Consider the following 63,862-nt stretch of genomic DNA (forward strand, 5'->3'; position numbering starts at 1 on the left):
TCTCCAAGGACTGGTCCCTCCTGATAACATGTCCAAATTAAGTGAGACAAAGTCTCACCATCCTCGCTTCTAAGAAGCATTTTGGCTGTACTTCTTCCAAGACAGATTTGTTTGTTCTTCTGGTAGTCCACGGTATATTCAATATTATTGAGAGTACTTATTTCAGACTCAGTCCAAAATTATGAGAATCCTCACAGAGGGACAAGCAGGGAAAATAACACAATGTTGTAATGTACTCTTGAAATCTAGGCCAGTTTTTTCCAAAGTTTTGTAGTCTAAATCATACCTGTGAGATCACTGAGATATATGTGGGTGTCATGGTTTGAATTATGTTCCTCAAAAAATGTGTATATCAATCTGGCTGGGCCATGATTCCCAGAATTGTGTGGCTGGGCTCCATTTTGTGATTGTAATTTTATGTTAAAGAGGATTAGGGTGGGATTGTAACACCACCCTTACCCAGGTCACATTCCTGATCCAATGTAAAGGGAGTTTCCCTGGGGTGTGGCCTGCAGCACCTTTTATCTCTCAAGAGGTAAAAGGAAAGGGAAGCAAGCAGAGAGCTGGGGACCTCATACCATCAAGAAAGCAGTGCTGGGAGCAGAGCGTGCCCTTTGGACTGGGGTCCCTGCGCAGAGAAGCTCCTAGTCCGGGGGAATACTGAAGAGAAGAAGGCCGACAGAGAGAAAAAGCCTTCCCCTGGAGGTGATGCCCTGAATTTGGACTTTTAGCCTACTTCAACTGTGAGGAAGTAAACTTCTCTTCATTAAAACCATCCACTTGTGGTGTTTCTGTTACAGCAGCACTACATGACTAAGATAGTGGGAATGTGCCATTTTCCTTTTACTCACCTGCCCAGTCATTTATCATTCACAGTCCCCAAGTCAAAGCATATACCAATCATATTTAGAGATCTATGTGTTAGAATCAACTTGATGGCACCCAACAACATGTGCTCATGTATAAACACGTGCAGATCAACATATCCTTCCTACAATTTTCTCTCCTTTAACTTCACCATGGTTATCACACATATATACAACCACCCACACATACTAGTAGCTAAAAGTAAATTAATGGAAGAGGTATAGGTGGTATACTCTGAATAATAAATAGTAAGCTTAAGGACCTGATCATTCTAAGCAATAGCATAAAAAGGTTTAACTAATACGGTTTAAAATCCTTAAGCTGTTATTAAGGGGAAGCAGCATGTTTGGGGTATAATCTTAAACCCTTGAAATTGATGTCACTGAGAACAAACATAGTTTTTCAAAACACATACTGTTAGGGACCAAATACTAAGCTGGCCTCAGCAATCTTATAAGCCAGTTCTTATGTCTCTCAAATCCTTAGAGATTTTCAAGCTATACTGGATAAAGTACATCTGTTTCCTTTGAAAAAGAACTTCAGGTTGTTTTAGGGTAGTCTAATTTGTCCTCATTCATTCACTTATTCCTACTTTCAACAAGCATTTTCAGACTGTCTACTATTGTCAGGTACTGTACTTACAGGGACGACACTAAGCATCTAAGTAAGAAAACAGGACCAGAATATGTGAAATATCTACCAGTGCCAGGCACTTAAATCTCTATCCTTATTGACTACATATCATCCTATCAGTATCCAAACCACAATACTTCTAATGCTATCTTGCTACTAAACCTGAAACTTTTTGCAGGCAGGGACTGCGCATTAGTTGCAGTTATATTCACCTAGCCCACCACAGTGCCTGACATGTACCCATTGCTGTTGATTTTGATTCATAGCAACCCTATAGGACAGAGAAGAACTGCTCCGTAGGGTTTCCAAGGAGCAGCTGGTGGATTCAAACCGCTGACCTTGGTTAGCGGCCATATCCCTTAGCCAGTGTGCCACCAGGGCTCTGCCTGACATATACCAGGTGCTTCTTAAAATTTACTAAATTTATTTGGTCACAGACAGACAGACCATGAGATGTGTCCTTAGTGCTAAATTCTGTGCCACCACCCGTTTTTCTCTTCTTCTTGGCACACTGTGTAAAACAAAAACAGTGTCTAGGGCAGGAATATCCAAGTCTGATCACAATTAACTCGAGCAAGGACCCCAAGCCTGTGGACAATTCTAGAATCAGAGGGCAAACAGCTAAAAGCTGTCCCCGTGGCACTTCTTGTTTATTCTCTCTGAGCCAGAGAGGCTGTTTATAGTCATATTCTCTCCCCGTGAGGAAACAGCCCCTCCCATGAATGCTTATCTCATTATCACTGACAAAATCGACTGGTAATCTCAAGGCTACAGGAAATATGAACTCCTCCTCCCTACTAAAATATCTAGAGCCCCTGTTCCTGAAAATAGGAATTTAAAAGGAGCCCTGGTGGTGCAGTGGTTAAGCAGTCAGCTGTTAACCAAAAGGTCAGCAGTTGAAATCCACCAGCTGCTCCTTGGAAACCATATGGGGCAGTTCTACTCTGTCCTATAGGGTCACTATGAATCAGAATCGACTTGATGGCAACAGGTTTTTAAACATCACTGAGCTCAAAATAAATTCATAGTGCTGAAAAATTAGCAGATGATTGTTTGCAATATAAAAGATTTTTTTTAATTCCCTTATTTTTCCAGCTCCCTTCCCAGAATAGAAACTTTAATTACCTTTCATTTATTTTAAATTATTTTAATTATCTTTAATTTCATCCTCCAATATCCAATCTGACACAGAATCCATTGGTTCTTGATGTGCCCTAGGATTCACCCTTTCATTTTATTCCCACTTCCATCACCAGGTTCTTATTACCTCATACCTGGATATAGGTTTTTACTCGGTCTCCTTGCTGATAATCTCATTTTATCCCAATCTGTCTTGTAGGATGCTGTTTTAGTGGGGCATGCACCTTTCAGAGCATATCAGAATCAACAGTGAGTTTCCATTCAAAGTACACATCTGCCTCCCCACCATCTCGCCATGCCCCTACCTCCCCTCCACCCCCAATCACTGCTACACTGAACTTGTTAGTGAGATCTGGGTTGGGGAAAAGGTCAAAGGGCACACCACTAAACTAACCCTCCTTAGTCCCTTTCAACCAACCTCCTGTTTTCCTCCACTCCCCAATACAACCTCTGCTACCATCGGGTAGACATCCTCACTGCCTCTGACACAGCTACACTCAAGCAACCACAAAATCAAGTATTCTCTTTTTGATTTTATAGGAAAATTTTTTCATTTGATTCTTATTTGACAAAATAATAATAATTACCAAGTCCCACATCTTAGTGCAAATGCGCGTCTCAGAAAAATCTGAAACTAAGTCAAAAAGTGTTGCTACAAAATGATAGAAACCTTTATTAAACAAAAATATCAAAATGTGAAGCTATTATTTCTTGACACACCCTCCATTTAGATCTATACACTTCTGAAGGCAGTGTTTCCATCTCACTAACCTTTCCCCAAGGAATTCTGTGCTCTTCGATTTACACCATGTCAAAACGGCAGTTTTAGCATCATCGAGGGATTCAAATCGTGTTCCTTTTAAATGTTCTTTGAGTTTTGAGAACAAAAAAGTCTAAAGGGCCAAGATCAGGCTGCAGGGTGGATGAGGTAAGGTTTCTTAACACCATTCTCATGTGACAGCCCTTGCTGCCCTCAAACAATGAGCAGGTGCACTGTCCTGATGGAAAAAAATTCCTTGGTACAACTTTCCTGGCCTTTCTCTCACCAATGCAATTTTCAATTTTCTGAAACCTTCTTCATAATAAGCCTTGTGATTGTTCTGTGTCCTTCAAGAAAATCTATCAAGATTAACCCTTACGAATCCCAAAAAATTGTTGCCATAACCTTCTGAGCAGTCTTCCCTCACTTGGCTCATCTCTGAGATCTTCCTCACCTTCCTTAAAATGCTTGATCCATCTAAACACTTGTTTTACATGAGGTAGCATTTCCATAAACTTGTTGCAAAGCTTCAGTGATTTCGGATATGTCTACTTAGGTTTTATTAAAAATCTGATATTAGCCCTGATCTCAAAATCATTTTTTTCCATGGCATAAAAAGTATCCCTTTTTTTGAAGGCACCCTAAGACAAGCCTATTACTGAGAGAACTTGTCTGCAGCCATCCACTGATGGCAGAGACATGTTTAAACACATTTTCTTCAGAATAAACTGTGCATGTATGAACTGGAACCCTAGTAGCAATGTTTTTTGACTTAACCTCATACATATACAGTGATAAAAAGCCTCTAAGTTTTTCTTTGTACCAACCTTATGTCTTCCACGAAAGACATTTGCAGTAGCTCCTTGGCCTAAGATATCAGATAAAAGCCACAGATGATTAGAAGTGCTCTGCATCTCTGCTTGGTTAGGTGATCCTCTTGTTACACTGAAAGAAAAGATTTGCACGTATGTCTTAAGGGAATAATACTTTCAAGAAACAAACGTTAGCTATTTTTAATCACAAGTAAGATTATATATTATTTATTGTTCAACTAAAGTGTACAAACAGTCCAATGTAAAAGTCTAAGTTACTAGAAACGCCGAAGGCTAAAATGCTGTGTGGGCTCTGAAAAAAACATTAACTGATGACATTGTTTATATTCAATTTAATTCATTTATCACAAGACTGAAAGAAATATCCATTTTTCTTCCAGTTTTGTCTTTGTCAATGAGAGTGACATTGGCTACTTATTTCCTTCAAACGTTTTGAAAGATTAATCAATGATAAGTTCTATTTTAAAGTGCTTTAAAATAAACAAAAGTAATAATGTAAAATATAACAGAAATATTAAAAACTTACTGTTTCTTTCTAGGGCAGGGCAACACTACTGAAATCAATTGTTGCCACTACACAACATTCCCATAACCTAAAATTTCTTTTGCACAGAGTCTGATAATCATGATGGAAAGGTGCAAAACATATTATTCCTGAAAGGTTACTAACTCTTTAGAAAATAATTTATGGATTATTTTTCCAACCTCCAAGTATATAAATAAGGAGCCCTGGTGGCATAATGGTTAAACTGATCGACTGCTAACCGAAAGGTCGGTGGTTTGAAACCACCAGCAGCTCTGAGGGAGAAAGATGTGGCAGTCTGCTTCTGCAGAGATTTACAGCCTTGGAAATCCTATAGGGTGGCTATGAGTCAGAATCGACTCAATGGCAGTGGGTTTTTTTAAGTATGTAAATATACGCTTATCAAGTGTGTATCACCAAGTCTTAAAAAATAAGCATCAGTCTTAACTTTGCCCTTTAATATTGAAAAGCTTGTATCTGAGCTCCATGTTGGAATAGAAGGTATGAGGTATACCAACATAACATAAACACTAGTCCTGTTACTGTTAGGTGCTGTTGGGTCAGTTCTGACTCATAGCGACCCTATGCACCACAGAACGAAACACTGCCGCGTCCTGCACCATGCTCACAATTGTTGTTATGTGTGAGCCCACTGTTGCAGCCACTGTGTCAATCCATCTCCTTGAGGGTCTTCCTCTTTTTCGCTGACCCTCTACTTTACCAAGAATGATGTCCTTCTCCAGGGACTGATTCCTTCTGACAACATGTCCAAAGCATGTAAAATGTCTTGCTCTCGCCATCCTTACTTCTAAGGAGCATTCTGGTTGTACTTCTTCCAAGACAGATGTGTTTGTTCTTTTGGCAGTCCATAGTATATTCAATATTCTCTGCCAACACCACAATTCAAAGGCATCAATTCTTCTTCAGTCTTCCTTAGTCATTGTCCAGCTTTCACATGTGCATGATGCGACTGAAAACACTATGGCCTGGGTCAGGCATACCTTAGTCCTCAAGGTGACATCTTTGCTTTTCAACACTTTAAAGGGTCTTTTGCAGCAGACTTTCCCAATGCAATGTGTCTTTTGATTTCCTGACTGCTGCTTCCATGGGTGTTGATTATGGATCCAAGTAAAATGAAATCCTTGACAACTTCAATCTTTTCTCTGTTTATCATGATGTTGCTTATGGGTCCAATTGTGAGGATTTTTGTTTTCTTTATCTTGAGGTGTAATCTGTACTGAAGGCTATGGTCTTTGATCTTCATCAGTAAGTGCTTTGAGTCCTCTTCACTTTCAGCAAGCACAGGTTTGTTAATGAGGCTTCCTCCAATCCTGATGTCCCGTTCTTCTTCATACAGTTCAACTTCTCAGATTATCTGCTCAGCACACAGACTAAGTATGGTGAAATGATACAATCCTAAAGTACACCTTTCCTGACCTTAAACCATGCAGTATCCCCTTGTTCTGTTCAAAGGACTGCCTCTTGATCTGTGTACAGGTTCCTCATGAGCACAATTAAGTGTTCTGGAATTCCCATTCTTTGCAATGTTATCCATAATTTGTTACGATCCACACAGTCGAATGCCTTCACATAGTCAATAAAACACAGGTAAACATATTTCTGGTATTCTCTGCTTTCAGCCAGGATTCTGACATCAGTAATGATATCTCTTGTTCCACGTCCTCTTCTGAATCCAGCCTGAATTTCTGGCAGTCCCGTCGACACACTGCTGCAGTTGCTTTTGAATGATCTTCAGCAAAATTTTACTTGCATATGATATTAGCGATATTGTTTGATAATTTCCACAGTCAGCTGGATCACCTTTCTGGGAAGAGGCATAAATATGGATCTCGTCCAGCTGGCTGGCCAGCTAGCTGTCTTCCAAATTTCTTGGCATAGATGAGTGAGCACTTCCAGTTCTGCATCCGTTTGCTGAAACATGTCAATTGATGCTTGTCAATTCCTGGAGACTTGTTTTTCGCCAATGCCTTCAGTGCAGCTTCGACTTCTTCCTTTAGTACCATCAGTTCTTGATCATATGCTACTTCTTGACATGGCTGAGCATCGACCAATTCTTTCTGGTATGATGACTCTGGGTATTCCTTCCAACTTCTTTTGATGCTTCCTGTGTCGTTTAATATTCTCCCCATAGAATCCTTCACTATTGCAACTCAAGGCTTGAATTTTTTCTTCAGTTCTTTCAGCTTGAGAAATGCTGAGCGTGGTCTTCCCTTTTGGTTTTCTATATCCAGCTCTTTGTATATGTCATTACAATACTTTACTTTGTCTTCTAGAGCTGCCCTTTGAAATCTTCTGTTCAGTTCTTTTACTTCATCATTTCTTCCTTTCCCTTTACCTACTCGACGTTCAAGAGCAACTTCCAGAGTATCTGCTGACATCCATTTTGGTCTTTTCTTTCTTTCCTGTCTTTTTAATGACCTCTTGCTTTCGTCATGTATGATGTCCTTGATGTCATTCCACAACTCGTCTGGTCTTTGGTCATTAGTGTTCAACGCGTCAAACCTATTCTTGAGATAGTCTCTAAATTCAGGTGAGATATACTCAAGGTCGTACTTTGGCTCTTGTGGACTTGGTCTAATTTTCTTCAGTTTCAACTTGAACTTGCATATGAGTGATTGTCTGTTCTGCAGTCAGCCCCTGGCCTTGTTCTGACTGATGATATGGAGCTTTTCCATCGTCTCTTTCCACAAATGTAGTCGATTTGATTCCTGTGTGTTCCACCTGGCGAGGTCCATGTCTATAGCCGCCATTTATGTTGGTGAAAAAAGGTATTTGTAATGAAGAAGTCATTGGTCTTGCAAAATTCTAAACACTAGTCCTAGCACCACCTTAAATCTGCTGTAATGTCAGACTGAAACAGATGTTACTATTCCTTTATAGTAAACTAGGACCAAGACAGTATGCAGGACTAGGTATCCAGTAATAAATTGATTAATGACTCCTAATATTCCCAGTAGCATTATGAACATATAGAATAGCCAGGAGTCTAAGTTTCATCAGTCTTTGTTGCAGGGTGGCGGGGGAAACCTCACTGCCATGGAGTACATTCCGACTCATCTTTCTCCCACTGAACGGCTGGCGGGTTCCAACCACCCACCTTTCAGCTAGCAGCCAAACACTTTCGACTAACAGCCAAGCATTTAATCACTGCGCCACCAATCAAATTAAATCCACTGCTGTGGCGTCGATTCCAACTCATACAGACCCTATGGGACAGAACTGCCCCATAGGGTTTCCAAGGCTGTAAATCGTTAGGAAAACCAACTGGCCACATCTTTCTACTGAGGAGGGGCTGGTGGGTTCGAATGGGTTTAATCGCCAATCTTTCAGTTAGCAGCCCAGTCCTTTAACCACTGTGCCACCAGGGTACTACTGCAACACCAAAAAAAAAAAACAAAAAACAAAACTCACTGCTGTCCAGTTGATACCGACTCACAGCACCCCACAGGACAGAGAACTGCCCTGTAAGGTCTTCAAGGAGCAGCTGGTGGATTCAAACTGCCGACCTTTTGGTTAGCTAGCCAGCTCTTAACTACTGTGCCACCAGAGATCCACCTAGGCTCCTTAAATCGTTGGTATACTAAGATATGTTTTTACAATTTTATTAGCTATCTAATTCGGATAAGGAATTTTATATATAGCAATTTATTGGACCCCCCCCCCAAAAAAAAAAAAAACCACTGCCGTCAAGTTGATTCTGACTCATAGTAACCCTATAGGACAGAGTAGAACTGTCCCATAGGGTTTCCAAGGAGCACCTTTTGGTTAGCAGTTAAGCTCTTAACCACTGTGCTACCAGGGCTCCCAAAATTTACTGAAAGTAACTAATAAAAATAAAATTTGCTTTTCACAATAAGGAATATACATTTGTCAGCTACTGCATTCCATTCCAGAAGTATAATGATAAATCTCTCAAATATCTGATGAAATATCTTCCCTAATTAATGGAACTTTGCTCTTTTAAGATAACTGTAAACGGCAAATAGTATTGCTAGGCACCTACGCGCATTTAGTGGGTAATATAAAACAAACGTATCAGCTATCCGCTCTCTCTATGCTGATATTAAACTATGCCTTCACAAGGATCGGGGAAATGTCTTTTGAAATTATCTTCTAATAGCTCCACAATAACAACATGCTGAAACATGACTCAGCACATCCACAAAGTGTTTGCTATATAAATCTTCCCAAATTTTGACAGAGTATAGGCAGGTACTCAACAAGTAAGTTACTGGTTGCGCTATCTTAAATCTACTTCCTCATATAATCCAAACCGAAAGTTACCATGTGTCCAGAAAGAGAAACAGGTTCGGTGACATAGCATATGGACAAAGGTCCAGGATTTCCAAACTCCACCATTATACGACTCATTTGTTAAACGGTTATATATTCGGGGTTCCAGAGTGGAAAAAAGTCAGTCTTTGGTTATGCATCTGACAACTACTTACTGGACAGAACTTGTTTTGAGGTCACCTACTGAAAATACTTAGAAAATGGATTAGAAAAATAAACCCACAAGCCAGGTCGACCGGGGCAAGGAAACACTTGGGAATTTGCATTTTGTCTGTGTACATTAAAAACGTCTTCAGCTTCTAGCTTCCGGTGACTCAAACTCTGCTGTTAACATCACTAAAACCCGAATGAAACGTCTTTCAGTAAATTGCCCGAAAGAGCTACCCATTAAAAAAAAAAAAAAAAAAAAAAGCCAATCGCGTCAATACTCAGAATGAGGTGTAGAAAAGGTCGAGTTTAACTCCAAATGAAACGGGCATCCCATCTCCCGGAGGCAGCCAAGACCCAGACCGGATAACAAACATGTCCTCTCAGTGCCCAGCACCACGGGACCCGGAAAGCCCGAAGCTGCAGGTCAGAGGGCCGGCCATGGGGCTAGGGGTCGAGACGGAGGTGTCAGGGCCTGCGCGACCACTCCATCCCGGCTTCAGGCGCCCCAGACATCCGAAGGCGGTGTCCACCCGGTCCCAGCTCTGACTCAGCATCCCAGTCTCTCACAGCGGGCGGGAGCGCTCCGCACTGGGCCAGGCCAGGTCCCGGCCGCCCCGGCCCCGCGCGGCCCCGGCCCCTCCGCCCGCGCTCGCCCCACTTACCAAGCCCGGTCTTCGCCGCGCCACCGCCAGCGGGCTCCCGCGGCCTCCTCGCGCCCGGGAACACTTCCGGTTTCGCGAGCACTGGCCGAAGGCCACGTGACCGACGGCCGGCGCGCGCGGGTGCGCTTGCGCGTCACCGCCTGGCCACGGCGTCGCCGGGTTGCTGCCGGGAAGGGCAAGGATGTGATGTCTGGAGACCCCATCCGCAGCCTCCGCGCCCCCCCGCCCCCCACCTTATTCTAAGAGTGAAGCCGGGACCCTACACAGTGAACAATGAGTCTCATCCCCACAACTGTAAATGTCTCCCTGTCCGAGCGCCAGAAGACGAGTGTGGGAATACTGGGGAAAATATTGAACATTCTAATAGTCACAGGCAGGCAGTGTTGGACATGTGAGGGCCTGTGTATCACAGGGGACTATCATAGTATAGAGCAACAGATCTGTATTTAAAGACCACTTTGGTTGCAGGGGAGCTAGATAACCGTCTCAAAAATTCAGACGTGAAATTCTTAAATATGTTCACTTAATTCCCTCTTTGTATCTTGGAAAATGGCAATATTAGGGAACTGAAGTACTAAGACTAGATCCTGCAGTATTCTTGCGGCCAAGATCTTAAGTATTTATTCCCTGGAGGGCTCTTTGTTGCCCACTGTCAGCACCCCAGCCTTTCTCAACATGAGAAAGCAGTGACTCCTGCTGAACTAGGGCTAAATTTCTGAGGGCTGGGAAGAAAAAGGGGGCTTCTTCCCAGGTGGGAACTACAGCAACCAATGAAATGGGAGACCATGTCAGAGTGGTTAAGAACAGAGGCTTTTTAATCTAAGGAATCTAGGTTGGAGTCCCAGCTCTCAAGTTCTTAGCGTTCTAAACCTTAGTTTTATCTTATGCAGAATGGAAGTAACAAAAGCCAACTCTAGTGAGTTGTTACCAAGTTACTTTATTACAATTTAAAACAATGTTTAGGTGATGGAATCAAACAACAGATCAACATTCATTGCTTACACGTTGCTGTGTTGTCACCTGCCTTAGTCAGTGAAGACTCATAACGACCCTACGTACAGCACAACACACTGCCTGGTCTTGCACCATCCTCACAATCATTGCTACGCTGAAGCTCATGCAACCACTGTGTGAATCCATCTCCTTGAGGGCCTTCCTCTTTTTTGCTGACCCTCTACTTTTCCAGGGACGGTCCCTCCTGGTAACATGTCCAAAGTAAGTGAGACAAAATCTCGTCATCCTCACTTCTAAGAAGCATTCTGGTTGTACTTCTTCCAAGATAGATTTGCTCATTCTTCTGGCAGTCCATGGTATATTCAATATTCTTTGCCAACACCGTAATTCGAAGGCCATCAATTCTTCTTTGGTTTTCCTTATTCATTGTCCAGCTTTTGCACGCATATGAGGCGACTGAAAATACCATGGCTTGGGTCAGGCGCACCTTAGTCCTCAAAGTGACATCTTTGCTTTTTAATACTTTAAAGGGGTCTTTTGCAGCAGATTTGCCCAATGCAATAAGTTGTTTGCATTTCAGTTTTCCCATAGCTGGTACAAAGAGAGACAACCTGTGAAAGCTCCTCCCTACAGTAAAACTCACAGCTCAAAGTTGTATGGAAGAAAATGTGATTAACTGAGCCAAAGGCCTTGATTTACATGTTTACTACATAATTGGTGATGCACATTAAAATACCACGCAGTATTTTCTTAAAGGTCAAGCCACTTATAAACCAATTTATGTCAGCATTTAAGATTTAAATAAACTGCTTAGGCATGGAATTAAACCGGGCATCATAAAACCTTCGTCAAGTCACACAAATCCTTAAGTCTTTTAGCTTCAATTATCTCACTTTTAACAGGTAAGAATCAACTCTTGAGACAATTACTTGGGTACCTGCTTTGGAAACTAAGTACTATTCAAATAAGGTTATTCATGATAAACAAGGTTTCCTAATTGCTGTGGTACTCCCTAAGTGCTCTAGGTAGCTTAAAAGAATAAATTTGGGAATCATGCATGATTACTACAATATGAAGGGTTTAATTTCTACTACAGAATTTTAGTTTCCATGTCTTGATTTCGCTTAGCTCTGAACACGTGAATCTTCAGAAGGGCTTTAAACAGCCAGGGGAAAAGGAGGTCTAACTTTACATATGCGCAATTAGACAGTAATAATAGCTATTACCAAGCCATCAGGTGCAGGTTTAACTCATCAGATTCTCATAACAACCCTATGAGGTAGCTACCATTACTTCTCCCATCTTACAAATGGGGATACTAAGGCAGAAAGAGGTTATTTAACTTGCCCAAAGCTCTAAATCCACTTACTGGCAGTACTGGTATTTGAACCTACTTAATCTGGCTCCAGAGACTGTGCTATCTCAACTCTTAACCACTATGCTATGCTACTTATTAGTATGTTTTGAACAATTACTACTATTGCAATAGATGTAATGATTTCTCCCATAGGACGGGGGACCTACCAAAGAAATACCTAGCTTTCACTTATCTATTTTTTTAAACTTTTATATTAAAGTATAATATACATTCTGCTTATTTTTACAATTAACTGTCAATTTAGTCTTGGTTTAGTACCTTTCCATGATGTAAGGAAAAATGTTTAAAATCTCTTCTGGAATGAACCCCAGAAAAAGATTCATGTGCACAACTTAGAATACAATTGTAGCGAGTTTACAGACCACTGAAGCCCATGCATGAAACTGCTAAGGGGTACACGGGCCAAAAGTTAAAAAACAAATCCTCTTCCTAAAATATTACGCTTTTAGAATTTTAACCTAAAGTCACTATATTCTGCTGGTCAGTTTTGTCCCTCCTTTCTCCTTAATTTTTCACTATTATTACTGATATTATTGTTTTCCTCTTGCTTTCTTGAACAGCCACAAATAAAAATGGAAGAAAGCAGAGGAAAGTGCTTCCAGTAATTAAATGGGTAGCTACTAATTACAAGCATCATAAACATACAGGTATATTTTGCTCTAAATAAATCCAATAAAAGGTTTACAAAAAAGAAGTTTGAAACTTTTATTCCTATGAGAAGATTCACATAGGGTTTTCTAGTGCATTTTTAAAGGACTGTATTTAACAGAGCTAAGTTATAATAACTGTTTAGCAGCATAACTAAATAAAATAAAGCATCTATACACTTATATTTGCAAACCTTTAAATGGAAAATCAAGGAGAGATTAAAATTAAAAAACAAGGCTAAAGTATTTATAATAATTCCAAAAAAGACTTGGTAGATTTCACTACACAAAATTTATTTTTTTATAAAAAATGTGTAACACCGGCCTACTTTTAAATCCATTAATTTACGAAACCGTTCTCTTTTGTGGAATACACATTGGCATTGAAACAATTTAAAGAAATGTAGTAATGGCTATCTACAAAAAATTAAGTTTTGATTGTTCTACTCCCCCCATACTTTGTGACTGCACACGTAAAAGAAAATTAACCTTCTAAAACATTTTATATTCAGCAATTTTTTATAAAGTACTTTGTTTTCCACTGGTATGGTCTTTATAAAGGACTTGACTTAAAGTTTCAAATAAAAAAAAATTAAGGTACTAGGATAACTCTGCTGTATCTTTTAGCAGCATCTTTATATAAAACAATTTGAGTCAGCATACAAGCAACTTCTTGTCACATGCCTGCACTGAGGAAATTTATACCCATTTTACAGAAAAATCCCAATACATGTATTGTAGTAAGCTTAAAGCAATGTTAAAAAGACCAGTGTGAATGGCACACAGAAACCACATCTTTATAAATTATTAACTGGAATTCCTGATCATGAAGTAGCCACAGGGAGAGCCAATCCTCAGGGCTTCGCTCTCTGGAAGAACACCTGTAAATAAAGTATTAGTACAATTAGTACTAATGTGAGAAGATACCACCTTTTACCTGAAGACTGGCTCCAAGTAACTGAATGCTAGCCACTCTTTTTCAAAATATAATAGGTATTTAAAATATTTCACATACTTCATAAATCCACACATAATCCAAGATGAGAACCTTCAGTTCTTAAGAATTTGATAAACTTTTGGTATAACTTATGTTAACATCATCAAAATGGGAAACAAGTGGAATACGGCATTACTTTCAACGCTATGAAGTTTAAGTGGTCACAGGAAAACAGGCCCTTGACACCCTTTCACTGACTGCCACCACTGCCAAAATTAACACTGGGAAAGTAAATTCTGAGGAGGAAACAAACAAGTCAAAGCTAAAAAGATACCAGTTTTTCTCCCTTAAGGAATTTTTATCTGATGATTAAAAAAAAAAAAATTATTTCCAATTCAACAGTTGAGACTATGAATGAGTAGGCTAGAGGCTGCATTGGGCACTGGCCTAATACTACATACCACCTTCCCCAGTTAGGTATGTGCCAAGTGAGCATTAGATACTGTAAACAGTAAGTAGAGACTTCACTAAGGAGGATGTATCATTATATCCCTAGCTCCTAGTGGAATTGATATTCATTTCACAAATAAGCTATTGACTAGGTGCAGAGAAAAAATGATCACTATATAAGCAAAAGAAAGCTTTACAAGGAGGCTATGCTTGAGGTAAGCATAGAAGAATGGGTAGAATTCATAAAGGATGGTTGCTAATGAGGCAGGATTTTTGAAAAACAGCAACAGCAAGAATAGCAAAGACTGTTCCTGCAAGAGAAGCCAGAAAGGTAGACTGAGATCAGAACTTAAAAAAAAAAAAGAAAGAAACATGAACTTCTTTTCAGTAAACAATAGGGAGCCAGTGAAGGTTATAAGGAAGGGGAATGACTCTGAAGACTGTTCAATGTTTTCCAACAGATCTGATCAAACAGATCAAGGAAGGGGAGATCAGAAGATCAAGGAAGGGGAGATCAGAGACAGTTAACTCAAGCTTATGTCACAGAGAGAGACCACCAAGATCCGAGCACCAACTGGATATGTGAGAGTAGGCACAAAAGAAGGAACTTCGTTTTTTCCAACTAGAAAAATAACGCTGTCACTGAAAGAAGGCAGTAGGAAGAAAGAGACGTTGGGCTTGCAAGGAAGACATTTTATAAATGTTGTATAGATGAATAAATACATTTGGAGAAAAAGCCTGCGGCAAAGTACCTAGATCTACTGTTACAGATACTTCTAATTGAGAGGTAAACATTTTTGAATCCTTTAATCCAGTTTGATTAATGAGTTATTTAACAGGTATTAACTCTGGAGCCCTGGTGGTGCAGTGGTTAAGCACTCAGATGCTAACCGAAAGGTTGGTGGTTCAAACCCATCAGTTGTTCTGCAGGAGAAATATGCGGCAGTCTGCTTCCATAAAGATTATAGCCTTGGAAACCGGACGGGGCAGTTCTACTCTGTCCTATAGGGTCACTATGAGTCGGAATTGACCCAATGACAACATTTTGTTTTACCTCCACAGACATCTTCTCTTTTGGGGAAGTGAGTGTAGGGTGAGGTGGAGGTGAGAGGAAAGAGCAGAGAACAAGTATATTTGTTCTCACGGGTAAACAGTAACTATCAAAACTATCAATATTCTTCTCACAAACTGTTTGAGACATTTAAGTTGACAAACTACTACTAGGGAAAAAAAAAAAACTGACAAGGAAAGATCCAGAGCCCCAGTCAAAGGACAGTACACTATTTACTCGCAAAGTCACCTGACTTAATGAATTCTACTGATTGGCTAGGGAGAAAGAACCAGGTAGCCATTCATTAAGTTACCAGCTACCAAGAAATTTGGCATAGTGCTTTGGACTCAAAATTTGTCAAACAAAAAAATAAAATAAAGAATAGTTCATCATCCTACCACATGTATCTTTATTTCTAGGTTATGAGCTCTCTGTGGCCAGGGAAAGTCAGCAGTTAACACAGCACGCGGTAACATAAAAAGCAGTCACATAGTGTTGAGCGATTAACTACGTATGTGAGAGTAAGACATTCTGTTGCAGGGACTTAACTGTAAATGTGAATAGCAAATAAACATCTGGTACTTCCTGCTAACTTGCAGGGTTTATTTATTTATTTTTTAACTCCGTAATTTTATGAACGTACAAAAAGCTTCAGATGGCTAAATCTGAGAATTCAACTGTTTATCTGTTTTCCAATTTAGAAGTTTCTAAATAGGGTACAACCAAAAAACTCATACTTCTGTTTTTATCTTTTTAGCTCCTTCGTTTCAATTTAATATGGGCAACAGTTCTTAAATATTTCTTGTTCTCATATCCCTCTAGTTCCTATTTAGTTGTATCACACAGCTATAAAGGAAGACTGACATTTTCATACCAATATACTCAGGCACGTACACATTCGATGTGCTTATCTAACTTTCTGTGATCTTTTGCAAGGGCTAAGTTGAAGGGGTTTCACAAAAAACTGAAGTACAATACTGAAAACTGCAGATTCTTAGAAGCACATTTTAGAAAAGATTCCAAAGTAAGTAATAATTGGTCAAACTACAGTATAACACAGTTATCTTTATATATACTTTCTTTTGACACTGAAACATTACCTAACTGCATGAAGATATGTTAGTTTTCCAAATACTTACCTTTAAGTAATTTTTAAAAACTTTAGCATCAGGCTGCTGAAGTGCTTGACAAAACTCCTGGGGGGCCGGGAGATGAGAGGAGAGAGAAGAGAACAAGTATATTTGTATTAAATCTGTCCTAATTCAAATCCACAGTATTATTTATTTATTATTGTTGTGCCTTAAGTGAAAGTTAACAATTCAAGTTAGTCTCTCATACAAAAATTTATACATACATGGTTTGGTGACCCTAATTGCTCTCCCTATACTGTGACAGCACACTCTTCCTTTCCACCCGATTTCCCGTGTCCATTCAACCAGCTCCTGATCCTCTGCCTTCTCATCTCGCCTCTGGACAGGAGCTGCCCACTTAGTCTCATGTATCTACTTGAGCTAAGAAGCACACTCTTCATTAGTATCCTTTTATATCCCACAGTCCAGTCTAATCTTTGTCTGAAGAGTTGGCCTCCGGAATGGTTTTAGTTTTGGGCAGAAGAGAGCCCGGGGGCCACATCTTCCAGGGTCCCTCCAGTCTCAATCAAACCATTAAGTCTGCTCTTTTTACTAGACTCTGAGCGCTCCACCTGTTTTCTCCTGTTCTGTCAGGGACTCTGTTGTGTTCCCTGTCAGGGCGGTCATTGGTGGTAGCCGGGCACCATCTAGTTCTTCTGGTCTCAGGCTGATGAAGTCTCTGGTTTATGTGGCCCCTTCTGTCTCTTGGGCTAATACTTTCCTTGTGTCCACGGTGTTCTTCATTCTCCTTTACTCCAGGTGGGTTGGGACCAATTGATGCATCTTAGATGGCCACTCGCTAGCTTTTAAGACCCCAGACGGCACTCACCAAAGTGGGATGCAGAACATTTTCTTAAATAACTTTGTTATGCCAATTGACCTAGATGTCCCCTGAAAGCATGGTCCCCAGACCCCTGCCCCTGCTACTCTGTCCCTCGAAGTGTTTGGTTGTATTCAGGAAACTTCTTAGCTTTGGTTTAGTCCAGTTGTGCTGACTTCCTCTGTAGTCTGTGCTGTCCTTCTCTTCACCTAAAACAATTCTTGTCTACTTTCTAGTTAGTGAATACCCCTGTCCCTCCCTCCCCACCCTCATAACCATCAAAGAACGTCATCTTCTGTGATTAAACCTGTTCTTGGGTTCTTGTAATAGTGGTCTTATACAGTATTTGTCCTTTTGTGACTAAGTTCACTCAGCATCATACCTTCCAGACTCCTCCATGTTATGTTTCACGGGTTCATCGTTGTTCATTGTTGTGTAGTATTCCATTGTGTGAATATACCATAATTTGTTTATCCATTCGTCTGTTGATGGGCACCGAAGTTATTTCCAGCTTTTTGCTATCACAAACAATGCTGCAATGAACACGGGTGTACATATATCTATTCGTGGGACAGCTCTTAATTCTCTAGGAATATATTCCAAGGAGTGGGATTGCTGGATCGTATGGTACTTCTATTTCTAGCTCTTTAAGGAAGCACCAAATCAATTTGCAAAGTGGTTGTACCATTTTACATTCCCACCAACAGTGTATAAGTGTTCCAGTCTCTCCACAACTTCTCCAACATTTATAATTTTGTGTTTTTTGGATTAATGCTAGCCTTGTTGGGGTGAGATGGTATCTGATTGTAGTTTGGATTTGCATTTCTCTAATGGCTAATGATCGTGAACATTTCCTCATGTTTCTGTTAGCCGCCTGAATGTCTTCTTTGGCGAAGTGCCTGTTCATATCCTTTGCCCATTTTTTAACTGGGTTGTTTGTCTTTCTGTGGTTGAGGTTTTGCAGTATCTTATAGATTTTAAAGATTAGATGCTGGTTGGATTTGTCATAGACAAAAATCTTTTCCGAGTCTATAGGTTGTCCTTTTACTCTTTTGGTGAAGTCTTTTGATGAGCGTAAGTGTTTGATGTTTAGGAGCTCCCAGCTATCTAGTTTCTCTTCTGGTGCTTGTGCATTGTTACTTATGGTTCGTATTCTGTTTATGCCGTGTATTAGGGCTCCTAGAGTCGTCCCTATTTTTTCTTCCATGATCTTTATCGTTTTTGATTTTATATTTAAGTCTTTGATCCATTTTGAGTTAGTTTTTGTGCACGGTGTGAGGTATGGGTCTTGTTTCAGTTGTTTGCAGATGGAGATCCAGTTATGCCAGTACCTTTTGTTAAAGAGACTGTCTTTTCCCCAATTAACATTCTTTGGGTCTTTGTCAAATATCAGCTGCTCATAGGTGGATAAATTTATGTCTGGATTCTCAATTCTGTTCCATTGGTCTATGTATCTGTTGTTGTATGAGTACCAGGCTGTTCTGACTACTGTGGCGGTATAATAGGTTCTAAAATCAGGTAGTGTGAGGCCTCCCACTTTGTTGTTCTTCTTGAGTAATGCTTTACTTATTCAAGGCCTCCTCCCTTCCCGTATGAAGTTGGTGATATGTTTCTCCATCTCATTAAAAAATGCCAGTGGAATTTGGATCGGGATTACATTGGATCCAAATCCATAGTATTCTTATTACAACCTGTCACTTACCAAATCAACCCAAACAGTTCCTCACCACACAAGCTTATGTCGCATTTTAAAATGTAGTACTTGTCAGACAAGTGTCTTAACTAAAGTAAAGCCCCACCAGGCTTTCACTTTTGAGAACACAGCTCACTTACACAAAGTTCACTGACATCTGGGAAGGGTGAGCGGGACAAAAACTACATTGCTATGGCTGTTCTCATCTATTAAGGGGTAACTGAGCAGGAGCTAGATCAAAAGAAAAAGAGAGAATTCTCCCCAGTGGAATTCTGCAAAAAAGCACTGTCAGAAGGCATATTATCTTTACTGACATGGAAAAACTAATCGCCAACTTTATATGAAAAGGAAAGAGGCCTCAGATAAATAGATAAATAAAGCAATACTGAAGAAGACCAAAGTAGGAGGCCTCACATTACCTGATCTCAGAACATACTATACAGCTAGCGTAGTCAAAACAGCCTGGTACTGGTACAATGACAGACGCACAGACCAATGGAACAGAACTGAAAACCCAGACATAAGTCCATCCACTTATGGTCAGCTGATCTTCGACAAAGGGCCAAAGACCATTAAATAGGGAAGAGATAGTCTCTTCAATAAACAGTGCTGGCAAAACTGGATGTCCATTTCTAAAAAAACGAAACATGACCCATACCTCACACCATACACAAAAACTAACTCAAACTGGATCACAGACCTAAATATAAAATGTGAAACTATAAAGATCATGGAGGGAAAAATAGGGACGATGCTAGGGGTCCTAACACACAGCATAAATAGAATATCAAGCATAACAAAAAACATACACTCAGCACAAGCTGAAATAGATAAATGGGACCTCCTAAAAATTAAACACTTATGTTCAATAAAAACACTTCTTTCAAGAGTCAAAAGAGAACTTACAGACTGGGAAAAAATTTTTTACCTACGACCTATCTGACAAGGGGGCTAATCTCTAAAATTTATAGAAAACTTCGACATCTCAACAATAAAAAGACAAACAATCCAATTAAAAAACAGGAAAAGGATATGAACAGATACTTCACCAAAAAAGACATTCAGGTGGCTAACATACAAAGAAATGCTCGCGATCATCAGCTAGTAGAGAGATGCAAATCACAACTACAATAAGATACCATCTCACCCCGACATTACTGGTATTAATCAAAAAAACAGAAAATAACAAATGTTGGTGAGGTTGTGGGGTGACCGGAACTCTTATACAGTGCTGGTGGGAATGTAAAATGGTACCACCACCTTGGAAAACAGTATGGCGCTTCCTCAGAAAGCTAGAAATAGAAATTCCATATGATCCAGCAACCCCACTCCTAGGTATATACCCTGAAGAAATAAGAGCCATGACACAAATACACATATGCACACCCATGTTCACTGCAGCATTATTCACAACAGCAAAAAGATGGAAACAACCTAAGTGCTCATCAATAGATGAATGGATTAACCCACTGTGGTACATACACACAATGGAATACAATGCAAAAAAAATGACAAATTTGTGAAACATCTCACAACATGGATGAATTTGGAAGATTACGCTGAGTGAAAGAAGCCAATCACAAAAGGACAAATATTGTATGAGACCATTACTATAAAGTAACATCAAAAGGTTTACACACAGGAAAGAAAGAAAAAAACATTCTTTGATGGTTACCAGATATGGGAGGGGAAGGGAAGGAAAATCACCAGTTAGATAGAATACACAATATTGGTGAAGGGAAAGCCAATACATTATATGGGAGAAGCCAGTGCAACATGATCAAGGCAAGAGAGGAATCTAAGAATAAAGGGCAACTATGGTAACTACCATAGCTTAGACAATCCTGTAGCAATAGTAGTAACAAACAATAATTTACAAAGGACAAATAGGTAGATAGATACGCCAAGAGGTGTGGGAGTATGTAAGGAAACACACCCATTCGCAAATATAGGTTTGGTGGTAGATATTTCTACATGCATGATTGTAAGTGAGGCCCACATAGAACACACAAGGGGTAAAGTCAGGGAAACTTCTTAGACATAACTAAACACCTTGCAGGATGAAGTTCCTAGGCTAGAAGACAAAGGATCATAGACTTAGGGGACATCCATGTCAAGTGGCACAACATAGTTCATAAAGTCACTGTCCTGCATCTTACTTTGGTGAGTAGTGTCTGAGGTCTTAAAATCTCACGAGCAGCCATCTAAAGTACAACTATGGGTCTCTTCCCATTTGGAGTGAGGGAGAGTGAAGGAGACCAAAGACTCAAGGGAACAATTAGTCCAAAGGACAAATGGACCACATGAACCAAAGCCTACACGACCCCAAGACCAAAAGAACTAGATGGTGTCTGGCAACCCACTACCAACTGCTCTGACTGGGATCACAACAGAGAGTCCTGGACAGAGCAAGAGAAAATTTTAGAAAAAATCAAACTCACAAAAAAGACCGGGCTTGCTGGTCTGACAGAGACTGGAGGAACTACCAAGGCTATGGCCCTAAGACAGCCTTCTGACCTGGAAATGAAGCCATTCCCGGGAACCACCTCCCAGCCAAACAACAGACAAGCACATAAGATAAACAATAACACCCAAGAGAAATGTACTCCTTAGAATAGTCAATTATAAGATGAGCAGGCAGGGAGACCAGGTGGAAATGGGGAAAGTGCTGACACATTGTGTGGGATGAAACCAAGGTCATGAAACACTTAACCTACGAACTATCAAATAGGAAACTAATTTGCTCTATAAACTTTCACCTAAAGCACAATTAAAAAAAAAAAAAAGGCATATGAAAAAAGAAAAACTGGGGGATCGTTACAATTTGTTTTACAATAAAAATATTAGACAGAAATACAGTAACAATGTTGCTTCATTTAGCAACTGGAAGAAAGTTAGCTGTTCAAAATTAAATGGTATTGAATGATATGTTTCTACTTTTGATGGGCATTAACATTACACAAGTAAGTAGTAGTTTATCATTTTAATTAAAGTATTAATCTACTTAAGTAACATAATTGAGAAAGTTCATTAATATCTCCAAAGTTAAAGTAATGAAATTAGTAATTACAAATTCATTTAAAATAAGTTTTAGAATTATACTTATTTGAGGTGATCTACCCTATTTCTCATTCAATTTTTTTAATGCCTCTTATAAAACAGCATTATAAAAACTTTTTAAAAAACATTGATGTTGATGAAGAAACAATTCTACACAAGAGATTCTAATTCTAGTCCTAATCAAAACTTTGATAATTTATCAGCTCCATGTGCTACTGGACAAGAAATGTGGATAAATATACACCACGAAAATAACCAAATGCCATTATAAAAATGACTTGGTAGTAGTGCAATTAGATATATGGTAGCTTTCTAGCCGATTACTTCAAAACATAGTTTCAGATTTACAAATTATGCATTGACAACCTTAACAAACATATAATTAACTACCTGGCATAAATCTTCAAAACAGGGTTTTTTTGTGCCATGGTCTCCTCTGGCAGTCTGGTAAAGCCTAATGGACTCTTTTTAGGATAACGGTTTTCAAAATGCATAAAATAAAATGTAAGGGATTATAAATGATACTGAATTAGGGTTATAAAATATTTAAACTGTAATAGAATAATAAAATGTATGAACTTATTAAATGATAAGGTCTAGTGGCATAACTAATAACTACCATAATTTCAGAATACTGATGAGCATAAACAATATTTTGAGTTATCTGTATATGATAACACCCGTGATTTCTATTGGTGACAAAGTCATAGGTAATGCTAACACTATCGTGATTTGTAGCCTACATTTACAATGGTAGGAAATCTAAATTTATTTTAAAGCTTAGTGAAATGGAAAACAACTTTTCCTATTCAATTTCACAGAACCCCTGAAGTATGGCCTCCAGGCTAAGTACTCTGGCTATACCATATACAGTAAAAGATCAAAGCTGGATGCAGTGTGGCATTCTTGAATCTAAATTTAGTTTGATACCACATGACCCAGCAATTCCACTCCTAGGTATATACCCAAGAGACCTGAAAGCAGCACCATGAACAGACATATGTACACCAATGTTCACTGCAGCACTATTCACAATAGCCAGAAGTTGGAAACAACCAACATGTCCATCATCTCATGAATGGACAAGCAAAATGAGGTATACACCTACAATGGAATACTATTCAGCCATAAAGAGGAATGAGGTCCTGATGCATGCCACAATATGGATGAACCCCAAGGACATTATGCTGAGCAAAATAAGCCAGACACAAAAGGACAAATACTGTATGGTATCACTTACGATGAAATAAGTGAATATATAGAAAGCAAAAGTAATTGGTGGTTACCAGAGGTGGGAGGGAGGGGGAAAAGGGGGATTTTTGCTCGGAGGGCATTATAGGTATGCTGAAGGTGGTGGGATAGTTTGGTAAAAGACAGCAAAAATGGGTTCACAACTTGAAGAATATAATCAAAGTCAATGAAGTGTACATGCAGAAATTGATGAAACAAAAAAATTTAGATTGAATTACATGGTCACATTTTTAAAATTAAGAGCAAAATTCACTAGGACAGCTCTTACCTGAATTATTTCTGGTGCTACCTGCAAAGAGGGCAGGTATTCTTGTTGAAGATATTGAACACATTCTGGGCCCTGAAAATTAGAGTAATTATAAATAGATTATTTTCTCCCCAACATTAATAATCCTTAAATAGGAATGGGGACAACACATGCATACTATAAAAGCACATCTTCCTTTTCCTGTTAAAAAAAACTAGGTAATAAGAATTTAGAATTTAGTAGCCGATGGAACAGATGAGGAAACCAAGACCCAGAAAGATAAGGTGATTTTCCAGTCTGCTGTTGGTGAAATCTACACTAAAAAGCAGGTCACCTGACTTCTAAAACTGCTGTCCTTCAATGCAGGCCTTCTTCCAGTGCTTTTAGATGCTAAAACCTATAAATAGCAATGGTTTTCTGGTTTTTTTTTTTTTTTTTTTTTTAATAAGCTTGGTGAGAGGGAAGGTAGAATTCCACAAACTCACCCCTAACCCCTACCCATCCCCAGCAGCTCCAATGAACTAGGATACAATTTGAAAATGGTTTTCCCATAGCAATGTTTCTGAGAGAGTAGCCTCAAGCAAATGTAACAAATCCTTTTTTTTAAAGGCTAATTTCTCTTTTGAACTTGATTCCAACCAAAAGGCTTTAATATGTTGATGCTCCCAATCTGGTCCACCTAACAGTTAACAAAAGGATATCAATCCATCGTTCCTCAATCCACTCTTCTCTGCATTAACATTTGGATTTCCTGTTTAATACTACTGCTCCTAAATCAAAGGATTTCTTTACTTCTCCTCCTCTATCTTGACTCTCAGCCCTCTAACCCAGTGGATCTAGGCTACAATGATCCTTCAAAGGAAACTTGTTCCTAATTGAGGAGAGGTAACATTGTTCCTGAAAGTTTCTTAGGTCCCTCTTACATTCCTTCTCATCTCATTCTGTAGTCTACCCTCCTCAAGCTTACGTCTTATGCACTGTGCATTATCTGACAGAACCCCATTGTTATCACTTAAAAACAGATTATAACTGCTGATTGTAGCTGTGGGAATGCCAGTCCCGTGTTGGCATTCTGAATTTGAGAGAAGATGGAGATAGAAATTTTTGTAAACAAACAAACCAAACCCAACTTTTAAATGCTGGCAACCAATTCAAATTATTTAAAAAAGTTATACAAGGCAAAAAGCACACCAGCTAGATTCAAACCAGAATCACTTATCATTTATACAAATAAGGATGAACAAGACCTTTTAAAATAGTTAAGTGCTGTCACCATTTGTATGATGAAGTTGAAGGTGGAGAAATCTTGCTGTGAGGAAGCCTACTAGATGGTAAAATCTGGATCTGAAAGTTTTGGTTAAGATTTCTCACATTGCTTGTCAAACCAAAACATACATTATTTTTTAACCTTCTTAATACCCAAAACATGAAGGACAATAACAAATGCTGCTTTCATCCTGCCCCTTCCCCGTATTCAAAAAAGTCAGAACTAAAGTTAATTACTTTTATAAGAGATACAGCTTTCAAGAACAAGATGAGTCGAACACAAAACCATAATAGGTGTCTACATGTGAGATGAAAATGAAGGGGTATAGGGTACAAAGCTTACCCGTTTGAGATGAATTGTTTTCAGTGTCACTGCACACTCAGATAAAGCCTGTGAAAAACCAATTAAAAATTTTTAATATGGGTAATTCTTGATTAATGATCCAACTTTTTCCTTCTCCAGCCACTGCTCATTAATATTTACCTCCAAAAAAGGAATGGAAGAAGGAAAGGTAACAGGCAGGTGAAGAAAATAAACTGGGAAAGAAAAGAAAAAATAGAAAAACACCAGAATGCTGTCTTAATATAGTAAGTTACAATTATGAACTCTAGCTGTAACTAAGTTGTGGAGAAGTGAGAAAAAGGTCAGTTGCTTGACATGAAGTATTGTGAAGATGAGATTGGAGGAATTACCATATGAGGAGAAAGTTGCTCTACTTTAGGAAAAAAAAGGATTAAGCAGAAGTTTTATAATGGAAGTAGTAGGAGGAAACTGAGACTAATGATTAAATAAAGTGCTAAAGTATTTTTGTATCACGCAGTCTTTCATCATCCTAGAAAAAGTATCTTGGTTGCTAAAGTTGAAGGAGCTGGATTTTATGTATTCGACTTTAGCACTGGGATTCAGCAAGAATTCACAAAAGGCATATCATCGACCTCTTAAAAATAAACCCAAATTTGACATTACTAAAAGAAAAACAAAAAACCACTGAAACATAATGCAATCAACCTGGCATTAGAGAAGACATTGTGAGTTAAAGCACATGAGAGCTACACATGGGAAACAAAACTCCCAGCTGCTTACCAATACTGTCTGTGCATCTGCAAGGTCAAAGGTTTGTTTTAAAGGTGCCAGGAAACATGCTGGGACAATGTGCTTATAAACAAAGTCAGCAAATCCCACTGGTCCATCTTTACCTCCTGTTAAGAGAATTCAAATTTTCATCTTATATAAAAAGAAAAGTTATTAAAACATATTATACAGCTACAGTAATCAAAACAGCCTGTAATTGGTATAATAGAGACAGACTGATGGAAAACAATCGAGAGTCTAGAAATAAACCTACACATCCATGGTCAACTGATTTTTGACAAGAGTGCCAAGTCCATCTGATGGGGAAAGAAGAGTGTCTTCAATAAATGGTGTCAGGAAAACTGGATTTCCACATGCAGAAAAATGAAACAAGATCCATGTCTTACACCACACACAAAAAACAAATTCAAAATGGATTAATGACCTAAATATGAAAACTAAAACCATAAAATTCTTAGAAGAAAATGCAGGGGCAACACTGTTGGGCCTAGCTTTTAACAATAGATTATCTAATAAGAAAAGCACAAACAGCAAAAGAGAAAATAGATAAATGGGACCTCATAAAGATTATAAAAACTTTTGTTCATCAAAAGTCTTTACAAAAGAAGTGAAAAGACAAGCTACCAACTGGGAAAATATCTTTGGAAACTACATATCCAATAAGACTCTAATAACCAACATATATATAAAACTTTGACAGCTTAACAACAAAAAGACAACCTAATCATAAAATGGGCAAAGGACTCGGACATTTCACCAAAGAGGACATTCAAATGGTCACCAAATAACATGAAAAGATGCTCAGCATCATTAGCCAACAGAAAAATGCAAATCAAAACCACAACAAGATACCATTTCACTTCCACTAGGATGGCTAAGATTAAAAAAAAAAAGAAAAACAAAATAACATATGTTGGTGAGGATATAGGGAAACTGGAACCCTTATCTACTGCTGTAGGAATGCAAAATGGTACAGCTGTTGTGGAAAACAGTGTGGCAGGTCTCTTAACAAACTAAAAATAGAACTACCATATGACCCAGCAATTTCTTCCTTTTGGGTATATACCCAAAAGACTTGAAAGCAGAGACTGAGACTTGCACACCAATGTTCACTGCAGCACTATTCACAATAGCCAAAAGATGGAAACAACCTAAATACCTATCAACAGATGAGTGGATAAACAAAATGTGGTACATACACACAATGGAATAGTACTCAGCCGGTAAGAAAAATAAGGTCTTGACACATGTTGCAATCTGGATGGAGCCTGAAAACGTTATGCTGAGTGAAATAAGTCAATTACAAAAGGACAAATATTGCATGACCTCATTTATATAAAAAGACAGTAACAGGCAAATATATAGAGATCAAAATTTATTAGTGGTTACCAAGGGTGGGAGGGATGGCCAGGGGTGGGGGGTTATTGCTTATAGAGTACTGAGTTTCAGTTTACAGTGATGGAAAAATTGCACTGATTAAGGGTAGGGTTGCACGGAAACCTGAATTGGTGTATGTTTTTGCTGTGTATATTCTCAACAACAAAAAAATAAAATAAATTATTAAAAAAAAAACAAACCTATGGATCAGTTCTACTCTGCATACATATGGTCACTATGAGCTGGAATCAACTGGAAGGCAACTAACAACAACATATACCTCTGAAACCATCACCCCAGTCAAGACCCATCACCCGCAAAAGTTCCTCTTGCTGCTTTGTGATCTCTCTCTCCCACTCCTTCCTCCCATGAAACCACTGATCATTCTGTCACTATAGTTTCTGCATTTTTTAGATTTTTATGTAAGTGGAATTATGCAGTATATACTTTTTTTCAATCTAGTTTCTTTCACTAAGCATAATTATTTTGAGATACATGCATGCTGTTCTATCAATAGTTACTCTTTTTTATTGTTCAGTAATATTTCATTGTATGAATGTGCTATTAATTGTTCATCTATTCACCTGCTGATGGACATTTGGGTTGCTTCTAGTTTGGGCTATTACAAAGAAAGCTGCTGTGAACATGGTGTGCAAAAAAAAAAAAAGTCAATTAATTCATCACTAGGGAAAATCAACTCCCTACTTCTATCTATGTTAGGAATGGGTTACATTTCATCTCTAAGACTCTTAGGAAACAAGTTGACAAAATGAAGTTAAAAAAAAAAAAAACCAACTTACCCCAGAGTTCTACCAACTTTGAGAGGATAATAAAACATGTTTTCTGTGCAATTGGATCTGGATATTCAACTGCCCCTTGAATAACAGTAACTAACACACGTTCTACATTCTCTGCACCTGAAGAGAGAAAAACTTCAGGTTAATTTAAAGAAAAATCTAGAAAGGTAACCCAAAGCTCTGTTTCATATACAATAACAAGATAAAAGCATTTAGAGTTGGTTAAGATCCTTCAATTTTATTAACTGAGCTCGTAAATTTTAAACATTGAAAATACAATATTCCCTTGAAAGCAGAATTCTCTATACAGCCCCATTTGTTTTTAATTTCAAAATGGCAAATTGGCCAGTAAGACTCAATTGTCAGGTCAATTTTGGTAAGTGACCACCACCATGCTATTTATACTACCAAAAACCAATTAAAAGATATTGCCATAGGAAAAAGACTTGGATGCAAATGAGTTTTAAGGTGCTCTACATGAAGTGACTCCCCCCTTGACAATAATGAACTGTCATTATAGGCGCCAACATATAACCACCTCAAAAGTTTAGTGTTTACTTCAACTAGCTCTCCTTCATATTGATGTACAACTGTGACAAAGACTTAAGCAGACAATTTAGGCAACATGAGCCTCCCCACCTTGATTTGCTATGACTTCGCTCATTCCGCTGCCTGTGACTGTTTGCAGGAAAGCAAAGTAACTCCTCCTCAACATTTGCTTCTCTAAGGCGGCAGACTGGTCGTTCTCTTCTGCTGGTCGGAGCAACACTTCAAAAATTGCATGAAGCAGAGGCATGAACATCTGTTGTAAAAATGGGGATACCTGTATCTGAAGATTAGAAACAACTATTACTACTCCAGAAATGAGTACGAAAATTAATATGAAACTTAGAAAATATTTTAAAAACCTTATAGATTATATACGTAATACATACATCTTAATGCATAACCTTTATACATACGTGTATCTTTCTATAATTCAGTTAGCAAATATCAATGTTAAGGCAAATCCACATAAGCTATACTTTACTGAAAACTTCATCAAGTTCAACCCATTTCCTACAGCTTAAGATTCACGGTATAACAATAAAAAGTCAGATATATTTTACAATGGAATATTGCCACGGAACATATTCAAATATAAATGTTCAAGAAATGAATTCTACTGCTAAATTAATTATATGATTGAATTCTCAGGTGTTATATGCCCTGGGGCAAATTCCTTAACTTCTCTGTACTTCAGTTTTCTACTTCCTAAAGTTGTTAAGAAGGAGCCCCGGTGGTGCAATGGTAAAGCACTCGGCTGTTAACCAAAAGGTCAGCGATTCGAACCCACCAGGTGCTCTGAGGGACAAAGAGTGGCAGTCTGCTTCCATAAAGATTTATAGCCTTGGAATCCCTATGGGGAAGTTCTACTCTGTCCTATAGGGGTGCTATGAATCAGAATCAACTCCAGGACACATAACAGGACTGTTATGAAGATCAAATGAGTTACTTACTGTACAAAAAAATGCTTAAGACAGATCTTGAACATAGAGTATCTAAGTGTTAGCCATTTTTATCAGCTAACTTATATCTGGTTTAAATTACCTTGTACATAAAACTGACTTTAATACATTGAATTACTTCTAAACTCTTGCCCAAGCACTCAAATTACAGTGCTCTTTTTTTACCTCTTCAGACATCTTGTACTGTTTTTATTTATTTTCTTAAAATAGCATGCTAGTCGTTCTCTTCTATTGTACAGATAACGAACCCTGGTGGCACAGTGGTTAAGAGCCCAGCTGCTAACCAAAAGGTCTGCAGTTTGAATCCACCAGCTGCTTCTTGGAAACGCGATGGGGCTGTTCTACTCTGTCCTATGCGGTCGTTATGAGTGAGGATCAACTCGACAGCAACGGGTTTGGTCTGGTTTTATGGGTCAGACTGTGTGCTAGACATTGGGGATGATAAAAATACATATGATCCATATCCTCAAGAAACTCATATTTAAAAAAGAAACCAAGGGGCAAATGCTTAAATATATACAAAGACAAATGCATCTAAGTTCAGGGAAAGATCTTTAAGTCAGCTCTAAAGGTTTACAGTACCTTAAATTTGGCTGTAATCTGGTTGATAAGAGGAATAAACTCCTGCAGGTCTTTGGCTTCACTATCTTTGAGCATGTGTTCTGAGGCAGATGGGATGAACGGAAGAACTTCTTCCTCTAGACAAATAATCATGCGATGAAGGAAAGTGCGAACTCCACTTCTGAGAACGTCCTTTTGTAAGGGACAACTGAGGGCTGGCAAGAACGTCTGTAAGCAGTCCAGATAAACTTCGGAACAGCCACATTGTTTCACAGTCTGCTTGTTGCTGAAAGCTTTGCTGGTTCGACTATATAAGCAAAATCAGACTAGTCGTTAACTACATCCTTTAAAAGTATAATGAAGTAATAAAAAACAATGCACGATAAATTACAATATTAACAAAAGAAAGAACCAATTCTTTATTTTCCATGTCTCCATTACCACCATCTTTACTTAATATGGTTATTTGTAAACCACTGCTTCCAGTTACCATTCCAGAACAAAAAGGCTCAAGTTAAATGAATGAGATGTAGATAATATAATCCCTGTAACGTGAATCTATCTAAATGTTTTACTAAAATCCTAATGATAACGTATACAAAAAAAAAGAGAAAAAAAAATCAACTTTTATGACTAAGTTGTACTAGACAATCTGCAAGCTACTCATTTAAATTTAGAAAATAATCTTCAGAATCAAGTGACTTATGCAACCTCTCTAATATCTCTGTCTCTGAAGTATTCTATATAGCAATTTCTCTACAACTTCTAATTAGCAATCACTCAAGCTGTTATTGTCTGCCAATAAAAAGTATGGGCAGAGAGAGAGAAGCGGCTGCTTGAGTGGTCTTTATGACACAATGCAACAGCCAAAGAGAAGCCTCCAACACCTATCTAAGATGTCCCAATAAGTCATCGGTATATAAAGACGTTAGCTAACCCCTTAAATACATTATCAATTTATACGAAGGAATTCAGAGGACTTAGGGATTACAAATAGTCGTCAAGGCAGAAATCCAGAACGTTATGTGATTTAATCCCCTCCTCAGCTAAATCTTTTAATTCACTGGTTTAGAAGAGAAAGGTTCAGACAATTCTCTGGACAATTCAGTTTTAGAAAGTATTTGTGCCCAATCCTAAAAGATTCAAATAACTAGCTCTGTGTGTACAGACACAAACTTTATGGTTTCGATTGTAATCATGCTCACCTGGCAAATCCAACAGCATGGTTAAGACAATCTGCTAGAGATGCCTGCCTTTCTTCATCTTGTGCCAGCATCAATTTTTCCAACAGAATCTTAAACTTCTCCATTAGTGGAGTCAACAGATTCCTCATTAATGCTTGCTTCCTTTCTGCTGGGTATTCACTATTAACAATCAGCACTCCAGCTGTCTCATAGATAAATAGCTGATCATCACTGCTCAACAAGGACTGGTAACCATTCTCCTAGAATGAAATTTAGTCTTATTGCAGTATTCTTTCACTTCCTCTCATTTAATCAGGATAAGTGCAAGAGGGATAGGAGATGTAAACTATCACATCAACTTATTACTGAAAAGCACATCAAGTACTTAAATAAATTTTCTCCTAGGAACTTATAAGGGAAAGAAAATTGTATTAGCGGGCAAAGACCATGGTTCTAATTCTAGCTCTGACAAGACTCTACAAAAGGTCCTATCAGATCATTATTAGTTTGCTTTCTAACATGTTTTCTTTTGTAAAAATCTTATTTACTTGTATGATTGTTATGAGGCTAAAAATGAGGCATACAAAATGCTGAATAGTAGTATAAAGGCCACACAATATTTTAAAAGAGTGTTTAAGAATTTAACAACAAAAGTCACATGCATACACATATAGACACATCTCAGTTGTTACTTTAGAACATTTTAAAAATAAGACTACAAATGAAAAAACCTCACCTCATTCAAGCACAACCAAGCATTCCATATACTGGTCAATTTTTACTAATAGGTTTTGCTACTTTTTTATATTTATATACTCAGAAAGGCCAAGAGGAAGGGAAAAATTAGAGGTCGCTCTATCTCCAACAATAAAATACTCTGTTAAATTATGTAAAAATCTAGTCTTAAAACAGATTTTAAAGTTATGGGGTGGTTTTATTATCAAAAAAAATTCCTCATCCCTTGAAAGAGAAATGTCCCTATTTAAAAGCAATTCAAGTATTTTTTAAGTATCTACTAGGACTTATCATTTTTTGCTAATAGTTGCGAATGTACAAATAAACTAACTCTTAAAAAAAAAGGGCGCACTCATAACCTTATTAATCAGCCAACTTTCTGGAGAAGCAACTTGAATCAGGACTTTTTTATATACTGAAGGATTACAGGAACAATAGAGTCCTTGTTTGTATGTATTGCAACCCTATTTCCAATATCTTGTGAGATAATATGGCTTTCTGAATGCCTAAATTTTATGGGTCAGCGTGAACTGCCAAAGAAAACTTGCATTAACTAGGTAAAGTACTTCATTGGTTTTTGTAATACATAGGCAAAGATAATTTAATCACATAATTCACTAGTAACTTCTCATGCAGTAAACTTATATAACTTTCATATCCTAAATATTGAATATTGTGCTTAAAATAAAAGTATGATTATTTTATATTTAATACTTTCAAGCGATAGCTATAGTAATAACTTATATGAAAATGAAAAAATTAGTCAATGTTAGTATTTTGCTTTACAAAAAAGCATGTATAAGTCAAAATGTACTTAAAAAGTATCTCAACTTAAATCTTTCTAGTGAAATTGACAATATGCTCAGATCAAGCAGGATTTAAATTTTTTTACCCCAAGCCTGAAATTACACAGAAAATTTCAGTCTAACAGTAGCAGTCACTGAAAATGGCTACTTGTTCCTAGTACTAAATTGAGAATAATTCAGAAGTTGAATTTTTCTTTCTCCATAAAATACTTCACTATCATTTAACAGTACAGAGAGACTAGACCAAACCCCACGCCATCAAATTTATCAGTCATCTCTTGACACCTTTCCATTTCTATCACTATGTTTTGTTTGCTATATCTCAACAGATGTGTTGGTAAACAGAACTAACTAATCCTTGCCCGCTTAAAGGGTATTTAAACAAACTAAAAATTAAAAAAAAAAAGGGCCCACAAAAGCATTAACACCGAGGCTGACGTCATGATAACTGGGGGAAATCTATACCTTAGAAGAATAGATACTTACAGGTGGAGAAAGCTCTAATAAGTCTTGTATTCGATTCAGAATATCTTCAATGAAAGGATTCATTTGTTTACTGAATAAAGACAAAAAGGAAAATCGTAAGTAAATAATAATGTTTGAAAAATTGCTAAAATACCGAATTCTGCTTTAAGGCAGAACTAAAAAGAAGTTCCATTCTAAGCTAGTCACACTTGAAAAGACTAGATATGATTAAAAAAGACTTTTTAAAAAAGTATGTCTATCTGCTCTGTTATAGATCGTAAAGACTACTTACAATTGTGTAATAACAAGCAGTTTTATACAAAAAAATGGTACTGGTAAAGAACACAAAACAGATTAGATTTAAAAATGTATTTTCAAGGATATATTCTTTACAATTTCAAAGAAGCAGCTATATATTGATTCATGGCAATAAAACTGCTAGTTTATTTAATAACTAATGTAATTAGTGATGACAGATGTCACACAGAAAAGGATGCAACAAACCACCTGTTAGCAATGAACAAAGTAACTGGCTAATGAGCAGAAAATGAAGTCATAATATACAATGATATAAAAAAGGAACACCTGCTTTAAAAAAGCCTCAGAACAGAAAGAACCAAATCCATCACACCTCTCAAAAAATAATTTATATGTGTATTTAATAATCTGAATAAAAATAACAGCACAATAGCTGGGAACTGTACTTACTTGAGAGATTTGACAAATCTAGAAAACAGGTAAGCAGTTCTGCTCCGTACTTTTCCATTAGAATGCCGCAGACCTCTATGATCTAAGAATGCCATCTAAAGAAACAGAGATATTTTTATTTTTACTATTTCTGCATTTATTCCCAGTCTCGATACATTTGTTCGTATCAAATTTTAGTTCTTTGCACCTAGAAGGCACAGATCAGGTATATATAGCAAGTAATCCTACACTACATACAAATAGGCCCTTGAGGGCTTATTGTAAATGTTTAAGTAAGACAGATCATGTCCATTTTTAAGAAATGGAGCAGGGTTTAGTTTCAATGTGTTCAAAATACAGTTTGAGAAATTCTGGTTATGGGAAAAGTTATAAAGGACAAAAAGCTTTTCTAGGAATACTGTCTGCTGATTAACTGAAGTACATGGAAAAATACTAAAAAATCTAAAGTATATACTTACTAGTACACATGGAATGTGTTGAGGTTCAATTGTGAAAAACTTTTCATATCTAACAACAGTTTCGAAGAACTCCAATGTCACAGACGTATGCTGATAGGAACTGACTCCTGACGTTACCAACTGGAGCAGGAAAGAATTAACAAGTCAAGCCTTATTTACTGCAACATCTAAATGCCCCATTATTAACAGATACTAAGTTCTTACAATTAAGGAACTCCCATTAATTTACAGTAAAAACAGAAAGATATGTTTAAAATAAATTATCTTCAGTATACTTACAGTTCGCATCATATCCTGCAAAGCACTAGCTTTTGAGACGTCACCTGAGAAGTGAGCACCATGAGATAGTGGAAGAGCTTCTGCCAACATATACAGCAATCTTATTGCTACTTCAACTTCCATAAACCGTGTAGTCTGCCAATTCCTACCGGGGATAATATGTCAGTGAGATCTGAACATAAACTTTTTATACAACTGGTACTGCACAGAATAATAAGACACCAACGAAAACCTTTTAACTATTAAAATGTCAAAGTAATTGCTAATTTTGCCAAGTTCAGAATTTATATCACAAAAGTAGAAATAACTGACATTACTCATTTTATTGTGTGTCTCAAAGAGCAGCAGTTCCCCCAAGGATCAAGAGAAATCAAGGAGACAAGAGAAATGCAGTTTCCAGAAATACACATAAGATCTTAAAGGGTAATATGGATTAATAAGTCATATGAACCACTTATTTTATACCATCACCAGGTGGCAAAGGGATGGATAAAGATGGGCTTATTACAAAAACAACGACAAACTTACTGCAGTGTAGAACTAAAAACTCTGCGAACAGAAGCCAGCAGTAACTCTGGTGAGACTTGAGCAAGCCTGTCCAACAACAACTTCAGTTGTTTTCTATATTCTACAAACATGGCTTCATCTTCACCCTAGGATATATTTTAAAATTCTCATTTTAAAAATTTAAAATAAAAGATTTTAAAATCCACATAAATTTTGGTTTCTCATGTAGTTTGCTGTATTTACAAATAGTTGTTTTTTTTTTAATCAGTATTTATTTACATAGGAAACTATTACTATGCTTAGCTTTTGCCACTCCTGCTCACAAATAAGTATTTCTGAACATAGCCCTAGACCTCGAAAGTCTAGAACTAGACATATAGAGAGGTGGTATAGGACAAGGGTCTAGGCCAGATATGTTCACACTGGGATTTGTGAGGCTTTGACACCTTATTCTCCTAATACCTCAAATGTCCAATAGCAATACTGTATGACTAGAGTTACTATACATAACAAGCCTGGCACGTCATAAGTTCATAATGTGCTGGTTATTATAACCATTACCCTTTCACAGTCCAAAGCTGCAGACTGCCAGGGAGGTGGGGGAATAGAACACTTCATCACACAGCTAAAAAGTACATGCCATGATTGAGTCAGTAGAAAGCATCTGCTGGCCCTGTGATTGATGGAAGGCTGGCCCATATGCAAATCTGGACAAGAACGTTAACTCCAGACAGTTAGGTGCCCCATTCCCACTCTCCCATAGAGGCTTACAGTCTGAAGCCCACTGACTGGGTCTCAACCACACTCTTATTAATTAAATTCAAAATAAGGTGTGATTACCAATATATACTGTCAATATTTTACTAAGTTCAATGCTGTAAAATATTTTCTAAAACACATCTTTAATAGACAAAATACAAAATGAAGGATTAACAGGCCTCCTAAGGTGGTGGTTGTTGTAGGTGCCGTTGAGCCCGTTTCAACTCATAGCGACCCTGTGTAAACAGAACAAAACACTGTCGGGTCCTGCACGATCCTCGCAATTGTTGTTACGTTTGAGCCCATCGTTGCAGCTACAGTGTCAATCCATCTCGTTAAGGGTCTTCATCTTTTTAGCTGACCCTCTACTTTCCCAAGCATGATGTCCTTCTCCAGCGACTGGTCCCTCCTGGTAACATGTCCAAAGTAAGTGAGACAAAGTCTCGCCATCCTTGCTTCTAATGGGCATTCTGGCTGTACTTGTTCCATGACAGATTTGTTCATTCTTCTAGCAGTCCATGGTATATTCAATATTGATCAGCACCATAACTCAAAGGCATCAATTCTTCTTCGGTCTTCCTTATTCACTGTCCAGCTTTCACATACATATGAGGCAATTGAAAACACCATGGCTTGGGTCAGGCACACCTTAGTCCCTAAAGTGACATCTTTCCTTTTTAATACTCCAAAGAGGTCTTTTGCAGCAGATTTGCCCAATGCAATGCATCGTTTCATTTCTTGACTGCTGCTTCCATGGGGGTTAATTGTGGATCCAAGTAAAATGAAATCCTTCAATCTTTTCTCCATTTAACATGATGTTGCTTATTGGTCCAGTTGTGAGGATTTTTGTTTTCTTTATGTTGAGGTATAACCCATACTGAAGGCTGTAGTCTTCAACTTTATCAGTAAGTGCTTCAAGTTCTCTTCACTTTCAGTAAGCAAGGTTGTGTCATCTGCATAACGCAGGTTGTTGTTAATGAGTCTTTCTCCAATCCTGATGCTTTGTTCTTCTTTATATAGTCCAGCTTCTCAGAGTATCTGCTCAGCATAGAGACTAAGTATGGTGAAAGGATACAACCTGGACATACATCTTTCTTAACTTTAAAACATGCAGTATCCCCTTGTTCTGTTCGAACGACTACTTCCTGGTCTAAATACAGGTTCCTCATAAACACAACTAAGTGTTCTGGAATTCTCATTCTTTGCAATGTTATCCATAGTTTGTTATTATTTACAGTCGAATGCCTTTCCATAGTCAATAAAGTACAGGAAAACATCTTTCTGGTATTCTCTGCTTTCAGCCAAGATCCATCTGACATCAGTAATGATATCCCTCCTCCCACCGTCCTCTTCTGAATCCAGGCTAAATTTCTGGCAGTTCCCTGTCGACATATTGCTGCAGTCGCTTTTGCATGATCTTCAGCAAAATTTTACTTGTGTGTGATATTAATGATATTGTTTGATAATTTCCGCCTTCGGTTAGATCACCTTTCTTGGGAATAGGCATAAACATGGATCTCTTCTAGTCAGTTGGCCAGGTAGCTGTCTTCCAAATTTCCTGGCATAGACAAGTGAGTACTTTCCAGTGCTGCATCCATTTGTTGAAACATCTCGATCGGTATTCTATCAATTCCTGGATCCTTGTTTTTTGCCAATGTCTTCAGCGTAGCTTGGATTTCGTCCTTTAGTAACATTGGGTCTTGATCATATGCTACCTCCTGAAATGGCTGAATGTCGACCAGTTCTTTTTGGTATAGTGACTCTGTACTCCTTCCATTTTCTTTTCATGCTTCCTGCATCATTCAGTATTTTTCCCGTAGAATTCTTCAATACTGCAACTTGAGGTTTGAATTTCTTCAATTCTTTCAGTTTGAGAACTGGTGAGAGTGTTCTTCCCTTTCAGTTTTCTATCTTTAGGTCTTTGCAAATTTCATCATAATACTTTGCTTTGTCTTCTGGAGCCGCCCTTTAAAATCTTCTATTCAGCTCTTTTACTTTCAACATTTCCTCCTTTTGCTTTAGCTACTCAACATTCAAGAGCAACTTGCAGAGTCTGATCTGACATCCAATTTGGTCTTTTCTTTCTTTCCTGTCTTTTTAATGACTTCTTGCTTTCTTTATGTATGATGTCCTTGATATTACTCCACAACTCATCCGGTCTTCCCTCATTAGCGTTCAACTCGTCAAATCTATTCTTGAAACGGTCTCTAAATTCAGGAGGGATATACTCAAGGTTGTACTTTGGCTATTGTGGACTTGTTCTAAATTTCTTCAACTTCAACCTGAACTTGCATATGAGTAACTGATATCCACAGTCAGCCCCTGGTCTTGTTCTGACTGAGGATACTGAGTGAGCTTTTCTGTCATCTTTCCATAGATGTAGTTGATTTGATTCCTGTGTATTCCATCTGGTGAGGTCCATGTGTACAGCTGCCATTTATGTTGTTGAAAAAAACGTACTTCAATGAGGAAGTCTTTGGTCTCGCAAAATTCTGTCATGTGGTCTCCAGCGTTGTTTGTATCACCAAGGCTGTATTTTCCAACTACCAATTTCTTCTGTTTCCAACTTTCACATTCCAATCACCAGGAATTATCAATGCATCTTGATTGCATGTTTCATCAATATCAGACTGCAGAAGTTGGAAAAGATCTTCGATTTCTTCATCTTTGGCTTTAGTCTTTGGTGCGTAAATCTGAATAACAGTCATATTAACCAGTCTTCCTTGTAGGAGCATGGATATTATCCTATCATTGACAGCGTTGTACTTCAGGACAGATCCTGACATGTTCTTGATGATGAACGTGATGCCAATCCTCTCCAATCTGTCATTCCCTGCATAGACTATATGATTGTCTGATTCAAAATGGCCAATACCAGTCCATTGCCACTAATGCCTATGATATCAATGTTTATGCATTCCATTTCATTTTTGACAACTTCCAATTTTCCTAGATTCATACTTCGTACTTCCCACATTCTGATTATTAATGGATGTTCGCAGCTGTTTCTTGTCGTTTTGAGTCATGCCACACCAGCAGATGAAGGTCCCAAAAGCTTACTCCATCCACATCATTAAGGTCAACTCTACTTTGAGGAGGCAGCTCTTCCCTAGTCGTATTTTGAGTGCCTTGCAATCTGAGGGGCTCATCTTCTGGCACTGTATCAATTTTCTGGTGCTATTCATAAGGTTTTCACTAGCCAATTTTTTCAAAAGTAGACTGCCAGGTCCTTCTTCCTAGTCTGTCTTAGTCTGGAAGCTCAGCTGAAACCTGTCCTCCGAGAGTGACCCTGTTGGTATTTGAATTACTGGTGGCAAAGCTTCCAGTATCACAGCAACACGCAAGTCACCACAGTACAACAAACTGACAGATACATGGTGGAGACCTAAAGTTGAGGTCAGTACAAACAAGACTAAATTTTTGAATATGTCTTCTTTTAAAGGGTTCCGAAATGATCAAGACTTGAAATACTAATGCGGTGTAAGTAAACAATAAAACTAAAACTGATTTCCCCTCAAAGAAAAATTCTTACCTCATTTTCAAAGTTGTACTCTTCATCGTAAGTCAATTTTTTCATGACAGCCAACATGATTGCCTAAAATTAAGAACAAAACACCATTTGTCAATCAATCTCTTTTAATTTGAAAAATTAAAAAATATTTCAAGGCAGACTGTACAAACATAGAATGTACCGTCAGTTTAAATAAAGCAAAAAGAAGTCAATTTTACCTCTACATTAGCTTTCTGCTGATCTGAGAGCACTGTAAGCTGTCAAAAAGTAAGCAATAATTTATTAGGTTTCCTAAAGTTATATTTGTTTATCAAAATATTTTTCTAATCAATTAAGATCTTTAAAACATGTACACAACTTTTCTGAAGGGCATTTTGGCAGTATCTGACTATAGTTAAAATGTACTTACACTAAGACCTAACAATTCTACATTATAAATAACTTGATAAGTAGGCAAAGATGCAGATGCATGTTTGATTTTCAGCAAAAAAAAGCAGGTTATAGGACAGTAAAGTATGATCCCATCTTGTTTTTTAAAAAAGTAAAACAAGCCTAGAAGCCTATTAAGAGCTACAGTATAGTAATTTTAAGTACTCATATTAACTTTCTTATCTTTCGGCATTGCCTAAAATTCTTTAAGTATGCATGTAAACATGTATTATGCTTGTAACAATAAAACAGAAGCAATATTCATTTTGGGGAAAAAAATTTAAGCTTCAGTTTGTTCAATTAATACAAAGCATACAAAACAGGTAATTTTCTCTCATATAATGTCATAATGAAGAGTTACTAATTCTTTAAAAGGCTACTGTTTAAGGGGAAATTTTTCATTTTTTTAAAAAAAAGTTTGTAAGAAATTAAAATAATGAATTGTGTTTAATAAAATTTCTACTGTATTTAGAACTACAGGTTCAAAGCAGAAAGATAACTAAAGCCTATAACTAACTCTCATGCTCGTTAAGTCGAGTGAAATTTCAGAACCAACCCATTTCCTGTTTTCTGGCTAAGAAATTTTCTTTCTTTTTTAAGACAATAAACATAATTATTTTAACTATGGGGGAAAACCCCCAGAAAAAAGATGAAAATATTTTAGTTCTTTAAAAATCAATATTTTTAGGTAGAATTATGAGTATTTACATGTTATTTTCCAAATTCTCTATGACCCCTCTATCTTACCTACTGGACAAAAAGATTAAAACAAGGACTTGCCTGTTTCAAAATATGAAGATAATCATAACAAAACCCAATAATGTTAGAGGAGATGTCATCATCCTCATGAATTAGTAGCTGCAACATCAGCGCCACTTTTGTTTCAATAGCTTGCAGTGCCTCTTGAGCATTCTTAATATCCCCATTCTTAATTAGTTTAGTCCAGCTAGCTATCAATGACTGTCCCATTCCATTTACCAGCTTAGAAAATCTGGCTAGGAAGTCAACATCTTCTTCCTATAAGCAATCAAGACAGACACCAATTTAAAACTACCATCTAAGAATGAGAGGGAAAACTCTAAACTTTAGTATTAAGCAAGTGCCAATTATAAACTGATACTAGATCTTTAATAATTCCATTGTCTTGATCAGGGAATTTGAATTCCTCTGATACAATTATTATCCACTAGTACTCTTTAAAGCAACTATTTTTAATGATTATAGTCCTGTAGACATTACCAGCTTCACAAAAGCTTTAAAAGAAAAAAGTCATCTGAAGTTTCAGGAAATCTCTACAAACTTCCTTAAGACTTTAAGATGAGAATTTAAATTTCATTAGTAAGTTAGTCCCCTCCTCTCTAAACTGCTGAATTTAGTAAACATGTTCCAATAAAGTTAATACTGTCATATTACAGTATGTGTAACAATTTACAACAGTCCTTTCTGATACTATCTAATTCGATACTCAAGTATCCTGCAAGAAGACAGAACTGCTATTACAATTACCTGCCTAAGGTCATATAGGTGTTAAGCGTCAGAAATAAAATTTAACATTATTTTCTATAGGCTGCTCACCCATAGAAAAAGGCTCTAGCTTTACCATTTTAGATCTTTTACCAGGGATGAAATAAGACAATTACTTGAAATGTAAAAAAAAATTTTTTTACTATTTGTCTGTAAACAATAAAAACACTAAAGCCATATTACTGACATATCAGCAATACAAAGACTTCTTAGTGATTCTTTATCTTCTGTCACAGCAAAATAAAAACATAAACCTTCAATTCTGTTTCTAAATCACTAAACTTTACCACACCCACTGTCCTCTGACAGGGCTGAACAGCTCAAATGAGTTACAATTCAAAAATATTATGAATACGTAACATTCATAATTACTGAGCTTAATCTTGGTAAAAAAACACTGTCACGTAAATGGTATAGTCCATGCCATTCAAAAGTGTGGTCCACGGGCCAGCAGTATCAGCATCACCTGGGACTTTGTTAGAAATGCACAATTTCAGGCTCCATCTCAGACCTTAAAGTTTAAGAAATGATACAATCTACTGTCCAAGACAAATGCTACAGACAGCATTATGGCTTTCTGGATACAACTGTTTATTATTATAACCTAAAGGAAAGTTTTACAACATTTAAAAACAAAACAAAAGTGTAAGTTACTGCATATCCTAGTTTGTTCCAGAAATTATCAAAATTTTATACATAAATTTACTGACCTGGTCAATGTTGAAAAACCCAGCAGCCTGTAATACCTGACATAAAGATTCTACTAGTTTCATTTTATCAACAGGATCCATTCCTTTATTTACAATTTCAAATAAACAATCACATGCTTCTTCCCGTAGCACTTCTATTGACATATGACCTAGCAGCATATTTATAAACCTGGTAATGGGGGAAGAAAACTGTTAAAACATTTTCAAATTCTTAAATTCTAGATACCGTATTTTACAGATTCATATTTTAAAAATCAGGTATACTTACCTATCATTGGCTATAAGGGATAAGTCTATCCAAGAGACATAAGCCCCAACTACTTCAAGGCACTGACATGTCACTTCTGAATTATTATACTGATAATTTTGTAAGATTTGGTACCATGATTCCACCAGGTTTGGAATACACTGTTCCCTCATGGTATCTTTTATTAAAGTATTCCTACGAGCCTCCTAAAAAGAAAAAAAAAAAAAAAAAAAAATTTATCACCAAATACACAGTCAAAGTAGATTACCTCACAAAATAGTGTTTGACATCTGAATAGTTGCACAATATTTTTCTTACCACTAAACTTTCAGACTTGGTAACACATTCCCTGCCACTATTTCCTATTTATCAGCTCTAAAATCATATCCTGTGATTCTCTGTATTTCCTTTTTCCGTTCCATTCCTCGCTGCCAGACTTGATTTTTTATTAAACAAACTATAAATAAGCATTGTATAGAAATATTCGGCATGTGATAAAACATATTTCTCAATATTCTGTACAGGAGACTTAAACTTTAAGTACAGAATGGCAGAAACTTGAATTCACAATAATACCCTTTGAAGTTATAAATGTTTCAGACATACAATGATCTCAAATCATTAAACACATTTCAAACTTTCTATTCTGTTCTTTAAGAATTAAGAGAAAATATACAGCATAATGAAGAAATAGAGAAAAGACCAGGTGATGGACTACATAACCAAGAACACAGAAAAATCCAGCATTGATAATTCATAGACAACGGTTCTTCCTTCCTCAGAACTACATAGTAGTCATAAATACAGACCACATTTTTTGACAAATTCATAGGAGAAATTTGTGTATTTCACTGGAGAAAAGTACTTTCTTAGTTAAAAAATCTAAGGTAATACTCTAATTTCAACCTACATCTTAAATCAAGTTTAAGTTCCTTTGTAAAACAAAATTCAACAAATTCAGTAAATTTATAATCATTCTTAGGCAAAATTGTCTCCAAAAAATTAAAATAAGCCTTCCTACTTCTTTTATTATGTGCCCACTATCTACTACAAAATCTACATTAAAAACTAAAAAATAGTTAAGAAGTTACTTGCCTCTGACGTATGCACCACATCACGATCCACCAACTCTGAATCAACAGCCATGAGGATTCGGAGGTACAGATCTACTCCCCTTGGATTTAGGTCCACTACTGAGAGAATGTCAAAAAAAAACTTGGGCCATTTAGTGAGATATTCTGTAACAAAAAGCAAGGCGAAGACTTGGGCTGCTTTATTTCGTATAAAGGTCTTCTCTGGGTTGGGATTCAGCATCTAACAAACAGAGAAATAATCCAAGAAATTAAACGTAAACTGAAAAGACCCAAGCATAGACTGTTTTTCTATTTATCATTAATAAGCAAAAACGCACTAAAGTTCATCATGGTCCAGATTAGCTGTGCAAGAAAGATGCACGAGAATTATCGAAGTATATTTAAATGACTGACCAGGCAGAGAACAATCAAACTGACAAAGGTTCTGATGGCTATTTCTCATTCTTACACTGTGCAGAGTTTTAATAGCTCCCATAATTTCTTCTTAGATGAAAATAATCTTTCAATTATTTTTCTTCTACTTGCTTGTTGTTTAAGAAAAATAATTCTAGCTACGTAACTGCTTTATATGTTAAGATTAGCTATAATTTAATTTACCCAAAAGAACACGCTGTAATTAAAGAACTCTACCTTTGAAAAGAGCCCTTTGTAAAAAGACTGTCCAGGAGGACTCACCTTTAAGAGCCAAACAGAAAAGCCACTATTGTCAGGTAGTAAAAAAAATTTACATTTTAAAACCAAAATTTTCACAGTGTGTCGTGGAAGACATGACAGTTTCAGTTACTGATATAATTTTAAATTACTGCCAAGTTTTCACCTACTCGTGATCTTCAAAACCAGCACTTTTTAAAAAAAGCTACAGGATCAAACACAGATGATTAGAATTTTAGAGGTAAAGTTATAAACTCTTTCAAAAATAGAAGTTTAAACATTTGGTAACCTGAGGTAGTAAATGAAGTTACTATTTTACCTGAGCTTGAAGCCAAGATATAAGCGTCTCCCTAATCAGTTGTTGCTGAACAGTAGTTAGTTCTGAGTATCTGTTTAAAATACAGAAGACAAATAAGAAGGGCTGTATTTCGTGTCTGTGGTTTTGAAAAATAATAGCCTCTTATATATATGAAAGGGAAAATTAGTATATCACTCAGTTAGTTAAAGCTTCCTTAGATAAGCTGGTAATGCCCCTTTCATCAGTGCTTTAAAGAAGAGATAGGAGCTGGAGTGGCAGGGAGGGTATCAAGAGAGATCTTAGTTTGGTATGTGGTTCAATTCATGCTAAAACAAAATGGTAACTACAGATCTTTTCAAGTAGAAATTTAACTGTGGTCTGAAGTCTGTGATTCACAGACTAAATCAGTAGGCAAATCAAGGATCCTCTAAGCAGCAGTTCGTTGTTTTGCTTAATTAAGGCACCAGTGTTCATGTGGCCACTCAACTCTAATAGAGAGCTGTCACGTAGGAAAACAAGCCTGGTGTTACTCCATCTTTAATTCAGTATTTTTGATACACTCTGGGATAAGCAAAAACACATTTATAAACCAGATGTGATTTACAGATCGTCAACTTATAACCTGTCTTCTGGTTTCCCAAAAGAGGGAGAAACTAAGCCTCTCTTTACATATCTCTGAGTCAAAATAGTGAGAAAAGCCTTACTTGTATTTAACTTGATGTTCTAGTACTTGAAAGCAGAAAAACTTTATGTGGTCATCACTGAAAAAGGAAAAGAAAGTTGGATAAGCAGAATATGAATTGGAACAAAGAAACTAAATGCAAAATATTAATGAAAAGCACAGCTGAGAAGTTTCCAAACTAGACCTTTGGCTGGCTTTCCACTTACTAGTTTCATTTTATTACATTCATATCCATTTGTTTAAAAAGCTAAGAGAAATGTAAATATTATTTAATACTCCTACTAAATCTGGCAAAAAAATAACCAAAAATATTAAGATGAACCTAAATATTATGCTTTGCAAACAGAAGGCATTCGTTCTAAATGTAAGACATCAGGCTTCCTGGAACTGCAACATTTTAAAGTAAAAAGGCTAGGTATAAAAATGACAAATGGTAGACAGAGACTGAGTTTAACTAGAGATTCCAAGTCCCACTTAGAATTCAACCCTAGTCAGTTCTACTGCCGCCAAATCCAAACCAAGCAGGGCCACTTTGGCTGGCAGTCCAGCCTCCTCGAAGTCCACATCGGAAACTGAGTCACAAATTTACTATCCTTAGAACACAGTGACAAAAATCAGCATCCATCAATTACACACTTCCAATTGGCTCTCTAGAGGTAAAACAGAGTTGCAGTGAGCCACCTACAAACTTTGAAAGTTCCCTCAGTTACCAATCCTCTGCTCAAGCCAGACAGCTGGTTTGGGCTAGGCTCAAGCATGGAAAAAATTTTCACATGTGCATTAACTGGTCCATGTAAGAATTCAGACCTTATTTTAACTACATGAATTAATAAATGAAATAATTTCACATGGTAGAAGATAAAACTTACTCTTTTAAACTTTTTTTTACTTAGGTTTAATTAGCATCTCTTCTGATACCCTAGGGTTTCCATTCTTATCACAGATGGCACTGAATCCTTAACTAAATTATGCAAGACTTAAATTTTCCACTCAAAAAACTAACTACAGGAAGCCTTTAATTAAAAGCCAGCTTCTATTTACTCTAGAAGCACACAGTAGATACTCCTGAAACCAACTTTCACTAAACTGAAGCACTCAGTTTCCCCTGTAAAACACAGTGACTGATGCAACACCCAGAACTCCCGCCAGCAGGCCATCACTAACACCCATGCACTTCTGCTCCCACCAGTGAGTTGTTTGCTTGCCACTAGTAGCTGTGTTTTCCCCAAGCCTCATTATGCTAGTTGTGCTTCTCTGGTAAGAAAGTAACTTTAATTACTACATAAACTGATGAAATGAGTATGATGAAAGTTCCTATTTCTGTAAATTTAAGTTAAATACTTCAGAAAGACTTCATAGGAAGTCACATTACAGGTGAAAGAGAAATTTATACATATGTGGTATGGGCCAAATAACCAGAAGACATGGGGAGGTGGGGGGAAATAACTAAAAAACATAAAAATCTGTACTCACTGTTCCTCACTTCATTATAGAGACCCAAAGTGGAAATTTGAGGTTGGACTATGGGTGTGATCAAGGAAAGAAGTAAATGCTAACGGGCATAGAAACAAAGACGGTGCTCCAATATCAGAAGAATGGTAATTGAATGTTTATATACTTTAAGTTAAAATTAAAAATTAAGATATACATCATCTATGATTACCTCTTATACCAATGTTTTAGATAACCAACTATCAGGCTCACGCATAATAAGAAAATTTCTACTGTATTATGTCCAATCTGGGATCTGCTGTCAGCTACACAACATAAGGGATGTTTTTACTGAAAAGTCAATTCTTGAATGGTCCACATATTAATTTATGATTCCTCCCATTCCTACACAGATTGACTATGTATTAATGCTTTTCCAAAAGTCACAAGTTCAAAAAAGCTTTTACGAAAACGTTTTTCAATTACAGGTAAATTGAATAGTCCTGGCAAATGCACAGAAATTTAAATTCTTTTAAGAGTCATGCAAATTATGTTTTAATTACCTATACGTCCTCTGGGCTAGGGCTTCTGCACACACCTGCCAAGCATCTGGGGAAATTTTTAACTGTTCAAAATAGGCCAGGGCCTGTAAGACGGCAAAACAGAAAAATTAACTTAACAATAGTCAATCTCAATGCCCTACTAATACTAAGCAAAATATTCTGGGAGTAATAGCTAAAACACTGAATTCAGGTTTCTTAATACATGCAACTCAGAGATCATTCCTAGAAAAAAGGTTAAATTAAATAAATTCCATCAGTTATATACTAAAACCTATTCTCTTACAACAAAGGATATAACACAAAAATGTCCTGTAGATTTCAGTACGTTATTATGAGGACTAAAAGAGAACATATAAGTAAGTGCTTTTGTCAAGTGTCATACTACTATGAAGTATATGCAAGTATTTAAGAATAGTGCAAAAAGTGTATTTTTCCTATTTAATAGCAAATACGTCATTCAACAGGTGATTATAAAAAACAAAACACACACTGTACATCATGTGATCTATGGTTACACAGAAAAGGTTCACCCCAATAATAAGATTAAAATTGGAATACAACTGCACGATATGAATTTTGGAAAAGCACCAAATAAATGAAAAAGTAAAAGCTTTATTTAGGAAGGGTGTCCCTCATCCCTCTGTTCATGAATTTAGGGTCTTGTTATCAAATATAAGCCTCCATGCCAACAAAGAACAAGCGTACTCGAGAACGGACACAGCACCAAGTCCACGTGCCCTCTACCAAATTGTTATGAAAATGGGAGCTGCTTGTGCCACTCCATTCCGTTAACATGTTTCACTAGGCATCAATCACAGATGCAGCTTTCACATATGACAACGGACAAGTAGCAAAGTAACCTTATCAACTTGTAAAAATTGTCTCAAACCGCCAAGAAAATTACATTTAAAATAGAAACATTGCTAGATGATTTTAAAGCACTTAGGTACTGATATAAACCTTGTAATGTAGTAGAAGGAATACTAAGCATTAGAGGAATCTAACTTCAATTAGGTCAATTTTTTTTTAAATGGTGGGTTGTGTCCTGTTAGTGATTAAATCAATTTAGTGGGTTTTGATCAGCAGTAAAAAATTAAGCACAACAGAAAATATCACAGTGCATTACACCTCACCAGAATAAGCGTTATTTTGTGAAATTTTACCTACGGGGATGCAACGGTTGACGAGACTAAGGTGAAAGTTTGGATGAGAATTGGAAGACTTAAACAGACGCTTGCTGAGTCAGAATCCACTCGATGGTAGTGGGTCTGGTTTGATTTTTGTTTTTTGCATGAAGTAGCTGCATCTCCCTTACCTGAATGTACTATTGGTATGGATATTACGTCTGATTGGGAACACTCCCTCTACCTGATACTGTGAAACTGAAGGTGTGTAAGTGCCCTTAGGCCAGTATTAATTGGACATGCTAAATGGGAACCATTAGAATTGCACAAACCCACCCAGGTTGTTAATTTGAAAACAGGATAGGAAGCTTGGTGGACAAAAGGAGATTACTGCTTTTGATTAAAGGGTTGATGTCAACAAATTCTCTTTATAACAGCCCTGTATGGCCCGTGAAAAAGGCAGATTGGTCATGGAGGCTGACAGTAGACTGTTGAGGCCTAAATAAAGTAGTGCCACCTGTGGCTTCAGTTGTTCCAGACATGGTATTAACAGTGCAGAAAATATAGCAGGCTAAAGGAGACTGGTACTCAGTAACTGATCTTGCAAATGCCTTTTTCTCAATCCCGATCTCGGTAAAGAATCAGCCACAGTTTGCTTTCATGTGGGAAGAATCACAATTTACTTTCACTGCACTGGCACAGAGTTAACTTGAATTCACTGGCTTACTGCCTATCATGGATTAAATTATGTCCCCCCAAAAAATGTGTTTATCAATTTGGCTGGGCCATGATTCCCAGCATTGTGTGGCTGTCCTCCACTTTGTGATTGTAATTTTATGTTAAAGAGGATTAGGGTGGGATTGTACACCCTTACTAAGGTCACATCCCTGATCCAATGTAAAGGGAGTTTCCCTGGGGTGTGGCCTGCACCACCTTTTATTGGAAGCAAGCAAAGAATCGGGGACCTCATACCACCAAGAAAGCAGTGCCGGGAGCAGAGCTCATCCGTTGGACCCGGGGTCCATGTGTAGAGAAGCTCCTAGTCCGGGGGGAGGTTGATGAGAAGGCTGACAGAGAGAGAAGGCCTTCCCCTGGAGCTAATGCCCTGAATTTGGACTTTTAGCCTACTTTCTGTGAAGAAATAAATTTCTCTTTGTTAAAGTCATCTACCTGTAGTATTTCTGTTGTAGCAGCACAAGATGACTAAGACACTGCCATTGTTTGGTTAGAAGAGACTTAAACTTGGTATAGATCTCAAGTGTAATGATACATTACACTGACCATATTACGTTAGTATCAAACACTAAAAAACAGGCTAGGGCTGATTTGAATACAGTGGTGGCCCACATGACCAACAGAGGCTGGTTAACAAATCCAGCAAAAATCCAGCGCCCTGACAAAACAGTGAAATTCTTGGGAATAACGGGCAGGACTCACCTGTGGCATTCCGCAGACAATCAAGAATAAATTGTTGTCGCTACCTACCCCCAAAACTAAACAGAAGGCCCAACATTTGGTTGGTTTATTTAGATTTTGGAGAATACATATTCCACATCTGGCAATACTGCTGGCCCATCCATAAAACCACCTGGAAGAAAACTGCGGTCGAATGGGGGCCAGAGTAACAGCAGGATATGAATGAGTTACAGAAAGCAGTCTCATTCTCCCTGCCATTGGGCCCTTATGATCCACATTTAGACATGATTTTGAAGGTGTCTGCCACACGTGCTTATGCAGACTGGAACTTATGGCAAAAACCTGAGACTGCCACCCTATGGCGACCCCTGGGATTCTGGACTAGAAAGTTTCCAGATGCTGCAGCACAATATATTCCATTTGAAAGGCAATTACTCGCCTGCTATTGGTCATTGATTGATACTGCCTCAATGATGACATAAAATCATCATGAGTCCTGAAATACCATAATGTCTTGGGTGATGTCAGAGAAACAGTCTAATAAGGAAGGTAGTACCCAACATAGCTCCATAATAAAATGGAAATGCTTCATACAAGAACAAGCTGCTGGAGGAATGCAGGGGGCACCCACCACAAGCAGGCAGCCTCTTTTCCTATAGGTCCTACCCTGGAACCACCTGAGAAGCTGCCAGAGCCCACTGTTACATGAACAGTACCCTATGAACAACTTTCTGCTAACCAGAAGGCTACCTGGTTCATGGATGGCAGTTCCAGGGTACATAAGACAACATGTGATGTGGAGAGCTGCCTTAAGTCTAGCAGACAGGAAGACTGACTGAAGAAGGTAACAGATCAGCTCAATGGTCTGAACTGCATGCTGTCTTCCTAGCCGTGATGGAAGAATTACGCAATGGTGACAGCCCAATGTTTGGATTTTTACTGATTCATGGGCAGCAGCCAATGGCCTGGCTATAGAGTCAGGCAAATGGGTGATGGAAAATTGGACTATTAAAGGGACACCTGTGTGTGGCATGAACCTATGAAAAACACTCTGGAAATTTAGAGTAGGGCAGGTCAATGCCCATCAGAAGGACCACTTTTCTGGATCAGAAGGCGAATAGAATCAGCAAGTGGACCTGTTGGTACACTCCCTTGAGGTGGCCAATTGGGTCCACGAAATGAGCTGACATGGGGGTGATGCAGCCATGCAGAGATGGGCTGAATCTAGACACATCCCTTTTACACCCTCTGAGGCACAAAATATCAGTAAGAACTGCTCTGTCTGCCAGCAAAAAAAAAAAAAAAAAAAGAGAGAGGTTGCAGATGGCTATGGCACAGATTCCCCAGGGGGAAGGCCCTGCACATAGCTGGCAAGTTGATTATATTGGACCAGTGATGCTCATGGCACCTGGTGGCTACAGAGGAGTCCTCACAGGAATAGATACTCTGGACTGGGCTTTGCATATCCTGACGCAAACACCAAAAACACCATTAAGGGACTGGAACAAGATACCTACCAATTTGGGCCACCAAGTTACACACTTTACAGCCCACAGGGTGCAGCAATGGGCCAAAACCCATCATATTAAATGGACATACCATGTTGCATACCACCCTCAGACTAATGGTTTGATAGAGAATTGGAATGGGCAATTGAAACACTGTTATCTAACCTGGGGAGAGATAAAGGCATGAAGAGCTGGCTCACATGCTTTTATGTGTGTGTGCTCACACTCAATCTGAGGGGGACAAAGGGAGGATCACCACTGGACAGATTCCTACACTTCTCTTGGGGACTTCGGGAAGACAGAGTGGGGGGAAAACACAAGTACCACTGTACAGTTCTTCCCCACATCACCTAAAATTGCTTTTTTCCTGACAGATGCTATGGTTCCAGGATCAGGGATGCAGCTATGGGTGCCAGAAGCAGGGGTGATCCCTAGGCAAGAGACTGTAACTATACTCCTGAACCTGTACACCAGAATTCTCAAGGGCCTGACGGGATGGACTGTACCTTCCCCCCATCTGGCAAAATGGGGGTTGACAGTGAATACTGTAGTACTGCCTAGTGGGCAAGACAGCCCACTAGTGTTATACCTATTTAACCCTATCCAACATAAATGGGAGTAGACGAGGGGGGAAACACTTGCTAGACTGGTCTTACTACCAGTCATCTGGACTGGCACAGCAGCTGAACCCAATGTCCCTTCCCAAGGTGGAAAAGTTTGAGTAAAAATAAATGACAAATGGAAGGAAGGAGAAAGAACAGCTGAAGGTAAAGGAATGAACAAATGGGTTATACAGCGGCGGAAATCTAACATGTTGATACCTCGAGAGGCTCAGACCAAGGGAGTAATCTTCTCTCAGTTAAATTTTATTAGAGGCCAGAAAGGGTGAAGATGGGACAACTTTTGGAGAACCTGATTGGATCAGATGGACACCTGCAGCAAACTTGAATGGCTGGTATCTGAGTAACGTCACCCTGAATACTCTTTGCCTGACTGAAGGACTAAGTGTTAATGGCTGTTTTGGATTGGTAAAATGATTGGGAGGGGAAAATTAAGCCATCAAGTATGAAAGGGCCAATGGCTAGAAGAGACAAGGGGTGGCCCACACTGCAGTGAATTACTTAATATGGCCCTTCTAGCTATAGTCTTTGTGACTCCCATACAATGACTGGGTGGGACCATGCAAATAAGATACATGGAACCCTAACAAGGTGTGGTGACTGGTGTTGTGTGTCAGCCTGGCTAGCCCACATTCAGTCCTGTGTGGCTGTCCTCCATTTTGTGATCTGATGTAATTATCCTAATTATCTTCCACTTTATAAATTGTAAATCTTAGCCTCTGTATGTTAATGAGATAGGATTACTGTGAGATGTATCCTGAGTCACAGCCTTGCAGGAAGTCCCACCCTTTCTCAAGTCACGCCCTTCCCTGGGGTGTGCCTTGCATCAAATGTATATATGTGAGTGCTCTGACAGGCCTCTCTCTCTCTCTCTCTCTCTATGCAACTGGATCCTGTATTCAGCATGTCATTGTCTGACCTCAGGTCTTGAGACTTGAGCCAGTGGCCTGCCATCTGACCTGCTGGTTCTGGGATTCTCCAGCTTCCACAGCCCCAGGGGCCAGCAGCCTTATCGTCTGACCTTAGGAGCCTGACCTTAGGAGCCTGTTGTTTGGCCCCTGTGGCCATGTGAGTCATGAGAAGCGTATGCCTGACCCACAGATTTGGGACTTGCCAGCCTCCACAACCACGTAAACCATTTCCATGATACAGTTCGTGAGTTCTATGAGATGTTGCAGCAAATTATGGAACCCAAAGATGGAAGGAAGAGAGCTGAGGGGAGGAGCAGTAGTAGCAATCTGGAAAAGTTGGAAATGTGGGACATCTTTAACCTCTGCCTCCTAGGAACCAGCTTTGTGCTAATCCTTACAAAAGAAATTATTTCGTCACACACGCACACCCCTAATGTACATATATTTGTTTTTTGCCATCAAGTCGGTTCCGACTCACGGCGACCCATGTGTGCAGAGTATAACTGCTTCATGGAGTTTTCAAGGCTGTGACCTCTCAAAAGCAAATTGCTAGGCCTGTCTTCTGAAGTGCCTCTGGTGGGTTCAAACCACCAACCTTTCAGCTAGCAGTCAAGGCTTAACCATTTGTGCCCCTCAGGGACATACATATGCGTGCATGTATGTATGTATACATATATGCGTACACACATACATACATGCATATACATAATATCCAGAGACTCCAATATATCAATTGATCAACAGATAGATAAGTTCACCCCCCCCCAAACCCCAAACCCATCACCATCGAGTTGATTGCAACTCATAATGACCCTATAGGACAGAGCAGAACTGCCCTATAGGGTTTCCAAGATTGTAATGTTTATGGAAGCAGACTGCCATATCTTTCTACCGCGGAGTGGCTGGTGGGTTCGAACTGCCAAGCTTTCAGTTAGCAGCTAAGTGCTTTACCCACTGTGTTATCTGAGCGCTTTACCGACTGTGTTATCAGGGCTCCCAGATAGATAGGTAAATAGATAGGAGTCCCTGGGTGGTACAAACGGTTAGGTTGTACCAAAAGGCTGCTGACCCAAAGACTGGCAGTTTGAACCCACCCAGGCACTGTGCAGAAACACCTGCAGGAAGAAAAAGATGTGGCAATCTGCTTCTGTAAAGATTACAGCCAAGAAAACCCTATGGGGCTGTTCTGTTGTCACATGGGGTCACTATGAGTTGAAATCAACTCAACAGGATCTAACAACAACAACAAATATATATATTTATATATACACACACATATATATATTAGACATACACGCTGGTCCAAGATGTAAAATTACCTTCTCCTTTGTGTTAGAGATGAAAAAAAAGAAGCACAAAAGCCACCATATTAGGTGATAGTTTCTTGTATGGTCTGATTGTATGAATAAGGGAATAGGTTTTCATACGTGGTCTCAATTGTTGCTTCCACTGACATGCAGATCACCAAGATTATTAAATGAAGATCACCAAATATTAGCTAAATGTACAAATACAAGCATATAGTAATCCAGATGGCTATAAGAGAGTCTTAGAAAGTTGTTTTCTAACAGCATGCCATGAAACCCTAGGGTTTCCCTCAGGGGAACAAGATAGAAGTCAACCACATATGTTTCATTAACACCTAATGTTTCATTTAAAAAAAGGGAGAAGGGGATGGAATCCAGCTGCTGGAGTAGTGAAAAACACTGACACAAAATTTTCTTTAAATAATAGCAGGTTTTAACCCAAAGGCAGTTTTTCTATTTAGGAAAAACAAAACAAACAAAGGAAAATAACCTGAAAGTTTTCAGTTATTAATCAGTCTTTCTACTCTGAATCCAAGCATTACTAGTATGTTTTTCTTTTTAAAATTCTGTGGCAATGGTGAACCAGTCATAGCTTTCATCACCTAGCTCTTCTATCCCTAATGCTTTATTATCTCTATGTGGCAACAGTCAGTTCAGCTACCTTTACTGGCCGTGTAGAAAACCGAATAGACATAACTGAGAAACTGGAGTTGACAGTCATTTATCTAACCACTCCAATGACAAAACTTCCCACTACTCCTAACTCCACCACCAGGACTATCAGAATTCACTTTTCGTTAAGATTCTGTCTTCTTCATCCAGATTAATTCTGTTATTCAAGTTGGTTTAATGGGTTATCAAATTAACCCTCGACTTGTTTAACACATGCCTGTGACTAACAGAACCCATTTTTATTGATGAAAAGCACAACTTCATGGCACATTTTTAAAAATCTCTCAGCTGCTGGAGTTTAATAAAAAAACAAAACAAAACACATAAATGGAACATAAAAATAACAGGAAAAGCCACCCAATAACTAAATCAAAAACTTTTAGTTACTTTCAGCATGCAATACCAAGCGAGAGGAAAGTTACAGGTCTATGATGCTTCTACTACGTGAATAAGGATTTTTTAAGTTTAAAGACTAAGAGTAGCTTAAACTCACAAAGAAATATTTGTATATACACAGAAGTCATGGATTTTAATGTCTTTTGATAGGCACGATAGGTATCTTATAACTGGTCAACAGATATTTAAGTCTGAATTTATGTTCCTGTATTTGTAGGGCTAATTACTTATTTGACAGCAGAGTCATGCATGTGGTTTTGTATTAGAAACTACTTGAGATTTTTCTTACTGCTTTTTAAATTTTCTGCTTAAAAGCAGATCAAAAACTGCTATAATAGGCTGTTAACCTTGTTTAGCTCATTTAAAGAAAAAAATCCTTTGCTATGAAGTGTAGAAAGAAGAAAGAGGAGATGCCTCTTTCCTTCCACTTAGCCTGTACTTTAAAACACCCACGTCTTTAAAAAATTAATTACAGGCTTGTTCTTTAGACTCTTCTATTGTTCAGCAATAGTCATGATTACACTCGTGGGCTACATTATGTTTTATGGTTTACATTTATCCAAATATCTCAGCATCTCATCATAACACTGATATGACACATGGCATATCATAACTGCTTACTTACATGTCTGCCTGAACTAAATAACAAGGATGTTAAATATCACTAACACAGGGGTTAAATGACTTTTTTAGGCCAGGCCAAGCAATGGAAAAAGAAAACATACACACCTTATACTATGGAAAGTTCCTTAAACAATCCTCTGCATTACAATTTTTTAAATAATTAGAAATAATGTTTGATATGGCATAAAGTCCTGCCTTGATGTAAATGAAATTTTAATATGGACTTCTGATCAGCCAATTCAACACAAAATAAATCATAACACTACTGTTTCTGTAGTCAGAACACACTCAAATGACTCAAATTTGTCTCTATTCATTTCTATCCAGATTAGACCTTTATCATTAGATCTACTTTTTATTTAAGTCTTCTAATGCAAATCTGTTTAACATGCTTTCAAAAAAATGATTTAAGCAGACTTAACTTACCCTTTGTCTAAAGTCTGAATCAGCATTTGGATTTAGCCCTAAAAGAGCCCGTTCATCCATCCCTGCTGCTATACTTGGAGTTTCCTGATTACAATAGGCGTGCCCTCTGATCCCAGAGAAGAATCCACAAACATCTGCACACAAAAAAACAAAGTTGAACGAAAACAGTTCTTGATATACAAAATAGACGCTTGTCCAGAATAATTTTGGTTAAAATTACACAAAGAAGTTAAAGTGTTTAAAGAGCTTCTTTCTCAACTATCAAGATTACCATTAAAGGAATCATATTTTAAGAAAAAGTTCTAAGAAGAATGGGTCCTGCTAAATACTCCACAAGGAGCCCTGGTGGTGCAGTGGTTAAAGCGCTCGGCTGCTAAACGAAAGGCCAGCGGTTTGAACCCACCAGTCGCTCCATAGGAGAAAGATGTGGCAGTTTGCTTCTGTAAAGATTACAGCCTTGGGAGGGAAAAAGAGTTTATAGCCTTAGAAAACTTATGGGGCGTTTCTACTGTCCTACAGGGTCACTACAAGTTCGAATTGATTGAGCAAAGGGTACCAAGAAGTACAAGAGAAGTCAAATGATAAACGAAGCAGTAGGAGAGCAAAAAACCAGTTTAGCTTTTGAGCAATGGGCTAGTTCTGCCTTTTACAAAACTCCACTCTTGCCAGCCAATTCTAGAAGTGTATTTCAAAGAATGTTTTTTAATAGTAGATAAAAATGGACAAATAATACCGACTATGGTACTATTACTTAAAAGTTTTTTTTTTAAATATTTATTCTTTAGGCTCTGGAAAAATGCTAGACATGAACAGAATGAAGTTAGAGGAGTTTCATGAGCAGATACGGTAATTAATTATCTTTGCTGTTGTAAACAGCCATAGAATCAGCTCCGACTTATGGCAACTCCATGTACAACAGAAGGAAACACTGCCGCGTCTCATGCCATCCTCATAATCGCCAGCAAGCTTGAGTCATCGTTGCCTTCCAACCTAGGGGGATCATCTTCCAGCACATGTTGGACAATATTCTGTCGTGCTCCATAGGGTTATCATTAGCTGATTTTCAGAAGTAGATTGCCAGGTCTTTCTTCCCAGTCTGGAAGCTCTGCTTTTAAAATCTGTCCACCATGGGTGACCCTGCTGGTAATGGAAATACCAGTGGCATAGCATCCAGCATCGTAATAACACGTAAGCCACCAAAGTATGAAAAAATGACAGACCAGTGGTGGAATCAATTACTTAGACACACAGAAATCATTTTAAAAAACTTCAACTTTTTTGCAATATAGGGTCTAACGTTCTCAGATAAACACATAAGCTCCAAACGGCAACTTGCTTTTCGATAGAATGTAGATTTATTTGAGCAAACATTTAACAAACTCTAAGTAATGTGAAAAAACACATTTATTCTCTTAGTCACCTGTGAGTTATGAAGACCAGGCCTTACTACTCCCATTAAAAGACTATAGGGCTTCTTTTTTTAATTACTATAATCAAAGAGAAGATTGAGGTCTAAGGAGGCCAAGACACTAATGAGTGGGCCACAGCCTTTTAAGGATGGTGAAGCCACAGACAGATGCAGGTTATCTGACCCCTATACTAGCGTGTTTTCTGTCTCCCCTGGGCTTGCCTGAATCAAATGAAAACTCAGCATATGGGCTGAGAGCCTTGGAGAAAGAAGCTCATCCCCTTCCCTTGTTATTGTATTTGCAGACTACAGCAAGGCAGTATAACCAAAAAAAAACCCCGTTGCCATCAAGTCAATTCCGACTCATAGCAACCCTACAGGACAGAGCAGAACTGCCCCACAGCGTTTCCAAGGAGCACTTGGTGGATTCGAACTGCCAGCCTTAACCACTCTTAACCACTACTCCACCACAGGATTAAGATCCTAACAACTCTGAAAGACCCCTCACTGTTCTGCACCCCAAACTCAGCAAAGCCAGTAACACTGAATCACCAGCACTGATCCCGTGGTTTTCTGCCTTTTACCTTTGCACACACCACTCTTCTTGTTACTGGTTAACCCCTGGCCTGTCCTTCAAAATTCAGCTTAGAAGTCACCAGTTTCAAGATCGCTTCTTTGACCCCTATTGTCCACCCCTCCCAAACAGGATTAGATGCCCCTCCTAAATATTGCTGTGTTGTCACTGTCTGCTTAGAAGTTCTCTCTCATTAACCTAGAAAGACAAGGATTGTCTTGAATATTCACCAATGCAGAACACTAGTTTGGATCCGGAAGCGCCTGGATCCCAATCTTGCCATTTTTTAACTGGGGCTACAAGCACAACTCCCACAACCTGAGAGCCCTTTCTAGGAAATGGGGAGAAGATCACTTGCCTCAGAAAGTTGTAAAGATTTCAATGAGATAAGGTATGTAAAGCATGCCTGACACATAGTGGACACTCAAAAGGTTATTTATAATACAGATCTAGGCAAAAGGGGGAGGGCTACTTGGAATATTCTGGGTTTATCATTAAAACACATCAGTAAATCAGCAATTTGAACAGATGGAAAAACACAAAAGAAACGCAGTACCCCAGCCACCTCAAAGGGGCAGAGAAGCCGGTCCTCTCACCGAAAGAATGCACACACATCAGACAATTTCAGAGTTTCTATGGATGCCAGAGAGAAATCCTATAAAAGCCTCCCTGAATTTGCCATAACTTTGGGAAAGTTGCTTAAGCTTGGTCAAGTCACTTCAACTGTATCAAGGGAAACAGCGAAGTAGCTCTAAGGAAAACATGGCCAATAAACCTGAAGAAACTTATAAACTTGTTACAGTTGTCAGTACAGAAAGAAGCCCCCCAGAGTAGGTACTTAGATAATCAACATGCAGTGGAACAAGGCAAATTATGTGTCTGCAAACTGAAAAGTTATAAGCCGTGAAAAAAGGTGACAACCTTCCTAATAAAAGGTTGTGCATTTTTCCATAATGTTCCAACACGACAGAAGCGTGCAAGCTCAAAACATCTATTACAATGCGGTAAGCACTTCAATTAATGCATCCAGGAAACGTTCGCGGGGGGGGAGTGTGGGAGGAGGAAGGCGAGCAACATTATTTAAAACATAAGCCCTAACTTTTTCTCGATAGCCACTAAGAATCAAAATAATTTGGGAAAACTTCCTTCACACCTATTAAAGTTCAAAAAAGAGTACTGAATCTTCCCAGCCTTTTAACACCACTGACAAGTCACTATAATAAAACGTAACTTTCCTCCACTAATAATTAGTACTTTTAGAAAGTACTTGTTTTTCTGTTTACAGGGAAACAACATGCGTATCTACTGCAAAGTCGAGAGGAAATGAAAAGAAATGGAGTGTCCGTGCTGGCAAAATACTACACAAAAATAATACTTCTCATCCTTTTTGTCCTGGGGCGGGGGCGAATCAAGTTTGAGGTCCCTGAAACTCAAGTTAACTAGTGGGACGTGCTACAACTGCTACATTTGCAACTGTGGACCTTGTCCATCTTCTTCTCCCCTGATCCCTCCCCCAAAGGAAGCCTCGTGGCAATTCGGGTGATGAAACACCCAGCAACGGGCGGCCACGCAATAGGAATAGGTTCGGCAACGTCGGCCGCGCGGCTGCAGCTAGTACCCACACCCACTCAGTCCACGCAGCCCGCATTCCTCCCCGACAGGCTGGCGTCAGAGCTCCCCCGAGCCCTTCTGCCCAGCCAACTTCCCCACAGTCTCGCGTGGAACCCGCTAGGTTCGGTCCCGCTACCACCTAGTCACCTTCCCTATCACTCCATCCCGCCTCCCCGCCTGCACTCCCGAAGGCCGGTCAGCGGAGCCGCGCCGCACGCAGGGAGCGGGCAGGGCGGCCCTCGTCCTTGTCGCCGTCGTCCTCCACCACGGCCGCAGCGCTAACGCCGGCGACGGAGCTGCCGGGGGCCACGCGCCTCACGCCACTACGCGTCCCCTGGCCCTTCTCTTGCGTGGCGTCGGGTGGGCAGGCGAGCCAGCGGGCGGGCTCCGCGCCCCAGGAAAGGAAAGAGTTGGAGGGTCGGATAACGCCGCCGCCACGGTCGCCGCTGAGTCAGCGCAAATCGCGCTCCCCGAGTCGGCGCCGCGCGAGCCAGAGCCAGAGCCAGAACCTCATGGAGAGCGCGGGCGCCAGCCCGTGGACCAGGGCCAAGGGCCTACAACTCCCAGCATGCAACGCGCAAGCGGCATTTCCGGGCGGCTAGGAGCTGAGCCTTCCACCTGGCCCTCGCTAGGAGGCGTGGTCGCCGGGGCATGTGGTGCATGCCGGGAGGGGGCATCCGGCCGCGAACCCCGCCTCCCGCCCACGAATCCCGAGCTGCTTGTGTGCTAAGTGTTAGACGCAGCTGTTGGGTTCCCTTCGGCGCTTTCAGGAACTTGGTGTGTTAGCGTGCTGAGCTGCAGATACCAGGATGACGTGCCCAAACCACGTGTGAGTCAGTAGTTCTTCTGTGGCCCCACGTGTCCAGGAACGTGAGGACATTTCGATGAGCGCTGAATTTTTTTAAAATTTTACTGGTATTTCGTCATTCATGGACAGAAGGAGATCATACTTAGGAAGACTTGGTCGTAGGCTTCCTCTATGGTGTTGTGTTATTTCGTTCATTTATTTACCGATTTATTAATACTGCAAAGAGGCAGTAGATTGAGGCTGTCTAGATTTGAATCCATTTCTGCTGCTCACTAGGTGCTAACGTCAGACACATTACTTAATCTGTGCTTTAGATTACTCATCTGTAATATGAGGATAATAATAGCACCGACCTCAAAGAGTTGTTAAGACGATTGAGTTAATACATGTATTTGGCACACAGTAGGTGTTCGATATTAAGGTTTCATTGTTAATTATTCAGTATGTACTAAGTGCAGACTAGGATGCAGCCATCGAAACTTCAGTGAAGAACAAGCAAAACTTGGAGGAAAAATGGGGACAGAAGTGAATACAATTAATTTAACAATTTAACAGCAACATCTGTTTGGTGGCGCTGTGGTTAAGAGCTAGGCTGCTAACCAAAATGCCGGCAGTTCGAACCCACCTGCCTCTCCTTGGAAACCCTATGGGGCAGTTCTGCTCTGTCCTGTGGGGTTGCTGTGAGTTGCAATCGACTCTACAGTAATGAGTTTTACGGGTATGCAAAACACCATACCAGGCATTTCATTTATAAAACATAATCTTGAGTTTGTTTTGCATCACGTTTGTAATTTGTTTAAATGTGCCAGGCTAGGATTCCCGTCTTGTTTATTTCACACTATCCCCAGAACCTAGCACAAGTCCCAGTCTGTATGTGCAACTCAATAAAGGAATCCTTGCATAGGTTCTTAACATTAGCTCTAATGGTCAATTAAAGAGGCTCGATACTAATTCAGGCCTGAGTGGCGCCAAAGTGGATGGTATGTCCAGTATATTCACTACCTGATCCTAAAGAAAGCTGCAATTCAGTCTATTGTATAATTACCTTTACTTGCCTTTTTCAATAACTTCAACTTTTTTGAAATATAGTTTTGCAAAAATGTACTTCATATGTTAAATGCAGCCATTTATCTACAGCTTATCTAACACTGGCCTTTTTCTTTAGAGTAGTTCATATACTCAGGATTGTATGAATCTCTATTTTGGGAATTCATATTATTTCAGAACAAATTAAGGAAGCACTTGGTGGAATTCCACTAAAGAGGATCTCAGAGAGATATTAAATTTGACCATTCTGTATTGTGGCTCCCCAGTCCATGAAGGCATGGACAGTTTCTCATCTCAGACTAACATAAAATGTCAGTAACCCTGTCATTCCTTTAAAGGATGTGTGTTTGCATATGGCAATGCTTTTACCTATTAATTGCCAACACTGAGAATTTATGTGCCAGACATAGTTTTAGTATAGTTTCATATATCAATCCTTACAACTCTATGAAGTAAGTACTATTATTATCCCCATTTGATCGATAAGGAAATTAAAGTGCTGTCAAACACCTAAATGTGCAGAGAAACACCAAAAATGAGTGTAACAGAATATATTTATTGTGAGTAGACACAGTTCGAATCAGGCAGTGTCTAAACCAAAAGTATTTGTAAAACCAAAACCAAACCCATTTCCAAAGCTGTAATCTTTACAGAAGCAGACTGCCACATCTTTCGCCCGCAGAATGGCTGGTGGGTTTGAAACGCCAACCATTCCATTTAGCAGCTGAGTGCCTTAGCTACTGCACCACCAAGGATCCTCCTGTTTGGAAGAATGCTTGCTCCGAAGAGGGTACAGTGAAAGCTATGTCATTGTTATGTTAATTTATCAGCAGATAACCTCAAAACACCTGCAGAGTTTCAGGGGGTTGGAGAAACAGACTCACTAAGGACATGCCATACAGTTTCCAGTCAGATCCTCTGGGGTTTCTACTCCTAGAGACTGGCTGCACATGGATAATTCTCTAAAAAAACCCAGTGCCTAAGGCAAAATGATTTCCACTAAACTGGTTACTAGGTGATTGTTTGACTTGAAGGTGACTTTAGGAAAACAGTTCCTAAAAGGCTCAAGGTTTGAAAAAGACACCTAAGGGCAGGTGGCCTGGGTAGATCACCCCAATTCCATGAACCCAGAAATCTGGATTCCAGGAGAATCAAAACGATTTTGTCAGTGCATAGAAGTTAAGTAGTAGAGATTCAAATCCACGTAGTCTGACTCTATAGTCTATGCTTCTAACCTCTCTCTCTCAAATCAAGGTCCATTAAAGTTGATGACATTTTTGTATTATAGTACTAAGTCAGTTCTTCCTATAAATATGTTCACATGCCCCTTTCTTATAGCAACAAAACTGTACTTGTTCCTGCCCCATATTTTCCTTTTTTTCCATTTGACAATATATATATATGTAATTCGTTATGGTTTACAACAGGTCTCTGTATATATTTTCTAATTTGTTCCTCTTAACCTTGTAGGGAGAGAGCAAGTGTCATCATCATCATCATCATCATTTTTAATTTACAGATAAGGAAACCAAGGCAGATTTGTGTTAAGTAACTCATCATTACTTTGAGTAAGTTGATCATTACTTTGATGTTGCCCTTTTTTTTTTAACTTCTCTTTTGTCACATAGCTGGTAAATGGTGCAGTAGAATCCTGAATTCTTATTTATTTATTTATTGTTGCACTTTAAGTGAAAGTTTACAATTCAAGTTAGTCTCTCATATAACAGTTTATACATACATTGTTTTGTGACCCTAGTTGCTCTCCCTATACTGTGACAGCACACTCCTCCTTTCTACCCCAGATTTCCCATGTGCATTCAACCAGCTCCTGACCCTCTGTGCCTTCTTACCTCACCTCCAGACAGGAGTTGTCTATTTAGTCTCATGTATCTACTTGAGCTAAGAAGCACACTCTTAACAAGTATCATTTTATGTCCCACAGTCCAGTCTAATCTTTGTCTGAGGAGTTGGCCTTGGGAATGGTTTTAGTTCTCGGTTGATAGAGAGTCTGAGGGCCGTGCTTTCTGGGGTTCCTCCAGTCTCAGACCCTTAAGTCTGGTCTTTTTACTAGAATTTGATTTCTGCACCCCACTTTTCTCTTGCTCCATCAGGGACTCTCTGTTGTGTTCCCTGTCAGGGCAGTCATTGGTGGTAGCCGGGCACCATCTAGTTCTTCTGGTCTCAGGCTGATGCAGTCTCCGGTTTATGTGGCCTTTTCTGTCTCTTGGGCTAATACTTTCCTTGTGACTTTGGTGTTCTTCGTTCTC

At 38.6% G+C, this 63,862-nt stretch overlaps 2 protein-coding genes across 7 annotated transcripts in view; both read right to left on the reverse strand.

Moving 5' to 3' along the window:
* TBK1 (TANK binding kinase 1) overlaps nucleotides 1–10,000 on the reverse strand; it is a 61,661-nt gene extending 51,661 nt beyond the window's left edge. The window contains exons 1-2 of one of the 6 annotated variants that reach the window (XM_023736110.1): nucleotides 4,228–4,847; nucleotides 2,775–2,864 (exon numbers count right to left, since the gene is read on the reverse strand). Coding sequence is in view for 4 of the 6 variants with exons in the window: in XM_023736107.1 (XP_023591875.1) it covers nucleotides 4,228–4,345; nucleotides 9,499–9,554 (174 nt within the window). In the remaining 2 variants the exon portion in view is untranslated. Of the gene's footprint in view, nucleotides 1–2,774; nucleotides 2,865–3,411; nucleotides 4,123–4,227; nucleotides 4,848–9,061; nucleotides 9,455–9,498; nucleotides 9,669–9,882 lie in introns of those variants that run through there. The other 5 variants (XM_023736111.1, XM_004381550.2, XM_023736107.1 and 2 more) reach the window with 5 other exon arrangements.
* Nucleotides 10,001–13,138: 3,138 nt separating this feature from the next.
* XPOT (exportin for tRNA) lies at nucleotides 13,139–60,112 on the reverse strand. Its single transcript, XM_004381551.2, has 25 exons — nucleotides 59,888–60,112; nucleotides 56,148–56,281; nucleotides 47,144–47,226; nucleotides 45,172–45,228; nucleotides 44,489–44,558; nucleotides 43,520–43,738; nucleotides 42,446–42,630; nucleotides 42,178–42,346; nucleotides 40,724–40,960; nucleotides 39,733–39,771; nucleotides 39,536–39,598; nucleotides 35,266–35,390; nucleotides 34,738–34,882; nucleotides 34,459–34,578; nucleotides 34,001–34,095; nucleotides 33,314–33,383; nucleotides 31,308–31,546; nucleotides 30,124–30,409; nucleotides 28,673–28,862; nucleotides 28,037–28,153; nucleotides 25,851–25,966; nucleotides 25,110–25,157; nucleotides 23,522–23,593; nucleotides 16,439–16,495; nucleotides 13,139–13,742 (listed from the first exon to the last, which is right to left on the reverse strand). The coding sequence occupies exons 2-25, from the start codon at nucleotides 56,205–56,207 to the stop codon at nucleotides 13,716–13,718; spliced, it is 2,889 nt and encodes a 962-aa protein (XP_004381608.1). The 5' UTR covers nucleotides 56,208–56,281; nucleotides 59,888–60,112; the 3' UTR covers nucleotides 13,139–13,715.
* Between the last annotated feature and the right edge of the window lie 3,750 nt (nucleotides 60,113–63,862).

The sequence above is a fragment of the Trichechus manatus genome, unplaced genomic scaffold (genome assembly GCF_000243295.1).
Source record: "Trichechus manatus latirostris isolate Lorelei unplaced genomic scaffold, TriManLat1.0 scaffold00086, whole genome shotgun sequence".
Classification (NCBI taxonomy): Eukaryota; Metazoa; Chordata; class Mammalia; order Sirenia; family Trichechidae; genus Trichechus; species Trichechus manatus.

Excerpts from the sequence above, each read along its gene's own strand:
- XPOT (XM_004381551.2), bottom strand. The coding sequence starts at position 56,207 with ATGGATGAACGGGCTCTTTTAGGGCTAAATCCAAATGCTGATTCAGAC. Across the intron at positions 43,739-44,488 it reads TATCTTGGCTTCAAGCTCAG|ATGCTGAATCCCAACCCAGA; the intron begins GTAAAATAGTAA and ends TCTGTTTGTTAG. Across the intron at positions 35,391-39,535 it reads AGTACAACTTTGAAAATGAG|GGTGAAGATGAAGCCATGTT; the intron begins GTAAGAATTTTT and ends AATATATCCTAG.